General features: G+C 33.3%; 5 protein-coding genes across 11 annotated transcripts; 2 read left to right on the top strand and 3 right to left on the bottom strand.

Annotated features, from left to right (window-relative positions):
• Positions 1–5,412: 5,412 nt before the first annotated feature.
• On the top strand, positions 5,413–16,585 carry PDE312 (Nucleic acid-binding, OB-fold-like protein). The gene is made up of 12 exons (XM_085753895.1): positions 5,413–6,171; positions 6,279–6,338; positions 6,446–6,475; positions 7,108–7,181; positions 7,848–7,929; positions 9,478–9,551; positions 9,674–9,740; positions 9,974–10,066; positions 12,043–12,219; positions 15,301–15,351; positions 15,772–15,923; positions 16,004–16,585. Exons 1-12 carry the CDS (start codon positions 5,446–5,448, stop codon positions 16,422–16,424), a joined length of 2,007 nt encoding a protein of 668 aa, XP_085610021.1. The 5' UTR covers positions 5,413–5,445; the 3' UTR covers positions 16,425–16,585.
• A 324-nt stretch (positions 16,586–16,909) lies between these two features.
• On the bottom strand, positions 16,910–22,567 carry LOC146940223 (transcription factor GTE10-like). Of its 2 annotated transcripts, none has more exons than XM_085753893.1 (10): positions 20,494–22,567; positions 19,894–19,942; positions 19,608–19,772; positions 18,822–18,892; positions 18,650–18,719; positions 18,448–18,528; positions 18,254–18,369; positions 17,889–17,955; positions 17,622–17,752; positions 16,910–17,547 (listed from the first exon to the last, which is right to left on the bottom strand). In XM_085753893.1, the coding sequence occupies exons 1-10, from the start codon at positions 21,817–21,819 to the stop codon at positions 17,278–17,280; spliced, it is 2,346 nt and encodes a 781-aa protein (XP_085610019.1). In that variant the 5' UTR covers positions 21,820–22,567; the 3' UTR covers positions 16,910–17,277. The 2 variants fall into 2 exon arrangements, with proteins under 2 accessions (XP_085610019.1, XP_085610020.1); XM_085753894.1 differs by having other exon boundaries at positions 19,614–19,772.
• Positions 22,568–35,899: 13,332 nt separating this feature from the next.
• LOC146940222 (uncharacterized) lies at positions 35,900–36,995 on the bottom strand. The gene has a single exon (XM_085753891.1). The coding sequence runs from the start codon at positions 36,847–36,849 to the stop codon at positions 36,160–36,162; it is 690 nt and encodes a 229-aa protein (XP_085610017.1). The 5' UTR covers positions 36,850–36,995; the 3' UTR covers positions 35,900–36,159.
• A 9,139-nt stretch (positions 36,996–46,134) lies between these two features.
• Positions 46,135–53,598, top strand: LOC146940221 (protein BCCIP homolog). Of its 6 annotated transcripts, none has more exons than XM_085753887.1 (11): positions 46,167–46,541; positions 46,704–46,817; positions 49,825–49,992; positions 50,099–50,169; positions 50,268–50,492; positions 51,170–51,382; positions 51,496–51,561; positions 51,699–51,791; positions 51,870–51,926; positions 53,154–53,261; positions 53,354–53,598. In XM_085753887.1, the coding sequence occupies exons 3-10, from the start codon at positions 49,836–49,838 to the stop codon at positions 53,250–53,252; spliced, it is 981 nt and encodes a 326-aa protein (XP_085610013.1). In that variant the 5' UTR covers positions 46,167–46,541; positions 46,704–46,817; positions 49,825–49,835; the 3' UTR covers positions 53,253–53,261; positions 53,354–53,598. The 6 variants fall into 6 exon arrangements, with proteins under 6 accessions (XP_085610011.1, XP_085610013.1, XP_085610014.1 ...); XM_085753888.1 differs by having other exon boundaries at positions 46,214–46,541; positions 46,687–46,817; XM_085753885.1 differs by having other exon boundaries at positions 46,135–46,817.
• Positions 53,599–55,294: 1,696 nt separating this feature from the next.
• On the bottom strand, positions 55,295–61,176 carry LOC146940220 (Zn-dependent exopeptidases superfamily protein). The gene is made up of 11 exons (XM_085753883.1): positions 61,029–61,176; positions 60,817–60,952; positions 60,665–60,743; positions 59,888–60,090; positions 59,709–59,778; positions 59,087–59,194; positions 58,743–58,898; positions 57,035–57,208; positions 56,245–56,319; positions 56,016–56,156; positions 55,295–55,786 (listed from the first exon to the last, which is right to left on the bottom strand). The coding sequence occupies exons 1-11, from the start codon at positions 61,111–61,113 to the stop codon at positions 55,565–55,567; spliced, it is 1,449 nt and encodes a 482-aa protein (XP_085610009.1). The 5' UTR covers positions 61,114–61,176; the 3' UTR covers positions 55,295–55,564.
• Between the last annotated feature and the right edge of the window lie 3,156 nt (positions 61,177–64,332).

Below are 64,332 nucleotides of genomic sequence, written 5' to 3'. Positions count from 1 at the left end.
CGAACACAATCTTCAGTTTTGAGTAATCTTGTGATTAGATTCCATGGATTGGTAAATGACTTCCAGGTTTGTTTCCAAGCGTAGAGAGATTGAAAGCCTTGAGGCCTTTGAAACCTGTGTACAAAGAGCCTTTCCCAAGAAATCCAATGCATTCCTCTATCATTACCACCGCTATGACCGCGCCAAAAGAAATTTAGCTTTTTATCAATTGAAAAAATAGAGACCGATTAAAATCGCACAATTGCGATACTTAGGAGTAGAGTGTTCGTAACAAAAACTTCATGATACAAAGATCAAAACAACACACAATTGGTTTTTTTAGAGGGTATTTACCCCCTCTTATTTAGAGGGTATTTACCCCCTCATGATATCAACCAATCAAAATGTAATATACATTGGCAACATTAAATGTCAAATAAATGAGTAAATTTTTTCTATAAAAAAAATAAAATCAATTTTAGGTAACTTTAATACTTTTAATTTTTATTTAATTATAGAAAAGATTACATTATAGGTCCTTTATCTTATTTATTTGTAACACTTTGGTTCTTTATCTTTATTTTTTTCCGTTTAGGTCTTTTATCTCTCATAAAAGCACATATACATCCTTTTTCTCATTTTTTTATTAAAAAAATACATAATTTTATTTTTTAAAATATATTTTTATTAAAAATTAAAAAAAATCCAGAAATATGATGAAGATGTTCATCATCTCCATCTTCTTTCTTTGAATCTTCATCATCTTCATTGAATCAGAAAAAATTCTACACAAATATATCTCCAAATATCATGAATTAATGTTATGTTCACCTCAAATCTTCTTTTAAACACAAAAATCAAAACCCTATAGAAAAGAGATTTAGTTTCATCACAAAAAAAAAAAAAATAGTTATATAAATTATCACATATTATTATTATTTTCTAACTCAATATTCAAACCCGACATAAAAATAACCCCAAAGTTGAGAGCAGCTTTGCACATCAATTTTGTTGTTTCCAGAACAATCTTAACTTTTGTAAAGCATAACCCTTCCGCCAGTGACTAAGCCCCCACCATCCGCCTTGCAACATTTGTGAAATTAAGGTTTTGATTTTTGTGTTTAAAAGAAGATTTGAGGTGAATATAACATTAATTCATGATATTTGGAGATATATTTTAGTAGAATTTTTTTTATTTAAAGAAGATGATGAAGATTCAAAGGAAGAAGATGAAGATGATGAACATCTTCATCATATTTCTGGATTTTTTTTTTCATTTTTAATAAAAAATATATTTTTAGAAATAAAATTATGTATTTTTTAATAAAAATGAGAAAAAAGATGTATATGTGCTTTTAAGAGAGATAAAGGACCTAGACGGGAAAAAATAAAGATAAATGACCAAATTGTTACAAAAAAATAAGATAAAGGACCCCAAATGTAATCTTGCCTTAATTATATTTAGTTGTTCAATCTTAATTAGTTTACACGACAAGACTGGATTAGAACAATTAAAATTTCACATCAAATTTCTTTAATCTGAATGTCCTTAAATTTATCCGTTACATTCATAAAATTTCTTCTTCCCATTTTGATTGTCCAATTTTGTCGTTCTAAACTGCCGCATTTTTCAATTTTCGTGAGAATCGCCGTCGTTCGTTTGATTCCAAATATAGTGAGAATTACCGTTATTTCCAGAAGCACGTTAGATATGGGGAGTTGATTTTTCTTTTTGATTTGATTTTTCTTGGTTGTGAGGTAGTTAATTATAACAATTGAGTAAGTCATCCGTTATACTTTAAGGATTGCTAGCAGGTGTTGCTGCTGTGATGTTTTGGGAGTTTGCTAGCATTTTTTTCGGTTGCTGCTGAAATGGTTATGTCACGAGGCTTTTGTTCTTTTGTTTGGACTTAAAGGCTTTGGCTGATAGTGGGGCAGGTCTATGCGTGTTAGCAGATTTTATTAGGTTGGTTACTTAAATAAAAAAAATCACGATACCTGACGCGGTTCTAGAAACAACAACAATTCTCACTATAATTTGAAACTGCAGCAGTTTGGAACGACAAAATTGAACAATCAAAATGGGAAGAAAACGAAAAAGAAACAAGAATTGATCAATAGGGAAGAATAAAGAAGAAATTTAAATGAAGGAGATGTTTTTGTTCTCACGTTAGGGGTTGTGGAATGGAAGAAATTTTATGAATGTAAGTGATGAATTTAAGGACATCCAGATGAAAAAAATTTGATGTAAAAATTTTATTTGTTATAAGTCTTGCAGTGTAAATTAATTAAGATTGAACACATTAATATAATTAAATAAAAGAGTAAATTACACTCTTCTCCCCTCGAAGATTTTTGAATTACACTCCCCTCCCCTGTTATGTTAAAATATACACTCTCCTCCCCCCTTATTCCAAACATATTAGAAAACATTTCATTCCCCTCCCTTAAGAGAAGCTTGAATTACATTCTTCTCTCTTCTTATGTTAAAATCTACACTTTACTTCCTCAATAATCTAGCAAAAATAAAATAAAATAATCTAACACACTTAAAAAAAAAGTACCGCGGGTCTATTTTAACATAATCAAAATTTGAATACATATTTTTCGCTACTTTTTATTCACAATTACATTAACATATAATTTTAAACCCTATTATAAAATATGAAACAACCAAAAAATAAAATTACAATAATTACCAAATACAATAAAATATGGTTATATAAAAATTAGTTTTATACTATAAATTATAAACTTAATAGCAAAATATTTAAGTTTAATTACCATTGATATTTAAATTATAAAGAAATAAATTTATTTTTCTTAAATGGTGGTTCAAAATTAGTATATATCATAAAAATATTTATTTATGTTAAAATAGATTAAAGTGTATTACATATTTAATTATTAAGGGAGAGGGTTGTAATTCAAGCATCTTAGAGAGGAGTGTAGATTTTATTTTTTAAAGGGAGGGAAGTGTATATTTTAACATAAGAGGGGAGGGGAGTGTAATTTACTCTAAATAAAAATTAAAAGTATTAAAAGTTACCTTATGATTAAGATGAACTTTTTTATTTTTAGAAAAAATTTATTCATTTATTTGACATTTAATGTTGTCTATACATATTACATTTTGATTGGTTGATATCATGAGAGGGTAAATTACCCCCTAAACAAGAGAGGGTAACGTAGTTCTCACCCACACAATTCAGTTTGGATTATTGATTTAAAAATATGTCCTGATTTAATTAAATGTAGTTTAGATTATACTAGTTTTTGGTTGATCCATTTTACAATTGTAAAAGTCATGCCAAAGTAATACGGAGTATGTTTTATGAAAACTATAATACTATTAAAATTTAAACTATGTGGTTCTATTTTGAGCAAGAAATTTGATTTGTTGCAAACAATTTTCACAAAAGACATCCAATAATATTTAGTTTTGTGTCTTTTTAGATTATTTGAATAGATATGCGGATTTGATTTAGATCATTTGGATATAAACATGTGTACTTAGGAGGTCAAAAATGGATTTAAGTCTATTAGAAATTAAAATCTTCTTCTATTTTTTATTTTGTTTTGTTTTGGTAAACAAGGTATCCTTTGGGCGACCTGAAACAAAGTTTTGACCAAATGATTAAGTTGTCCAAATATATTTTTTTTTCGAGGAAAGTTGTCCAAATATATGACACTTAGGAGTCGAACTTTGAACATCAAAATTGTTGTTAGTAGTTACATTTAGATGATAATTATTGAGCTATGGTGCCTTGTATTTTATTGTAAATTTATTTTTCTTTATTTATCGTCAATATATGAAGGAAATGGACACAAGAGATACATTAGTAGGATTGTTGGGATCTCTCTATTTCATAAAATAAATCTTGTCCATTGCTATAGTTTTGAAGCAAATTAAGTAGTGGATCCTACAAAAACCATCACTTGTGTTTATCTCTGTCATATATGAAAAATAGAATGAAGCAAAATCAAACTCATTTAAGTTGTGCTTACCTAATCGGTTAATGAGCTTCTCCTAAGACGAATCATTTGGAAGAAATCGGAGGTTTAACTAAAAAAAAATTGTGCTCGACATTCAAGTTGTTTTTGAGATTTTCAAAATAACACAACCAAAAAAATTAATCATTTTTTGTCTAAATAATAATCCTCGTTTTATCCCGACACATTTATTTATTTTTAGCACATCACATTTTTTATTTTCGTCCCACGAGGAACATATTTGTAAAAAAAAAACTCAAAATAAATGACCTATTTCACAATGTAATACTAATACTTTACAAGAGTACTTAAAACCATTTTTCTCTACTTCAATTATACAGTTTTTTTAACACTCCCTTCGATCTCAATTAAAAGAAAAAGTTAATTTTTTTTGGTTAATTATTCTAGTAGCCGGAACACTCACATTTTAATTTAAATGTGGAGAAGTGTGGAGTAAGGGAACCCCATTCTTGCATAATATTGTCCTTGCAGCTAGCAACCGAGTTGTGCTTACATAACAAAAAAAGAAGCTAATTTTTTAGATTTAGTCAATAACTAATGTATTGATCTCTAATAAAGATAAACTATATAATGAACCTATTTTTTTTTTTTTGTTTTTATAGTCGAGATTGGATACATTATGTGTGAAATGATTAAAATGAAAATTAAATTACACGAGAAATTCTTTAAGTTATATAATTATAACAAGTTGATTCTTTGAGTCTTTTTGTACCACTTACGTCCATGAAGTTATTTAATTATAATAAGTTAGTCTTTACGTTTTTTTTATGCCACTTAGATCTTTAAGCTATTTAATTGTAACTTTTAAACATCAAATAACTTACATTTTTAAGATCTAAAATTTCTCAAATTGTTAAAATTAAATAACTTAAAAGACCTAAGTGGTACAAAAAAACTTAAACTATCAACTTGTTACAATCGAATAACATAAAAGACCTAAGTGGGTCGAATCAATTTGTTAATGTTAAATAATTTAAAGGACCTCTTGTGCCAATGAAAGCTAAATATGTAATTTTGCCCCATGGTAGATGGAGGAGGGAGCATTACTTAGTATATCGATGTAATATAAATTCAAATATTTTTTTTTGTTACAATACAAATTCAATAGCTAAAAACAAAAATTAGCAAATGGAGCGGGTATTTATGTCTTACATATTTATATTAGGCAAGTTTTTTACAGATATTTATAAGAAGAGAAATGATATTTTGACAACCACTTTTTGACAACTTTTGGACAACTTTCTCTCTCATACTCACATGATGTTGTTATTCTCTCTTCCTTTTTCTTTCTCCATTGTTTTTGACCAATAAAAAGTGAGAAAAACAAGGTTGTCAACAAATGGATGTCAAAATATCATTACTCGTTGCCATATTAAATGTTTGAACTTTATCTATCCGCTCAATATCTACATAACAATCAAGTTACATAGTTTTGTGAAGTGAGGTGTAGCAATGCAAGTCTTCCCCAATTCTTATCTCTTCACTTTCCCTAAACCCTTAAACCTTAAACCCTCTCCCTTATTCCACCGTCATCCACCACCTCTACTCCACCGCAAACCACCTCTCACCACCGTCGCTAAATCCTTCACCTCCGATGAATTCCCCGTCGACGAAACCTTCCTCCAAACCTTCGGCCCTAAAACCAAAGAATCTGAAGACGAAGCACGTCGCCGCAACTGGATCGAACGCGGTTGGGCTCCATGGGAAGAGATTCTCACTCCTGAAGCCGAATTCGCGCGGACGAGTCTCAACGAAGGTGAAGAAGTTCCTCTGAGCTCGCCGGAGTCGATTGAAGCTTTTAGAATGTTGAACCCTAGGTATAGGAAGAAGAAGATTGAGGAAATGGGAGTGACGGAAGAGGAGTATTTGGCGAAGCAGTTTGAGATTAAGGAAGATGTTCCGGAGGAGTTGAAGACTAAATGGGCAGGACCGTTGGTGGTGAAGTTGGTTCCGCCGAGGGATTGGCCTCCAAGAGGGTGGGAGGTGGATCGAGAAGAGCTTGCGTTTATTCGTGAAGCGCATAAGATGGAGGCGAAGAGAGTGAGGTTGGAGGATATTGAAAATGGTGTTAGAACTGAAACTGATGATGTGTGTTTGGATAGGTATAAGGTGTTTTTGAAACAGTATAATGAGTGGGTGGAAGCTAATAAGGATTTATTGGAAGAGGAATCTTATAAGGTTTCTTCAATTTCATTTCATACTTGTTTAAATTACAATGTGCATTCATAGTTTTTTGATTTGGTTTATGTGGATTGATAATGCTAATTGTGATGTGAGTGCTACAGTTAGACCAAGATTATCACCCTGGGAGGAGGAAAAGAGGCAAGGATTACAAGGATGGCATGGTAGGATATGATGAATTTACGATTCTTTTTTTACGTTTGTAGGTATTTGGAATGTGAGAGAGTAAAATTGTTCTGGGGCTAACTACTTTTTTGAATGGTTTTTGCAGTACGAGCTACCATTCTATTATCCTGGCCAAGTAAGCTATTTCACAATTCTTAGTTCATACTCATTATGGATTATATTGTATTGCTGTTGTCTATAAAGTCGATGCTTTACTTTTTATCAGTATCGCGCTCTTAAGATTTCCTATGGTATTAGTCTGTTTTCATATTCACCTGGTTGTTTCGAATTACTGCTATTATGGTTTTATGCACACGGGCAAGCATTGCATTCTATCATTTTGTGCTGCTTGGAAGAAACTGATTTCATATGGCGGGACTAGGCTAGTCTTCATTAGGCATGCACAGTGATCTTTTCAGCTTCATTAGGCATGCACAGTGATCTTTTCAGTTATGACAACGTGAATGTTACATTTTTCAATTGCTGACTGGAAATTTTGTTTAAGAAGACTACGAATAACCGAATTTACCCTTTAATGGAAGCATCATGTTGTCACAGTTTTTTCTTCTTTTTGGTTTGATCAGTTATGATGTCCCTAATTGGACAACTGTATTTGTAGTCCATTAGATGATCCTATTTTTGTTTGGCTTCATTTGCATTCGTACAATTAAAATCAGTCTTTTTCTGTATCATAATTTTTAGTAAATAAATATGTAGGATTGAGGTTCGAGTTTTCATAAATGCTTACATGATAATTTTTCATTGCAGATTTGTGTGGGGAAGGTGACAACTTTGCATCTCTATCAAGGGGCATTTGTTGACATTGGTGGAGTATACGATGGGTACATACCAATCCCTCTGTCCATCTTTTAAGTGTTCCCTTAACTTTTTCTGTATTGGGTGTTCATTTCCTCATTGTTTTGGATGCTGGAGTAAGAAATATTGAGTTGCTTCCACAATGATATTCTTGCTAAGTTAATAACTATATCTACAACTTTAGAATGTTTAATCAATATCATGTGGTGCAATAAATTGGGAGAAGCATCTTCACAAGCATTTGTACCAGCACTGAAATGCTTCATTACATCCAAAGCCATGGCAGAAACAAAACAAGTACCTAGAGAAACACACCTGAGACTTGTTAAATCTTTAGACTTTGGATGCATAGTACTGGTTGTTTACAGACTAGAGCTACAGGGAAATCATACTGTCTCTTTTGTATCATGTGGTAGCCCAGTTTACTGAAAACTATTCAACACTGAGATTGTTTTCTCTTTCTTTGATCCTTGACTAGGAGACATTGTTTTCTCTTTATATGCTGCCATGGGTTATTGCATATTTTCTTTTGTTTATTGCTGCTGTGTACCAGCAGCACTTCATACTGTTATCACGAGTAACTTATAGGCTTTACTTCTGTAGCATTGTTATCTTGTTCAGTGTCACTGTTTTAGCTTTTACTTTTATGCAAGTTTTCTTCTGGAATATTCATCTACTGTAACGTGTTCTAGGTGGGTTCCTATAAAGAACAATGATTGGTTTTGGATTCGCCATCACATAAAAGTGGGTATGACCGTCATTGTTGAAATTACGGTGAGTATTTCAGTCACTAGTTGAGAATATTCCACACTTGTCACTTAATACTTACCTTATATACTTGATAATACAGTGATGGTGCCTTTAACCCGTACTGTTACCTGCCAAATTGTAGTTTTTTTTAACTCATCGATAGGAAACTAGTTGGTGCTGCATTTTTCTTCACGTTGTTATGTTCATGTTTTGAAATAGGAACTCTAGCTCAAATTGTATTATACAAGGTGAATTTTCTCTCTCTAGTGTGCAACAACTGGGGCAAGCTCCCACTTACCCATCAGAGGCACTGTCCCTAGTTTCTGTTGGTATCCCCACATCAGGTGTCCATTTTTCCAGTTCATTGCTCACCCCATTCCAAAGGGAAGGGGGTGATATGTTTAACCCAACTGAAGACCCAATCTCAAGCCTTATCCATCAATATGTTGGTCTGAGTGTCAAACCTGGGCACCTCTGGCCTCGGTGGTTGATGCCTCTTTCTTTTATTCGTCCATTTTTGGTACTAAGAAAGGCAGGGGCGGACCCACGTAGGGGTCAGGGTGTTCAAGTGAACCCCCTCACTTCTTAAATTTACGTTCAAAATTTTATGTTTTTTTATAATGAACCCCCTCAAATTTGGACATTGCACCACACTTGCACCTCTCCTTTCACTTTGTAGTTGCTAGTTAGTACGCTGGCTCAGATTAAGCTCACTGACATTGCAGTGTCCAATGACAGACTACAACTAGTTATAATATTAATTATTTCATAAGTTGCAATTTATATAATATTTGGAGTAATTAATTCATAAGTTGCAATTTAAAATCTACTTGTGGGAGTCGAACCAGGTTAGGTTATGTAGGGAAATTAAACAAAACCATTGCCAGTGAGTTGAAGTTACATACTTGACTTGTATTGGTTTTGAGGCATTTCAAAGTATTTATGTATTTGGACCCTCCTTGAAATTTTTCTTTATCCTTTTTTTATAGATCTTCCTCAAATTTGTAACTTTGTTAGTAATAATTCTTTTATCAACATAAAATATGTTACATATTTTTATTGTAATAAATAATAAAAATAAATAAATTCTCTCTCATGAAGTGTAAATTGACAAAGTTTATGATTTTAAAACTTACGACCCTCGCTAATGCATGAAGATTGTGAAGAGTAAATTGCGCAGAGAACAATTGTCAAATACGTATGCAATTTTTTTAGTACATTGTAATATATATTATTATAATTATAATTAATTAAAGTTTGAAAGTTTGAACCCCCTGATTCCAGGTCCTGGCTACGCCACTGAAGAAAGGTCTACCCTTGTTTCAACTTTCCACTATAATTCACCATTTAACCATGTCATTGGTTGCATGTGACTGAAATTGTTTCTTGTGTATCCTTACTTTAAGCTTTTTTGCATTTTTTTTATAGGCAATGTAGGTAGGACACACAAGGCTATATTACTGATTCTATAATATATACATAGTTCAATTATATCCTTGTTTGGCCATAAGTGGTTTTCTTGTAATGAATGTTTACTCTACTTATTAACTCATTCACATTTTTACTTTGTAGGCAAAGCGAGATCCTTATCGCTTCCGGTTCCCGATCGAACTTCGTTTTGTGGATCCAAATATAGATCATCTGATGTACGATTATGTGTTTGTGATGTTCAACCTTCTATAAACAGCGCTTCATAATACATATTTCTAACTTTATTAATTTGATTACAATTGATAATTTTAACATATTTTTCATTTTGATACTTCAGCTTTAATAGATTTGACTTCCCACCAATATTTCACCGTGACGAAGATACTAATCCAGATGAATTGCGGGTTTGCACCTTTCCCTAAACCACCTCAATCTTTTTGCAGATTTTTTTTTTTCTTTTTGCATTGATCAAACTCTGAAGCTCTTTGTACTGTAACTTTGCTGTGATGTAATCCATGCTTTTGTTTTTAACGAGTAAAAGTTCAAATGTATATCCATGCTGTCAGATATGTCTTGATATCAAAGTTATGCATTATTATGATCATATTTTTTCTAATTGATATTTTAAAATTTGCAGCGTGACTGTGGAAGGCCTCCTATTCCTAGAAAAGATCCAGGAGACAAGCCAGAGGAAGAACCTCTATTTTCTAATCACCCATATGTTGAAAAGGTATGTTCTTATGGACTTCCACAAGGAACAATAGACATCAATGCTGGTTCTAGGTTATGGTAACTTTCTCTTATACAAGCAGACAGTGGTTCCAAATCCCTTGTGTGTGTATAGGCTGTTTTGTTTATAACCTGTTTCCACCCTCATCCTTCGTGTGGTTATGGACCCCATTCAAGATCCTATTTACACCTGCATAAATGTGAAGCCAAATAAGAACGAACATTCTAAAGGTTTCCTATGAACCTGTGTCTGTCTGTGTTGATGTTCAGTTGGATCTTGCACAAACAATGGGACTTACGAAATAACTACCATTCTAATAAAGAAGTACAAACATGTGCGTTAGTTACAAAATTAGCATATATGCTATTTTTTGTCACTAGGATCGATTGTTGCATATATTTAAATGCTAAAGCTGATCTCATCAACCTTATTTTGGTACTGATCAACTCAGTGCCATTGTAAAAAATATGAGGCCACAAAACTAATTGAATAGATTGAGGAGCTTGCTTATGATTCAGTCATTATGGTAACAATGTTCCTGGGCAACTCCGGCCATAGAAGATAAAGGGTTGTGTTTATAACCGACTGCCCCACTCTGATAATTCCATTACATGACTAGCTCATATAGCTAAAGCTTCAGATGCTGAATTAGCTTTGTGGTAATGAAGCCGTCCTTTGTTGATTTTGACTCTTAAAGTGCATAATATTGTGTGATAATATGGATCCCAAATAAATTGGCCGCTTTTTACTAGCTTTGTCCATTATTTCCTGACTAAAATTAGTATAACTGCTCTGGTTGTAGTTTAAAATACTTTAATTCTTTTGATTTCGTAGAAAAACTTGTCTGTTTTATAGTTTTTTTATATTTTTATGCATAATTGATCCACCACCTATGTTCAATAGATATTGAGAGCCCTTTGTTCGGTGAATGTTGAAACGCTAATATTTTCAGAGTAATATGCACATAACATACTTACTATAGCATGGCAATGCAATTATAATATGGACTGGTAGGTTGACTTTATAAAATACTAAGTAATCTGTACTGTTAGGTATGATGCAATTGCAGTTTCTCCTCCTTTATTTGATTTTTTGCCTTTGATGTCTAAACAATGAAATAGGGCAATAAGTAACAAAGGTATTGGTTAGGCCACTTTGGCATCCTATAACTACATCACTATGAAAATAGAATGGTTGTCTTTCACAAGTTCTTGGTTAGTCCTATTGGCATCTGTTACAAGCGTATAGTCTTCAGTCACATTTATATTTTATGTCCGAGTATTGTGGTAACATTTTTTTCTCGTAGAACTTTGTCTTGGAGATGCAAGGGTGGGCTAATGTGAAATCAGGGTGGCCCTGTTATGGGATCAAGCAGTCACTTGAGTTGCAACACTTGTTTTGTAACAATAATTTTACACAGTAACCTTTTGCTGTGTTCCAGTTTACTGGTTTCATGACGAATGAAATTTGGTGTGCTGGTAAAATATCACTTGAAACTTAATGATATGCGACGGGAACATGAACCTCTTTCATTGTGTTACTTTCCATACTTTGCGTCACAATTTATAATGATTCTACTGGGCACCCTGTTACTGGGATTATTTAGGGCCCTGTTCAGATGTACCAAAGAAAGTAGAGGGGATTGCACTAAGAAATAGAATTAAGAGGGGTAGTAATGATAAGGGCATGATCACACAATTGAGGTGGGGAGTCTGTTAGAAAGGAACCTAACAGAATGGGGAGGTGGCTGCCAATCAATCATGAAGGGTGCATAGATATGAGGGAGGGAATGGAAGCGAAAGAGACGGAATCTGTTGGAATTCTAGGAAGCTTAGGCCTGACGGAAGTGAAGCATTCTATTTCTTGCATCTGTGATATGTTCTTTCTTTTCTGCATTTTTCTCTTTCCTGAAATCAATGATTGGATAATTTTCACTTGTCCATCACAAGAATACTTTTTTTTTTTTTTTTTTGCAGTTGTGGCAGATTAATGTAGCTGAGCAAATGATTTTGAATGATATGGATATTAATCCTGATAAATATAAAGGCAAAAAGCTATCAGACTTGGTTGACGAAGATGATTTTGATGAAGAAAAATCAGTTCAGCAGACAAAAGTTCCTTATAAGAATGCATTAGTACCAAAAATAACTATGGTGAGTTCTATTCTTATTGTTGTTCTGGATATGAAATAGTTATTGTTCAATTATTCGTGTTAAGTCATAGAAAGTCAGGAAATAGTAACTAATCTTGTACGACTTAGGAACGGAGTTGGAGGTTGTGGGTTCAAACCCAGATGGAGGAGTAAATATTAATCTAACAAACTATTAACATTTGCCATTCAACAAAAAAAGCAATGAACTTTAAACCAGATCTATATTGGATACTTCAAATGTTAATATAGTTCTGGCCAAATACCTTTTTAGTCCTTTAAGTTTGACAAAAGTACCGGGTTAGTCCTTTAAGTTTTTTAAATTTCAAATAGGTCCTTATTACCCTTTTAAGGATCTATTTGAAACTTAAAAACTTAAAAAACTTCAAATAGATGCATTAAATTAACAACTTAAATGACCTATTTGAAACTTAAAAAACTTAAAGGACCTATTTGAAACTTATAAAACTTAAAGCACTAACCTGGTATTTTTGTCAAACTTAAAGGACACAAAAGGTATTTTGCCTGTAGTTTTCAATTCCAAGCATAGCGGGATACCAAATAGCAGATGGCTGCTATATTGAAATTATCTACTCTGGAATGAATTATAAGCAAAAATTATTTTTTGGAGTGAATTATAAGCTAAATTAACTACTTCTCTCATATGTAATGATAATATCTCTAAAATACCCGTCATTTAGTTTAGCATTTTGTATTTAAATGAATTAATTTCTTGGTCATGGAAGGTAACTTGGGCAATTGACTTAATTTTTTTATTGAGATTGCGTAAATTAAATGTGATTAACTGTTTTTCATAATATGCGTATATTGATGAATGTTTGCTTATATTCCTTTGCGGAGAGAGTCTATGTTAAGCAGTTCATGAAAATCCCCTATAATATATGTATTATATGTAGTATAAAAATATCAAAATTAAAGTTGTTTTGAATTAGAAATCAAGGACACATTTGATTTGAGTAAACAACGCTCCTTAAATAAGTTGTTCTAGGGAGTTTAGTTTAACACTTATACATAAGCTTTTCTATTGAGTTTACTAAAATAAGCTGAAATTAGTTTGTGAACTTATCATAAATTATTGATATTATTTTTACAAATGTATCCGATCTATAAGAACAAGGGGGATATACAACAGTGCGCGAATTATAGGAGAATTAAGCTAATGAGTCATACCATGAAGTTATGGGAAAGGGTAATTGAGCGTAGACTAAGAAAAGAGACTCACGTTACGGATAACCAATTTGGTTTTATGCCTGGGAGGTCGACTATGGAAGCGGTCTACTTACTTTGACGCGTGATGGAGCGTTATCGGACGGATAAAAAAGACTTACACTTAGTTTTCATTGATTTGGAGAAGGCGTATGATAGAGTCCCTAGAGAGATTTTGTGGAAAGCCCTAGAGAAGAAAGGGGTGAGGATTGCCTATATTAGAGCTATCCAGGATATGTATGAGGAAGCTTCGACTAGTGTGAAGACGCAGGATGGGGATATTGTAGATTTTCCCATAATAATAGGACTGCACCAAGGGTCAACCCTAAGTCCTTATCTTTTTACTTTAGTTTTGGATGTACTGACGGAACACATCCAAGAGTTAGCACCAAGATGTATGCTTTTTGCAGATGATGTAGTCTTGCTTGGTGAGTCGAGGGAGGAGTTAAATGGGAGGCTAGAGACCTGGAGGCAAGCCTTAGAAGCGTATGGTTTTCGCCTGAGTAGAAGCAAGACGGAGTATATGGAATGTAACTTCAGCAAAAGGAGAAGTGGGTCTACCTTGGAGGTGAAAGTTGGAGATCATATCATACCTCAAGTTACATGGTTTAAATATCTTGGGTCCATAGTACAAAATGACGGAGAAATAGAAGCAGATGTAAATCATCGTATTTAAGCTGGGTGGTTGAAATGGAGAAGAGCCTCAGGTGTTTTGTGCGATAAGAAAGTACCACTTAAGCTGAAAGGAAAGTTCTATCGGACAGCAGTCAGACCGACATGTTGTATGGTACGGAGTGTTGGGCGGTTAAGAGCCAACACGAGAGTAAAGTAAGTGTAGCGGAGATGAGGATGTTGCGCTGGATGAATGGTAAGACTAGACAGTATAGGACTAGGAATGACACCATTAGAGAGAGAGTGGGCGTAGCACCTATAGTAGAAAAGTTGGTAGAAAATAGGCTTAGATGGTTTGGACATGTAGATAGAAGACCCGTAGATGCCGTTGTAAGAAGAGTAGATCAAATGGAGGAGAGTCAGGTTAAAAGAGGTAGAGTAAGACCTAAGAAAACCATTCGATAAACCATTAGAAAAGATTTAGAGGTCAATGAGTTGGATCCAAATATGATTTTTGATAGAACGCTATGGCGTCATTTGACCCATGTAGCCGACCCCACTTAGTGGGATAAGGCTTGGTTGTTGTTGTTGTATTTTTACAAATGTACCTAAACACTAATGTAAGTCCATATATCATGAGATAAACTCAAACAAGTTCTAAATAAGCTCTTCTAAATGCCTTTTTTTGTAATACCTCAAATATATTGATAAACAAAGACCCGAATTGGGCCAAATCAGTTACAAGTATAGGGCCCAAGAAATGGGGAGGATCTTCCATCCACATTGATATACTGATGGCCTTTTTCCCCTTAAGACTGCATGCAGAAACACTGACCAAGAAGTCCTTACTGTGGTAGAGATTGTTGAGGAGTCTTAGTTATTACAGTCTCGTGTATTTTTATCATTGGAGGACAGTCTGTGGATCAGAGACAAAGCTCTGATGGCGTGTAATTTTATTAAGGGATAATCTTTCTCATGTGATTGTGAATTCATACAAGGATTGAGTTCAAAGGCAGAGTAGGTTACGAAATATTAACCTATCTGCCGCTGGTTAGCAAAGAAAAATACACAAATAATAATGCACAGAAAAAATAATAAGAGATAAACAATCAGACGTAAACTGGATTATCAATATCTTAATCCAATTTAAACTGATTTGGTTTTTTCTTCCCAACCAACCTATACACACTGAACTTACATTCACTTGGTCGCTTATTAATTTACATATTGTTTTTAACTTTGGCAGAAAACAAGTGTTAAAGAGCTGGACTTAGAGGCTGCACTTGCTGAGCGTGAGGTCAACTTTCCTTTTATATTTTGATAAAAATATTTTCTTGTTATTGGCAATGCATATTACACCACTGGCTCTAGGGACCGCTTCATGCCTTTTAAAGGAAGCCCTTGAAACCAATTATTCTCTGCATGAGTTTTCACCCTTTTTTCATAAGCTTGATATCAGATTATCCGCTAGTGCTTTTGTCGTTTCTGTTGTCCAAAATCTTACCAACTTTTTAGAAATGTACTTCTCAAAAATAGAGTCCTATGATTGTTTGATAATTTTCTTTTCAACTCAACCTTTTGTCTTGTTATGGATATTTTCTTGAATTGCACAAAAGTTCCTTGACCAGTCAATCTGCTGTTAAGACTTCAGTTTAATATAAGGAAAATAGTTGTGTTGTTCTCTTTCATAAATCTGAGATAACCTTTGGTGATACAGCTCCATAAGAAACTATGGAAGGAAGCAAAGGATAGAGGTGAGGACTACAAAATCACTACATTGAAGCGCAATATTGAGATGGATGAATATGATTTCATGCATTGGCGTAGATCATTTGAAGAAAGAGAAGCATTGATCAGAGACATCAGCTGGTACTGTTATGTTAATGCTTCTCATCCTCATTTCCTGTTATGATGCGTTGATTTTTACTAAATTTTTTCCCTTTTCGCAGTCGTAAAACTCTTGGTCTGCCATTGGAAGAGCCAGGAAGGTATGTTGATGCTAGTTTTTTTGGTAAAGACCAGTATGATCCTGAAAGTCCTCTGTATCGTTATGACTATTGGGGGGAACCCAAGAATTCAGAAAAGAGCAGGAAAGAGAGGATGACAGATACCCATAACAAATCAATTGTGGGCAAGGGTACTGTTTGGTGTGAGATGCCGTACGAAGATAGCGTAAAACATCAGTCAAAAGAAGTTGACGAGTATTCAAAGCAAGGTGAAGCTGCCGAAGAAGAAGAGGACGATGACGATGATGATGATGACTTTGACTTCAGCATTCTGAGCAGTCTTGGTACTAATGCCTCGGATCAAATTCATGTTAATGGGACTGAGACTTCTAGATTGTCAGATGAAGGTGTGTTTGAGGACTGATGCTATTAAGCATTATTGAGTAAAATGTGTACAGTTAGGATGAGAAATGTGCATAAATTTTGCAGTGTAGAAACACTATGGTAATTTAGTTTATTTGTGATGTTTAAAAAATTCATATTATCTGTCTCGGAAAAAAAAACAAATGAAACTGTTTCCTAAAACGATATACATGCCTAGCCTATCGTTGGTGTCAATTTTGATGGGCTGGTTTAATTTCTTCAAAAAATAAAAAACAAATAGCATGTCAAGAAAATCATGACATGTTTGCGTGTCCCAAATCATTAAATCACGGCCATACAATTTTATCTACTCTATATGAGGGGCAAAATTTCACTTTAACTTACTATGCAGTATATCTGTCTTGTTGGACCCATCTGTCTTGTTGGACTGACCCATCTGTCTTGTTGGAATCATTTCTCATCGATTCATTTGGGAAATAATAACCAAGTAAAAGAAATCTTCACACCAGATTCTAAGGCTTTCAATGAAGAAAAAAAAAAAATAGGAAGAATTAATTTCTACTTCAGATCTAAAATATTTTACAATGTGAGTGAAGTTAACTACTCAAGATCAGGCGCAGAACTCGTTGCAAATGAGTTCATTTTTGCAGACAAAATTGGGCAAGTCCGGTTAAAATCAAATTCAATCAGAAAGGAGAAAACCAAATCCAAACTTCATTCCCTTTTTCTATGTTTTTACGACCCCGTCCTCAAACTTCGTAAAGAGTGGAGCCAGTATCCGACCATACAAATATTGATTAAACTCCACGATCCATAGCAGCGTCACTAAATCCAGCAACTACTGCTCAGAACCACTTTTGTTCAAATGATTCAGCAATTAATGGGGGGTAACATCAATCAATTTCTCCTTCTTCTACATCTTTCGATGGCTCTGCAGCACTCTGAGGCAGTTCCTCCTCCTCATCCTCGTCATCAACCTTCATGTACAATCCTAACTGCTCTAAGGGATTTCCCTGCAGCTTGATCCCACCAAATCCATTTTGATGATCATCTGGGCTCGCCTCCTCTTTGAAACTTGGTGTATTTTCATCATGTACAGCACTCAACATTTCTAGATCTTCCAAAAATTGACAGCTCTCGTTGATTTCAACGGTTTTCTCCATCTGCAAACAGAGCTGTTCAGTGAAACATACCAGGAAGCTTAATTTATATATGGATGTATATCTATTCAGCTTACATTTTGCAAAGCCTGCCGGGCTGCTTCTCTCTCCAGCTCCCTCTTTCTTTTGGCTTCAGCTGCAGCTTCTGCTTCAGCTTTCCTCCGGGCCTCTTCTGCAGCTTTTGCCTCTGCTTGCAATCGAGCTTTCTCTGATACACACAAAAACAATCAGCAATCAGACAATTCATTAAAAACAGAAGCAGTATTCTATTAAAGATTGACATCTAACCATTTAGAAAGAAAAAAAAAATACAAGGTAAAAAGAAAAGAAGAAAAAAAACAAACCTTCCTTCTGCCTCCTCTCAAGTTCTTCTCGCTCAATCCTAAGCTTTTCAGGGTCACGTTTTTCATCCTGAGATCAAGTTGGAATTGAAACACAAACTTTCATATAAAACTTGCATAATGGCAGAACTTTCATGAAAGGCAGCAATGATGGTAAATTAGCAATTACCAGATTTACTACTTTAGCAATAATAGAAATTCCCTACTGGTGAGACACAGACAAAAACTGAACACTTAAAATTTTGATGTTTTTCAAAAGTATTGTGTTTCTCAAATTTCTCAAATTTTGATGTTTAAAAAACACAGCCTAGTCTATTACTGCAACAAATTAAAACCTCAACTACCATATTACCCCCCCCTTAACAAACCTTTTCAAGGGTTTTCTCTTGAGCTTTCAGTATGGTGTCAGCAAACCGGCTCCTTAATAAAGCTCGACGGTAGAGAGTTTCAGGAGAGACTTGCCTCTTAGACGCAACACCCTCCCCTAAAATATTACAGCATGAAGTGTGAGATCATGCTCAAAAACTAATAGCAGACATATTTCTGCATTTTTCAAGCTTACCATCTAGGTGGCTCTCTGATTCAATAGTATCTGGCTTAGTCTGCAAACTCTGGTCAGCCTGGATACCCAGGTTAGTTGAATCTATACAAGAAAGAGAGAATGAGCAAGAAAGCAATAAAGGCGGGCAGATCCTCATCAAAAAACATGCCAAGAAACTATAATATGCACATGGTTACAAAAGCCCATAAAGTTTGGGACCCACCATTTCCAGTTTCAGGATTACTAGGATCCCCCCTGTTTTGATCGTAAGTCAAGCCAGGTCCCACATTTTCCTGCAATTCATAGCGGTTTTTTAACAAAGAAAATGGTCAAAGCATATGAAAATTGCATTCTATGAATAACATAATTTTTGATACTGTATGTACCCCAATCACCTTAGAACTAAGAGGTTCTGACGCTTTAGCAGTATCTAACTCGCTACCAGATGAACTACTTGAATCTGAATCTGTGGTGCCACAATTGCAACAGTCAGATAAAATATTCCAGCATACAGAAAAATTCATTAAAATTGACAAGCGTCTGGTTTTTCAATCATCATAAGCCAAGCAAGTAGAAAATCGACAATAGCTACTGAATTTATAAGAGAAATACTGGAGAAAAAAAAAACTACGTTCATCTTTTTTTTACACCATAATGCATTAAAATTAACCAACAAACCAACAACTTATTGAGTATACACTTCTAGCATATTAATTACAATGCTGTCCAGATGTGATGTCTGAAAGAAACACAAATTTAAAACAAAAGACTAAACTAGCTGCAACTGAGGTCAAACACAAACAACAACGAATGAAATATTCAGACATGAAAAATATACAAGTTCCTACTGGCAACCACTTTACACCATACCGCTTTGTTAATGAGATAGTTGAGTGAGAGGAATATCATTAAGGCAAACAAAATTGACACTGAAACATCTGGTTGATGAAGCAGTCCAAAATTATTACATAAATGAATTATACCTAAAATATTGATTAGGAGCCGGGAAAAAAAAAGTAAAATAGTTTAAGGACTTGAAAATTCATAGAGATTTGGTTTGTACGACAGCAAGGGAAACCACATCCAAAAGAAATAAAAATGGAGTTCTGGGTATACACACTGCAATTAGAAGACTATAAGCATATCCTGGAATCGGAAACATATCAAAAGTATGCACTAACACGAACCACTGGATGATGAGCCAGATTCACTACTAGAGCTGCTTGAACTACTGCATTTACTGTTTCTGTTGACTCCATCTTTTTCGATTTCTAGTGGAGGATAATTTGAATTAGGCGGATCGTTTCCACCAACGATGTCCACGTCCTCCTCAACCAGTTCATTGCCTGGCATTTGGAGTGAAAATAAAGGATCGCAGTTAGAGTCAATTAATGTTGACACTTGTACCATAGGGATGCAACATCACTTGCAAAGCGAAAAGAAGAGAAAAGAAAGTACACAATTTACCTTTAGAAGGTTGCATGGATGAATTGCTAAACCCTGATTCATTAAGAAGCTGCACGAAAATCAAGCAAAAATTAAGTCAGATGAGATACAGAAAATAGATGATTTACGCACAGACCTGCATAAAATGATAGTTTACGGCATTTAAACACGCATATACAAGTGAGGATGTGCTTACACGGTAACACATTCCATGCAATAAAATTTTTAAATGTCAAATTTCAACAATTACAACAACAACCAAGCCTTATTCCACTAAGTGGGGTTGGCTACATGAATCAAATTACGCTGTAATGTTTTATCATAAACCATATTTGGATCCAACTCATTAAACTCTAAATTTTTCCTAATAGTTTCTCCTATAGTTCCTAAATGTCAAATTTTAACAATTCAACTGCTAAATTGAAAGTATCATAAGGCAGATTAATATCATGATTTCATACAAATTATTAGATTTATTGATGTATCATATGCTTTAAACAGAAATGTAAACACACACACACACAAACACACACACACACACACACACACACACACACACACTCACTCACACACTCACAGAGAGAGAGAGAGAGAGAGAGAGAGAGAGAGAGAGAGAGAGACCTCTGTTTCACACTGTCCAGCTTTTGGCTGAAATTGTTGCTTCTCCAGCAAATAATCATCAAGAAGCTTACGTAATTTGAACAGGGTATCATCACTAAGAGCATCAATATCAACCTCAATTTCATCATCGTTCGTTTGCCCTCCTGCGATGCGACTTTGCTCTTTCAAGAAATCAAGAATGGAATCAGGCAAGTCTCCAAGCATATCCTCCAACTGTTGACTCAATTTCTGCTTCTCCATGTCAGTCATAATTCTTTCAGCAGGTTCTGGCTTGGTAAAAGTGTCGTTTGGTGTCATTTTCTTCTTTTTTGTGGGGGGAATTGGGTCAGAAATTACACTTTCTACATAAGTAGGTTTTGAAGGCTCAGATGGGACACGATGATCAATGACAGGAATTTTCTTCTCGATGGACTTCCATCCTTTTTCAAAGGCTTTACTAAGTGCCAATGCTATGCTGTGCACATCATTGCCAGGTGGATTATAAGTCATTGCGTTTTTGAAAGTCAGCCTCACATCATCAGCAAAATCCATGGGATTTGAATATTTACCAGATGTTATCCTACTCTTCACAGTACCCAAATCCATTGGTTGTTTGATGACATTGAAATAATCCGGAATGTTCAATTTAACAACATCGACTGGTTCATTAAAAACCCAACCAAATTGATGAGACATCAGACGGTTAAGTAAGTTCTCACACTGTTTCATTAATGTAGCATATGAAGCCATTGGTGCAGCAGTTTTTGGATATTCAAAACGTCCAGACATACTTTTTTTTGTCTTGGGACCACTACGCCCTGGCAGGGGTCTTTTCTTACCATGTGGCACCGATGCTTGCCGTATACTGTGTTGGCTCTCCAGCTGAGGCCTTTTCTGTCCCACACTGCAGCTCCTTATGTCACTCGACGGAGATAATCCAACAATGTTCGAATTCATACTGTCAATTTTCTTCTGAAGTTTTCTCACTTGTTCAAGTTCCCAAATCAACCTCGATTTCAAATTCTTTCTCTCCATAGCCGACATTTTAGACAATGAGTATAGTTGAAACGGAATGTCAAAACTACCATATCCGTCGTTACCTTTCAAACCAAGTTGCTTCCTGTTCGGTGCATAGGAATCAGCCGATGCAGTCGGCTCCATATCAACCCTCCCCGAGCTACCCAACCCATCCGACTCACCCATAGTCTCTACCACATGACGAAACTCAGGAACAAAACCAGTAGCATAACCTTTGGAGTATTTTCTTGATTTCCCCATAACTTGTGATTGAGAATACTTTCTGGATTCCTTTTGTCCAGCAAAATCTATGGGAACAGTTGGTGCCATAAGATGAAATTCCAACAACTGCACATATCAACTACGACACAACAATCTATGCAAAAACCAAAATTCTCAGAAGCAGGAATCAAGTCTTATCCTCCAAATTTTAACGCAAAAAATGATAAAACCCAGTGAAGGGTGCACTTGTCTCATACCCAATTGACCAATTTCAGTTATTTTGATAACAATTTTCTCTCTAAACCAAAAAAATCTAAACTTTATCGAGCAATTAACAACACTCTTCTTCTATCTTCTTCCCAGGTGCAATAACATTCATCACTGAATACCCAATAGCATTTCCTAACACATTTGAGTAAATGAATCGAAACAACAATGAATAATTCTTCAAAATGCGAACACCCAAGTAAGAAATCAATAGGTTCGCAACTTTATTATTATTGCAAATCGAAAATGAAGCAATTAAAAGAGAGGGTAAAGGGTTTCATGAATTAACGAAAATTGGATAAAAATGAGAAGAATGGAAGCATAAACCCTAGATCTCGAAAGAAAATTGAAGATCGAAGGAAAAGAAAAAATGCGCGAAACCCTAAGTAGAAATCCAATTGAAAACCTGGATTGAATTCTAGAAGGAACACGCAAACGCAATGTGAATCATGAAACCCTAAGCATCACCATCGTTCTCTTCTGTGACAGAGATCGCTCGCTCCTTCGCGTGGTTAAATAAATAAAAAATGAATAAATAAATTATAGAGAGAGAAAGAGAAAGAGGAAGAGAGAGAGAGAGTTTTGGTGCATCCTTTTCGATTCATTTCCCTCCTTTTATAATATCAAACGGCTTAAACGACAACGCGTTTTTGTACATCCATCTTAATCGCACGGTCACTATTGCTTTCCTACTTGCTCCATGTGGGAACAAAATCAAAATCTTTTTCCCTGAAAAAAAAAATCAAAATCTTTTTCTTACAGCAAATCATGAAAAATATTAAATAAATTATTTTTTCCTAAAATAAAAAACAGTTAGTATATCACAGAGCACTTATATTATCCTCTAACATTAATTGTAACAACAATTGTTCAATTTCAATCAACTCATCTTGATCACATAAAATCAAAAAACTACTCTTTGTTTACTCCCTTTATTATAAATGTTACAAGAAATATAGAATCAAAAATAAATTCACTTAGGTTGGTCTAGTGGTGTTGTCTTGAGACATTTGAGTATGTTCTTCTCATGGTCTCAAATTCGATTCATCCTGATGTCAATCTCAATGGGCTAGTACATAAAGAGTTTTGTTCAAGCTTTAAATATGATCATCACAAATGAACTGTGGGATTTGACTATTTGAATTAACTGGTCTGAAAAAAAGAAAATTAAGTCATGTAAGTAGAGATAATATTTGTAAACATTAAACGTTTGATATGTTGGGATGTAGGTTTGAACCGTAATTTTCCACTTTTCAGCACTTGTTGGTTTAGTTGATATGGTTTTGAGAGAAGAAAATAAAATTGTAATGGCTAGGAGTCGAAGGAAAAAGGATTTGGACTTCCAATATCACCTGATATGGAAGCCAAATTTGTGCATGCCATGTTTGAAGATAGTGTAGTGGATCTCATACTGTTTGGCATGAACACGATAGTACTTAACTGATTTCTGTCTGCAGGATTCTTTTTCCGTACTAGGAATCTTTAATGCCGATTATGTAAGTACAATTTGCTTCAAAGTAAGCTTTAATTGCTTTAGTTTGTTGAGGACCTCGCAAAGGTGGATTTTTCTTTTAACACGTGTGATAATTGGAGGTTTTAATTCAATAACTTTGAGTTTGGGGTGTGTGGTGGCTTTCATGATTTTTTTCTTTATCTCTTTTTTAATCAATTAGCTTTTCTCATCAATTTTTTTTAGATGAACGAAATGGTAAAGTCATTATAAACTCACACACATAAGTGGAGGTACCGGGGTTCGAACGCCGATCATTGCATCTGGCCTGACAATTTCGGCATTTTTGTCAGTTGAGCTAGGACTTATGGACTTTTTTTTACCATTCATCTATCAATTAAATACACTAAAGTATATTTGTGTCTAAGGTATAATGGTTCAGTTTGGATCGGTTTTCAGCCAAAAAAATGTTTGAATCGATGAAATATCCATCGAATCGGTTTGGTTCGGTTTTCACTTTTTTCAAAAAAGAACAGAACAAAACTAATCAGTTTGGTTTGGTTTGGTTTGGATCGGCTCGGTTGCTCGGTTTATTTGAAAATATAATTAAAAAAAATCCATATTCTTGCAAATTTGTATTTTATGTATAAAGCATATGTCATACTAAAATATTTCATGGAATTTTGTATTTCATATTTTGTTTCTTCATGTTCTCTATTTTTCAAACAACTTTTTATAACTGACCTTAGTCAATATTACAAAGGCATATAAAACGATGTATTTTCAAAAGTTTGAAGGCGTAAACATGATTAAACTAACCAACAGATGGAAGATCTCATCGGCGATGAGGAACGTTGGGTTAGGTCATAGGTGTGATTGACAACTAGGGTTTCTTTTATAATTGTCACATTTGCATTATTTTCTATCTCAAAATAACCAACATTTTAGATGTCAATGCAATATTTAATATTTTTTCACTCATATATTCTTGTTTATTAAATTTAACTCTATTTAATTACTCCACAAACTACAATAAATAAGGTTGTTTTAATAAATAATACTACATATGTCTTTTTCACGTATGTAAACACAAGTTAATTACAACAAGTGAGCTGCTCAGTGAAATATCCTAGGTGGAATTTCAAGAGCACTCTGAATAACACTTAGATGAAAAACACATTGTTCCACTATTTAGAATTTGTCCCTTCAAACCTCTTAAGTATCCCCCTTTTATAACCTCAAGGTGTTGGTTTAATAGGCCTTTCTCTGATCATTCAAAGCACATTAAGTTGTGATCCAGAGCCTCGTATTGGTTGTTTGTTTTGCATACGGTCGCGCGTGGACTAATGTTCAACTCGACTGTATCGGGAGTGTGGAGTTGAGACGCGCTTTCAGACGTGCTGACTTGAACAGTCAAACCAGTGTTGAGTTAGAACGAGCTGAGTTGACCTAACTTGAACACTCAAACCAGTGCTGAATGAGGACAAGCTGAGTTGGCCTGACTTGAACAATCAACCTAGTGCTTAGTGTAGATGAACTGAGCTTGCATGAATTGAATAATCAAACCATTGTTGTGCATGAATTGAATAATCCCCCCATTGCACGACCAAACATACGCTAATACGTGAAAGCTTGAGACACATGTTTGGGCGGGAGACCACCAAACCAAACAGGCACTTATACTTTTTTTAAGGGTTAAATAAGGTTTTGGTCCATAAAAATAAAGCGAAGTTTGATTTTAGTCCTTAAAAAATAAAACATGATGTTTTCACCCTTACAAATTTTTTTGTTGTTTTTAGTCCTTAGTGAATAAATTTTTTGACATTTTTTTAACATATAAACATGTAAAGTTTGAACATAATAGATTAACATAACATAAATATATCTTAAACATAAAAGAGTGAAAATCTTAAGGGTTAAATATGTTTTTGGTCCCTATAAATATACCAACTTTTCGTTTTAATCCCTCTAAAATTTTCCTTCAACTTTTAGTCCCTATAAAATTTTCAATCACTACTTTTGGTCCCTATTTTAAAGTTAATTTTTGTATTTTTTTTTAATAAAATTGTGCAGAAATATGTAGAATATTGTAAAAATCTTTCCCAAAAAAAAATTATAATTTTTTAAGAAAACATAAATTTAATATGAATTTTTAACCATAAAAAATATAAAAATTCATATTAAATTCATGTTTTGTTAAAAAATTCTAAATTTTTTTGGGAGAGATTCTTATAATATTATGAATTTTTCTGCAAAATTCTATTCAAAAATATGAATTCTACATATGAGTTTACTTTAAAATAAGGACCAAAATTAATGATTGAAAATTTTATAGAGACTAAAAGTTGAAGGAAAATTTTAGAGGAACTAAAATGAAAAGTTGGTATATTTATAGGGACCAAAAACATATTTAACCCAAATCTTAACATTAATATGGACATAAAACCATTAAGGGTAAAAAAACAAGACACAAAAAGATTTGTGAGGACGAAAGCGTCCCATTTTATTTTTTAAAAGAGGGAGCATTAGAAATTTACATAATTAACCACCATCGTGTAATCCAAGGAGCCAACATCTTCATCAAGAAAAAAATGAACAGGTGGAGCAACTTTCCCCTTATGGGATTGGGCTTGGATTCACTCACTTTACTAATAGATCAAAGAAAATTGTTCTTCTCCCATCTAATAACACTAACTCCAACTGAAAGGACGAAAATACCCCAGCGTGAGTTAAGGCACGTTGGGTACGCATGTTATAAACCCAACGGGATTTAACTCACGCTGCGTGTTGTTATAACACATCAAGTCAGAAACATAACCATTCACTTTCCAAACTTTCCCAAACCTCCCACAATGCGATTTTTTCACCTTCAAGTGTGATTTTGCTTATTCTTGCGTTATTCAAACTCAATTTCTCCCACAAAATCAAGTAAGTGTTTGCATTGGCTTTTTTGTTTGTTTAAATTTTGGTATTTTTGGAGAAATTTTCAATTTTAGATTTATATAAATTTGGTTTGCATGTTAGTTTTGTCGATGAATTAAGTTACAAATTATTGTTTAGAAGTTGATTATAGTAGGTTTGATTGAAATGTGGTAGGTTAGAGTTGGGTTAGAGTTTAGGAATTGTGATAAATTTTGTTGAACTCTAGGTGTTTGATAAAATGTCTCAATGTAAATTTGTTTGTTTTTTGAATTATTAATGATGAAATAAATTAGAAATTGGATTGTTAATGTTGATTATATTGAGTTTGACTGCGATGTAGTAGGTTAGTGTCATACCTCAGTTTCTGACCCTAAGATCCCATTTTCACACATTCTTTAGCTCAAAAATTCTTTGACTTTTCAAAGAAAATTTCGGCAGAGAGGTATTTTAAAATAGCTCATTTTTGTTCCGATTTCGGGCCCTCTTCTCACTTTATTTTTATTATTAGTCTTTTTAATCTTTTTATTTTATTTTATTAGTTTTTATTTTTTCTTATTTTTTATCTTTTATTCCCATCTTTTATTTTATTTTACTTTATTTATTATTTAGTTTTTTTTTATTATTCAATAAGTCCAAAATATGTCCATGTCCAAAAAAAATTCAGCCACGCCACAATTTCAGGCCAGAGTCACAAAAGTCAGCTTCTCCTTTTCATTTTTGTTCAAAACGCGTTTCCAGCAGTTAAAATTGCTTAATTACCATTCAAATCCTTTAATTCAATTTCCTTCTTGAAAATTTGCTAAGCCTTTCAGAACAGCAAGAAATCATCAGAATCCGGGCCGGTTACGAACCCAAAGAAAACCTGCATCAAGAAATCAAAAAACACACAAAGATCGAAAGAAACAATTTCATCACTTGCAATACACGGAAACAATTACAAAAAAAACATCCAAACCGTCGCAAACCCAACACAAAAAACATTCAAACACGTAATCAACCAGTCACAACAATCTAAACCTTAAAATTGTTACAAACCTAAAACACAATCACAACAGAGCCACAAATTAAACCACCATACCCACGCATTCCAAAAAACTGATCCATACACCAATCACCAAACCCCAAACCAACCAAACCGAATTCAAACCAGTCACCATCCATCCCTACAAACCGAAAAAAACACCACCAGATTTGAATAAACTTTTCCTAAAAGGTAGTCTTTTTAATTTCATATCCAGGGCCGGGTTTTTGTCTTTTAAAGTTTTTTTTAGAGAAGAAAAGGAGTGAGAAGAAGAAGTAGAAAAGAATGAAAAAAAATACAAAAAAGAGCTTTTTCATAGCTCCGACGCGGCGGCGCCGCAGTGGTGGTTCACCAGTGTTTTATCTTGGTTTTTCGGGTGTCAAACATTGATTACGTTTGAACCTTTTTAACCGTTGATATCTCATTTTTTCTTGGGAAGGGAAAAAATAAGCAAAACCCTTGAGAATCGGGGTCCGGGAGTTGTTTTCGCTATGGGAAGGTGTTAGGCACCCATAACGACTATAGTATCCTATAGGAACCGTCTTTTACTTTCTACGCGCGCGCTTTATTTTTAAATGCTATTTGAAAGTGATATTTACACCTAAGAGTTTACTGAGTGAAGAATTTGGAGGGAGAAGAAATCGTTTGAATTTTTATTTTATTTGAATTGAAGGAATATTGGTTCCTTGCCTACGTACCCTTTTTAAGGGATCAAATCCACCGTAGTTCTCTTCCAAAAAATGTTTTTGTTTTTGTTGGTTGATTTTAAGTTTGAAAATTGGAATTTGAAGAATGAGAGAGAGAGGCCTCAAGGGCATAAGACTTTGAAAATGTGAGGTTGAATTAGTCAGTTTGCAAAAGGAGTCCGAGTATGATTAAAATTCATTAAGATTTTGTTTAAGAAAATGAAGGGAAAATTCAATGGGGTTTTGACCCCAAGGTTTATTTGGAAAATTATTTGAGTGATGTTGTTCATATTTTTTTGGAAGAAAGGATTTTTGTCTAAGTTTCGCGATTCCTAAGCATACATCTAAACATACATTCCCTAAGCATACATCTAAAGTAACCATGTGATGTGTGTGCATGTGTCGGTGCTTGTGTCGGTGTACATCATTAGAGTCCATTGTCCTTTACATCATTGGCCTAGATGCATGCTATGGTCTTGCAAGAATTTAAAATTGCATGAAGTAAAATACAAAATTCCTAGGTTTTACATTCTAATCTTTGAATGAATTTAAGTGGCAAGAAATTAAAGTGCAAGAAATAAGAGATGAAAGTATGATGTGAAATGCTATGGGAATGAGACATGAAACAAGAAGGGTTAGTAGCATGAGTGAAATAGAAATTAGCAACAAAATGCATAGTAAAACTACTATTTCTTGCAAGAAAAGTAAACCAACAAGCTTGACAAAAAGTGATAAAAGAACTTGAAATTTAATGCAAAAACTAAAGCTAAATTAAAGCCTAGATTCTCATAATATTGGAGAAGTTTTGAATGACTTGTTTCAAGACAAAAAACATGAGAATCAAAGAATTTAACCATGCCAAAATTTATAAGGTTTTTAAGTTCTTTATGCACTTTTATTTCTCAAGCTTATTTCATATTATTCACAACATAAAGGATCCGCAAAAATCTAATTCAAAACAGCAAGCATACACCACATTAAGAGGCAAATTTATTCCACAAAATTATATGTCTAAGGCCACAATCATGTACCAACACCCAAGCTCAAAATCACACCACAATTTCACAAGAATATTAACAAAAAGTGAGCTACAAGTAAGGAAAGGTCACAAATAATCTTGAGGTGAATTTTGGCATGAAACCACATCACAAATGATAGGTTTCAAGTGCCAAAATTACTACAAGAAAAAGTTCACAAACACTCAAGAGTTTTTAACAAGATTTTAACAAGAATTAAAACATTGAATTAACAAGAGCACAAAATATTTTTCATACAATTTTGATCAAGATTCAACATGCAAACAGCATCAAGATTCAATCAAAATAGCAAGAAAGACATTCACAATTTTTTTGGAATTTTTTAGTAACAAATCACATGTTCAGGGGGTGTAAACAGCAAGAAATTATCACAAACACACAGACAGGGGGGGTGCAGGGAGCAGATCTGTAGAGAAATGAAAACAGAAGTGAATGAGGAGTACTGGGCCTTGTTAGCTACGAAAATGGGCTTATGAAGGAGGCATATAAATTCATTTTGCTGTAGAAAACCTCATTTCTTCTTGTTCTCCCTCTCTCTAAAAATTTTGCTCTCACTTCTCTCTTAAATGTTCATCTTCAACCTCATGAATGTCACCGGAAAATTCAACAAACTCGCCGGAATCTTCAAAGGTTCGCCGGAAAATTCATAACTCCGGCGACACTTCCGGATTCCGGCGAGCTCCGATTCGAATTTTTTTACACTTTTAAAATCGGATCGTTATCCTCTTTTCGAATATGAACTCGGAAACATTCAAAACACAATCAATCCACCTAAATCTAACACATACAGCCGCGCCAATTTGAGAAAAAAAAGTGGAATAAAAAGCTTGGATCAAGAACAATACCGTGATGGTTGACGAAGCTTTGAATGGCTCCGGATTCTTCTTATGTATTCGAATTTGGTGCTGTTTCTCTTCTCCCTTTGCTTCGATTGAATTCCTTTCCTTCGTCCGATTCCGGTTCGTCGTTAATGGAATTGATTGAAGGTTGTTGTTTATGGATGTGATTTTTGTGGAGTTGAAGGTTAATTGTGGTGGTTGAAGTTTGTTAGAGATGAAGATTGTGGTGGTTGAAGTTTGTTAGAGATGAAAATTGTGGTGGTTATGGAGGTTTTGTGGTGGATTTTAATGATGGATGTTGTTGATGATGATGATGGAGGAAGAAGATTGTGGTGGTTAGAGAGAGGTTGAAGATGAAGTTGTGGTGGTAGAAGTTAGTTAGGGTGGTTAGAGGTGGCGGAAAGTGTTTGTTATGGTGGATGTTGTTGATGATGATGGTGGCGGTTTGGAGAAGAAAGAGGGAAAAGAAAATTGATTTGTTGTGATTTTTGTGTATTTGTGAAAAAATGATTAGTGTGTTGACTCTTTGACCATGGGACCCATTATATAGGTAATGTGTGAATTTTTGGACCAATAGGAGTAGGACATGTGGCGTAACTAACTTCTTGGACAAAAAATGAACTAAAATGCAATTTTAACAACTTAAGGACTAAAATGCAAAATTAACTAAAGTTGCATTAAAAAAAGTAATTTGAAAATTAACGTAAAGCGAAACGATTAAAAATAACAAAACGGACTAAAATGAACCAATTACTGAAATGAGGTAACCTTTCTCCGTCAAAATTTCGCGTGAAATGACCAAAATGCCCCTAGGGACTAAAATGACTCAAAATGACTCAAATGCAATTTTTAAAACGGTTTTTTAACAGGGAAATAAAGCAAGAGTTTATACAAGCAAATTAAAAGACTCAGAGACAATTAGGAATTAAAAAGAATTTTAACACAGGAAATGACTAAAATGCCCCTAGGGGCTAAACTGACTCAAAGACTTCAAATGTGATTTTTGAAATAGATTTTAACATGGAATTAAACAAAAATTCATTCAAACCAAATGAAATGACTCAGGGACAATTTTTCAAAGATTGAAAGAAATTTTAACATAGGAAATGACTAAAATGCCCCTAGGGGCTAAATTGACTCAAAATGACTTCAAATGTAATTTTTTGAAATGGACTTTAACATGAGAGTGAAACAAGGACTTATACAAATCAAATGAAAAGATACAAACAATTTTCAAGGACTAAAATGAATTTGAATGCAGGAAATGACTAAAATACCCTTTTTCATGGATTTTGCAAATAACATTGAAATAAGATGCAGAGGAAGTGCGATTGATCAAGGACAAATTCAAATGACTTGAAATGCAAGAAAAGAAGAATTGAGCTAGTATTTTTAGGTCCAAAATTAGGGTATAACAACCGGCCACCGCACCGGAAGACTCAGCTCGCCGGAAACTGCAATCGGTTTCTGACCGGAAATAGAGAGGGAAGAGAAAAAAAGAGTGAAGAGAGAGAAAGGAGTGGGAAAAATGAGAGAAAGGGAGCGGGGAAGGATATTTATACCCCCTGAATCCAGTGCGCGCAACCTCATGTCATTACAGTACACCCTCATCCTCCAAACCATCAGATTTTAATCTGATTGCCCACCATCACGCCCTTTAGATCAGATCAACAACCCAGATCCAACCTCTCAAAGGCCCACGTGCCCCATCCTGCACCCTTGGCCCAACATGTTTCTTTTAATTCTTGCACCACTTTATCACTGATAACAACCCCCCCTGCATTCATATTTTCTTTTATTTTTATCTTGTTTGTTTTTCCATGCATTTTTATTTCAATTGCATTTTATTTTACTTCATCTTACGTTACGTTAATTTACTCATGCATTTCATGTTTTATTGTTAGCATTTTAAATTATTGTCATTCTATTTTCAGCATTTAGAATGTATTCAGGGCCGATGTAAAATATAAATGAGAAGAACCATGCATGTGTCTTTTTTTTATTTTTATTTATTCTGCTCAATAAAAAAATGCAAAAAAAATATTAGGTTTGTTAAGAGATTTTGTAGTGATCCAACGTCACTACGAAATTCTCACACTTTTATTTTTATTGTCGCGTTAGTTTAGATTTTAATCAATATTTAAAAACAACAAAAAGCATGCAATTAACCAAAAATCATCAAAAATCGGTTTTCATAATAAACCTTGATTTTTAATCTAGTGATCCCATTTTTATTTTATTTTCTTAATCAAATTTCTATCAACTTAATTATACTTTGGGTCATTTTCTTTCATTATAAAAAACACAAACAAATTCTTTTTGCCACTTTGGCGTTTATTTCTTAAAACTCTTTTTCAAAACCAATAAAAAATACAAAAACAAATCAAACGGTAATTTTTACCCCGAACTACAAGGTTTTGATCCCTCACGGGTACGTATGCAAATGACTTTGTCCTTCCAAATCATAAAAAATGTAAAAAATAATTTTCCTTTTCTTTTCATCACTTTAATTCCATTTTTTTAAAAAAAAACAAGTAAGTTATAGCACAAAATATGAATAAAATCAAGAGGTTCCCATAGAATACTATGGATATTTAGGGTGCTAATAACACCTTCCCTAAATATATCTAACCCCTGAACCCTAAATCTTTTTAAAATGTGGTAATTTAGAACTTTTTTCTCCGTTCTTTTGAAAATTTAAAAGTTCAGTCGTGAAATAAAATTAGTGAGTCTATGCTAACCTAATAGCTTGACCTCTAAAAAATGACGCGACAGGTAGATTTTGAAATTACACTGCCGAAATTGAATCGTTGTTGTTAATTAGTTAGAAATGACACAATGTCCCTACAAAAAAAAATCACTGATTTTTGCTTTTAAAAATGTTGTGTAGATACGTCTCAAAGGCCTGACAAGTTAAAGGATGGAGGGATCTGCTACCGGTAATGCATGGAGAGAAAAGGTCGCACAACGCCCTCCTAATGCTAAGCCTGGTAGACGGAGTCAAGGGGCACGAGATTTGGTAGGGGTGATGATGCGGAGGGATCATTGTCTCAGGCGGGTGCATCCCAGATAGTGGACCTGACGCAGTATCAACATCAGCATGAGGCTTATCAGCCTCAGTATGAGCAGGCTCACCAGCAGGAGGGTGAGGCTCAGGAGGTGCATAGGATGGAGTTCGAGGCCAGACCACCGGGCTTTCCTAGGGGCCTTATGATTTGTCGCTTCTGCCGAGGTTCGGTAAACACGTGGCATGCAAATTATGGGTCGATCCCGAAGTAAGTATAATTGTTTAATTTTATTTTAATGATATGTTAGTTTTTATGATTTAAAGTTTAATGTTAAAACAATTTAAATTAACTTAAATTACGCGCATTCATTTAAATTGAAGCGTAAGAATTTAAATTACGCACTTTCATTTAAATTTATGTTAGAATATTTAATATTTTTTTATTTTTTTAACAGTTTTTTTTTTGTATTTCAGTTTCAAAAGTCGCATACGGTGACCAGTGTCTCGGACGGGAAGAAGCTTAATCTTAATAACTTGGCAGTGCCAGTGCCGACAGAATTATTTGAATGGTTCTGGACGCCGGTGAATGCATTCGTTCTTTCCCCTCCTTAAGACTGGGTACAACACCATCAGTCACAAACTTGTTTGTGCCATGTTAGAGAGATGGCACGAGGAGACCAACAACTTCCATCTACCGGTTGGGGAGATGACCGTCACACTAAATGATGTGGCGTCTCTTCTAGGCATCCCCATCATTAGGACGCTTATTAAAGAGGAGGATCTATCTTATGAGCGGGACATGCAACTATTGGATGATGAACTGCATTTTACGGCGGAGGACGTGATGCTTGAGGTGACAAAACAATGGGGTGTGTTTATTACTTACGCTCACCTAAAGAGGTGTTATGAAAGACTGTTGGGTAGGTGTAATCAGATGCAAGAGCCTGCTGATGAGGAGGAGGCAAAGGAGCAAAGTACTGTTAGGACCGCCTGCATTAAGGCGTTTTTGTTGCTCTTGCTTGGCTACACCATTTTTGTCAGCAAGAACAGCAAAAGCGTTAATCTGCTATGGTTGCTTGCACTTCAGGATTTGGACAGGTTGGGTGATTGGTCATGGGACGGGATGACACTTGCTTTCCTGTACTCTAAGCTTTCTCTTACCTCCGACTCAACTGTTAAAGTCGTTGGTGGTTACCTGAGCTTGCTTGTGGTAATATATTTTTATTTTTATTTTTTAGTGGATCATAAATGAATAGTTGTTTGTATGATACTTGTGTTGATATAAATTTGTCTCTTTGTTTTTGCAGTGATGGGTTATGGCGCACTTCAAGCAGCTCGTTCCGAGGAAGCTTGAGCCAGAGTACGAGCATGTCGACCTGCTTGCGGGTAGATGGAAACCTTGCAGGGGCTATGCTGATCCTGGACATTTTAGAGGCCTAATTGATTTGATGGAGCATGCTAATGTCATATGGACACCGTGCGAGTTTCGACGAGATGTGACACCTTTTCGGGAGATATGTTGGTACTCCGGATGGATCATGGCCGGCAAAGACAAGATATTTCGTCACTTGCCGGAGCGGGTTCTGAGGCAGTACGACTATGTCCAGACCATTCCCAGACCTCATACGACGATTAGGATCTTGTGCCAACGGATGTGCTTATGACCTTCACGGATTTTGTTGTCAATGTTCTTAGCCAACAGGAAAGGGGTGATCCGGTCCCAGAGGACGAGGTGTGGAAGCATGAAGTGGTGTACATCAAATGGTTCTACCATGTATCCCATCCTATTATGATCGCCCATGCGCCCGTTGCTGACTACACATCTCTTGTCCCTCCTAACAAGGAGGTTACTATTGAGCATCAGTGGGCCAAACAGTCTCCCGACCCATTCCAAATCATCGGCAACATCAGAGCCATAGTGGAGAATGCAATGGGGCATCCTGATGTGTTTTCAAATCCTGTCGTTGCTGACATTATAAAGGGCATCCGATCCAAGTATAGCATTCTGCAGGATGTGTCGGTTTCGCGGAGGAAGAGTAGGAGTCATTAGTTTTTTTTTTGTGTTTTCCTGGCATTTGTATATATTTAGATGTTTTTATGACACTTTGATAGATATGGATGTAATATATTTACATTTGCGCGTTTGTATTATTTTATTACATTTTGATTAATTTTCTGTTTATTTTGCGTATTTAAATATTGAATGAATGAATGTATGTATGATTGAATGATGAAAACATGAATGAATGGAAGTATACATGAATGAATGATTTAAATTAGGTGAAAATGCCAAAACAACTGTTATGGTAGTGGACACAGAACCAACATGAATTCAACTTGACTTAAGACACATTGCGTTTTACAACTGCGTAACTTAAGTCACGTCAGAACTATTTTAAGTATTTTGTATGAGGATGAGCAAATCTTAGATGGAAGAGGAGCAATTTTCCAAATCAGATGATACACACATGCACACTGTGTGCATGATAAAAGAGAAACCCGATACCATATACCGACAAGGAAAAAGAGATTAAAGTATGCATGCTCTGCTAAGATGCAGCGACGTGGTGCAATCAGCAACTTCCAAGGACTTTGGTTAATGCTCAACTAATTAATAAAGCTATACTATTATTAGCCTATAGTATTTTCATTCACTCACACATACCCATTATTATCAACCCACACCAAATTTAATCACTTCCACACGCAAGTGTGTTAAACTACTACTAGCTTATCCTTTCAATCCAATCCTTCTCCCCCACCTGTATTATCCCCACCAATTTCCCTGTTAACTAAACCAAAACATCCCATCACAGATAATTTTACATTTTAATACATTCTATTATTTCCCATTAATCTCTTCTCTATTAATTGTATTGCCGATTACTCTACTTTATGAACCACAGAGAGACATTATATTTAAATTAATTGCGCCACATAATATCAAAAGAAGAAAGGATTTAAAATAAGGATTATCAATTACATTACACCCACGATAATAATATACAAGTTGATGCATCTAAAGTAGCGAGCCTAATTTCCTACTCAAAATCAAACAAAACGAACTGAACATGCAACAATTAATATATAGTTAATGATCAAATTAAGCAAAGTAGTTCTCACTCTCATCTCAGAGATAATATTCACAGTTATCAACAGTAGTAACATGTAGCCTTGTTTTGATTAAGTAGAGATCATAGACATCATTTTTCCATCAATCTAGAAAGGGAAACAACTCAAGGCAAGAGCAGCAGTAACATCTAATCTCCATGCAAAACCACCACAGTCCAATCTCCACGCATCACACGGCACTCTTCTCTCTTTCCCATACGCGTACTGTACTCTCACCCTGCACGTGAATCCTCTTTCACTGTAGGGTACCCTAACCAACCAAACTTGTCCTTCCCCCACCATTTCCCTATATGCACTATTCCTCCACGTCACTCTCCCATAACCGTCCGATATAAATCCCGGACACGTGTCCTTCTCCAGTTTCACTTTCCTCTCCTCGTCGTCTCTACTCTTCATCAACCACTCCCACCCTTCATCTCCATGCTGCCACGTGTCAGTTACGCATTCAACTGTTACGACTGATCCTCCTAACCCTACCGCTGTAAGATCCACCTTCTCCGATGTGGTAGCATGGCCGTGATTCTCGAAGCTCAGACACACCGGTTTGTTTGTGTTTTTGGCTGAGGAAGGAAGTAGAGGATCTGGAGTTTCGGGAAGCAGCGGGAGAGTCACCACCGCCGGTGGAGGGACAGTTTTTCTCCGACGGTTACACCGTTTGTTTTTCGAGTGATTTTTTCTAGATCCGTCGGGTTTTGAAAAAGCGTCGACGTCGGAGGCGGTGCATGGCTTAGGAGCGATAGGACGAAACCTTAACATGATTCTGTCCACTTTGGACATTTCGTAAGCTAGGTAGCTATACAACACAAGAGTCTCAACTAAATTCCATGGTGTTGTGCATGAAGAGATAAAAGGATTTACTTTACTAGAGAAATTATACGATGACAGGTTAGAGAAAAAGAATAACTTAAAAGGAAAGGTGGTGCAAGGGAGAAGAGATAGATGGTTGCTTTATAGAAACAGTGAGATAAACACGTGCGACAGGGCTACGTGGCGCAAAGGGAAGTATGTCAAAAGGAAACACATAAAACCGGAACTGTGAACCCGAGTTTTTGGTCGGACTTTTTTCTTCTTAAATTAATTAACTTCTATTTTTTCTTAGAGATGTTCACATAGGAAAGGGGTTTTGTTGGACCGGATTTCAATATTTTGTTAATATTTGTATACTCATTTTATTCTGATTTTTGTATCAATCTATACTTTTCTCTGTACAAATATTGTTGTCCATTTGATTGTTAAGCAAAAGGAGGTTCAAATAACACTACTCATTTTCTTAACTTTTTTTCTTCTAAGAGCTCAGTCGATTAATCACTTGAGCACAATCATTTAATTGTTTGATATGTCCTTTTTATTATTACAAATTTTGCATTAAAAATTGAGTTGTACTTATATATTTAGTCTTCTATTCTCTAATTATAAAACTTAATGTCTACCAAAAATACAATCTTATCCCTTCTTAATTTTTTGACACGTCATCAAAATTATATCCATTTGTGTCTTTTGCATCAACTTCCCCCTATTTTTTCTCTCCTAAAAACAAATTAAAACAAATTCACTCGATAAAACACACTAACTTTATCTTTTTAATACACATTAAATAAATTAGTCTTACATTAAGTATTTTCTACTAGGTACAGGAGTGAATATTAATTTTTCATTCCCTCAAAACATATATATTTACTAGTATAGTGACCCGTGTCAAGCACGGGGAAATAAAAAACTTTTTTGATCAAATGTATAGATTTTATATTATGTTATCTTAAAGTTATATGTGTGGTTATAATTTAAATTTGATATGGAAAAAATATCATCTTAATTTTGTTAATTTTGTATATATTTTGAAATACCTAAACATTGCACATAACGATTAAAGTATTTGGATTTATACTTATACTAATTATTTGTAGTATAAGATGTACTCATTGTTAAACTTAGCATACGTAATATTTTTGCAAAAATATGCCGACGTACTGTATATTATTATTTGTTGACATAATGTATTTTATTAATCATAAAAACGAAAAAAATTGTATTTATTTATATATAATAGTCAGTGTCAGATGTATACACCTAGTCTATGAATGCAAACGTTAAATTTTTTACAGGTGTGTATAATTATAGTTTGGGCTACAGAAACGCCGATTGTTATTTGTTTTTATTTTTTACAAAACCAATGGTCTAATGTAAATATTGTATTTTAGGGTAACAACGATGTAAAAAAAAAAGTTTCGCGAATTGTTATACTTGAAAAGTGCATCAATTAAAAGTCAATGGTAGGAGGATCTGCTTATATAGAAATTGCATGTCCTGTAATGACCAGTACGCTTACAAAGAAATTAAAAGAAAAACGACTTTCAAACAATACGCAACTTTAGTTTTCTAAATTATAGCAACAACAATTCTAAAACATAACCAATGATAATACTTTTTGAAAAACTTCACGATACACAACATTTTTGTTCTCCCTGCAAACATTATTATCTTCATCTAAGATGAGCAGCTTCAAACCTTTTCTAGAAGTAACTTGAGAGACAGCGACATATAGTTGTCCATGCATGAACACGGACTTATGAAGATAAACTCCCACTTGAGATAAAGATTGACCCTGACTTTTATTTATTGTCATTGCAAAACAAAGCGTCAATGGAAATTACCTGCGCATGAATTTGAAGGGTAGTCCTGGATCACTCGGAATAAGAAGCATCCTGGGAATAAATACCCTGGTACCTTCCTTATTTCCCTGTAATTACGGTAGCAGCTATCGTGCTCTTCCCTAGATGTGTAACTGTCAGCCTCGTACCATTACACAGTCCATTGGCCTGATCGATGTTTCTCATCAGCATAACTGGACATCCCACCCTTAGTTTCAACCGGTGATTTGGAATTCCAGAGCTCCTAATACCATTGAGAAATTCCATTATGAACCACTCGCTTTTGACATCAGAATTTTCACCTGATCGACAAACATAATCAGAGCTTAAATACTTTTTCTCTTCATTCAGATAAATCTCATTGTTGTTGTTCGTTTTTGTGTCGGTGATTCCTTAAGATCTAGTTTTTGTTGCATAGATCGGCGACGACCACCTTGTTGGTCGTCGTCATCGGTTCTATTGTAGAACATGTTCTCGTGTTCTGTGTTGTTTGTTTTGAAACCCAAAAGGATATGTTGTTTGTTACTCATTCCATATCTGATGTGATTGGTTTTCTTTTGCGTAGTTCCAATTTGTTTTGAGCTCTAATCACTTTGTCATTTTAGATTAATCTCACAATTTGGGTTCATCGCCTGTTCTAGAGCTTTTTGGACCATTTGGCTAGAAATTGTTATGAGTTTGCTATTATTTGTATTAGTGATCTATGAGTTCGTGGATTTGTTTTTTTGTTGGCGGCTAGATTCTTTTTTTAATCAAAATATTAGACCGGTGCTAGTGAGCTCACACACCTCTTCTTTTTTGTAATTTTCTTTCTAGCATGTACGCGTGTTTGTTGAATTGTGTGATTGGTGTGTGCTTGATTTTTCTTGTTTAAGATTTTTGTGGCTATTTTACCCATTATAGTTATTATATATTTACTCACTTGAGTTCTTTGCTTAACACTATGTTCCATGCAACATTTTCGGTCTGACAAATGTCCGATAGAAAATTTCCATATACTTTGTCTTTCTTCTACTCACGCGAAAGTCATATGCTTCTAAGACTTCTAATGACACGTACTGACGATATATATTTTTTAAACTAATTACAATTACCATTCACTCAAATATGTAACTTTTGAACATTAATTTAGAGTCATATTAAGATAATCTACGTAATTTTTTTTGTGATAATATTCTAAGCAATTTGATTGTTATGATTCATTGTTATTGTTAATGTATAAAAAAAAATTAAAATGATCATGCAAATAAAATAACCTAAAATTCTATTTATTTTTTGTAAGATGGCAAAAAAAATATATGAACAAATCTCCCTCTGAACCACAAGGTGTACCAAAAAGAGATTAAAAAGTGTTAAAAAAATACAAAATCAAGGGAAACACAAAAGCTGAGAAAAAATACAAAATGAACAATACCAAAATTATTGTTCCGCTTTTCTTAATATCACGTGATTTTTTATTTGATATTACCTTACTAAATTTTGAATTCGAATGAGGAAAGAACTAATACATCAACAAAATAAAATTATTTGAAGGTTCACCAAGTATAATGTATTTATGCTATGATTCTTTGAAGAATTCCAAAATTAGATGGTTGTTTCTGAGAAAGAAAAAAATGTATCTATATTTGGACTTCATAGAAAGTGAAATGGGAAATATTGTAAATAAATCAATGTTAAAATTGTATATAAAAATCACTTAACCATATCAGTGGTGAAGTTGTATTATATCTTGTAAGAGCATCTTCAAAGATACAATAACATGATATTTGCGTGTTCATATTATGACATGGGAAAATAGGTTGGAGTGATTGCTCGACTAAAAATTTACTTTCACCCATGTACTGGAAACAAACTTTATTATCACTAAGTAATTGATAAAAATCTATTAATATAATACTCCAACCATATGTTAGAAGTCATTGATTAAGCTACCAATTAATCTACTAAAACTTCTTATATCTTAGCTCAAACCAATTAAGCTACCCTCCATAGACATATTAAACTTAACACAATGAGTATTTCAATCACGATCTTACCGTTAAATAGGCTTGGATCTCATCCCAAAAGTTAGCTCAAAGGATGAGGGTACTCAAGCATATTTATACACTTAATAGTCCGGGAACATGAGCAACGTGAGACTAATAACAAACTACAAACAACTTCAAAACCAACTTCGACACCCACCCTCACTAAAAATGCAGGCATGGGTTCAATTCCCACCTTACAATCCTTAACCCGGCTCTAATACCATGTTAAATGGGCTTGAATCTCATCCTGATTTGGGATGAGATTCAAGCCCAATTAACATAATATCAGAGCCGGATTAAGGATTGCGATGTGAGAATTGGACCCAGACTCCCGCTAGGCGTGAGGGTGGGTATAAATATGCTTGAGTACCCTCATCCTTTAAGCTAACTTTTGGGATAAGATTCAAACCCATTTAACACTTGCAAGTGTCATTGCTATAGAATCTCGCAAAAAAATTTCATCAATAAACGTAGCGATGTAATTCATAAAAAAGTAAAAATATTCATTATATGAATTTAATGCATTCAAATTGTGATGTGTGCTCATGTTGAAAATAAATAATACATGAAAATAGTTTACAAAAAGAGTAAGCCCTCGTTTTTTAATAAATCTCAAGTTAGAAAGTCTCAAATTTGAAACCCTAGTCATCAACTATGCGTCATTAGAGGTCGACGGTTCGTCATGAGCCTAATCAATTTTTTAGGCGCGCTTGCATTTTCAAGTGTCGACATAAAGCAATTAATCGGCTTGAATTTTTTTTACAACGAAGGGCTTGAATGAATCTATTTCATATGTTAGTGGTCAATTATTGTTGATTGATCTTATTCCCCTCATCAATAAAAATCTCTCCAGTTCATTAAAAACAATGACAGCTCCAACTTTTATTGAGAAAACAGGGTGTTTTTTTTTAAAAAAAAAAAGGAATGATTTGCTTCATATAATACGGGTTAGAGTACTCGTCGTACTCTCTTACTATGTATCATTTTGCTTATTAAAATTCAAATATTCAAATATCCAACTGTCATTACTTTTTTATTTCGATAAAATATCTTTTTTTTAATTTGGATTTAATGCACATGATGATTATAGAAATCAATTAATTTTTTTAATGATTTCCTTAAAAAAAATCTATAATAAAAACACTAAAAATGGAAATTCCTGTAAATAAAAAAAGAATCATTTATATGTATAACTAAAAAATTTACAACTAATTAATTAGCTTATCTTTAACTTCCATTTAAAATTTGAGGTTGAGCATGATTTTTTTTTCGTTGAATTTTAAATACATAATATCATATAAGTTATTTGTCCCAAATTTTTTATTTTGAAGTCCATACTTTGATTGATTCTCTTGATTACCAAGAACTTGTTTTGTTTGATGTTTCTTTTTGAAGGATAGTTTGATGATATATTGTTTACTAAGAATAGTAGAAACGTGAATTAAAGAATGAGATGAACATATGTAGCGAGTCATTGAAGAAACATGAAACAATGCGGCAAATGATGTGACCTAACTAAACACAAATCATTGTTTTTCCTTCAATCATAAACAACAAATAAGAGAAACATAACTATACATTCTTGAGCGATTTAAAATATTCCATAAATTTGATTTTTGTGATTGCCTTGATTGAAGCATTTCAAACCTTATACAATTTATTTACTTTTAATGCAATTAATTCATGGATTTTATTTTTGAAAAATAAAGGATTTTTTTTATGATGGTTTGAAGGGTTATTCAAATATGATTGACTATAGAAATCATAAAACTTGTTATATATTCTTAAATGATTTAAAGCCTACCTTGAGTTTATTTTTTAAGCGGGCCTTGATTAACATATGTGTTTTATTCTTAAATGATTTATACAATTCGTTTACCTTTAAATCAATTAACATATGTGTTTTATTTTTTTAAAAAGAAAATAAGATTTTTTTTATGCCGATTTATGGGTGATTGACTACAGAAAAGAATAAATATTTGAATTAATACACATCCCGTACATTAATACATATACAACTCCGCAAATGTAAACCTTCATTAAAATATACAACTTTGTGTAAAAAAAAAATACAACTTTAATTATTTAATTATTTTTGTAATATATACAATCGTATAATTTTGTTTTTAGAGGAACTCTACAAATCTTTTTTGTATTCAACTTCAATTCTTGTAGTCTCGAGCTTCGATCTTTGAATCAATCTATGTAACTCAAAAAATATAACAAATCAATAAATTTAGTCAAAATCAAAGAATAGTTGGTCGAAGAATAACTCACATGTATCACTTGTTGCCAAAGAAGAAGAAAAAAACGTAATAAAAGAGAGGCAAAGAGAGTCTAAAAATAGAGGGAGATCGATAGAAAGAAAACATACCACCAATAATAAGACTCAAATCAATAAAAATAAGCAATAATTAACAAAATAAGTTGAAATGTATCTCTCACAATAAGGAAGACTGTCTTTGTTTATAACTTTCACAAACCACATGTGAACAATTCGTAATTGGGTGTCATGTGGTTGTAAAGAACTACGAAGAACAAATATTAAAAAAATTAAACAAACTAGAAAGAAGGGTGATTGAAGTTCTGACAGGAAATTATGCTAACCCATATGAATAATTTATAGACATATTTCAAAGGGTAATTTGGTATAAAATCCTAATTACAACCACATTATATTTTGTTTTGAATCACATAAATTATGCTCTATAGTATTGTATACATCTTGTATGCATAATTTTTCAAAATGTCTGACATTAACGTAAACAATCTTTGAAATTAATTTTTTTAATTTTTTAACATTAAAGTTTAAAGTTATTTTTTTAATGCAATAAAGCAACTTTAATGCCAAATGTCGGTTACTATTTTTTTATATCATTTATATTTACCGTTTACATTATTAGTTTGGAAGGAATTTTCTTTAGCCATAAAGTAAGTTCGACACGGCAATAAAAAAAAGTTCAACACAAAATGTCGGTTATAAAAGTAATTTTTGGTACTAACAATTTAATTTTCAATTATCCCTAAAAAAAATTAATTTTCAATTACAAAAGAATTTTTGACAAAAAAAAATAGCTTCTATTTTTTTGATTCGTCGTAATTTATGTTTAAATATTTTTAGAATAGTTATTCTCAATTAAATGATAAAAATGTAAAATGAATAAATGTTTTTATGAGAAATAAATTACGATTATATTTTAGACCAGATCAATCTCATCTTGATAGAATTCACCGAGTCACACTCGCCATATATTGGCAAATAAAATCACTCTAATTTATGTACCTATGAATTATATGTTTAAGAAATCAATTGATTATATATAAAATGACTGTAAAGTACATACACATGAAAATACGAATAAATTAAACAATAGATTATACTTGAGTGACCAACGATCTAAAGGCAGAATTTTAATAGAATATGGAACCGGACATAACATATATTATACATGAAAAAAAAACCCAACAAATGGACATTCTCCATAAAATGAAAAATATTTACATTATCTAATTTTTTTCTTGGCACATAAACATTCCAAAAGCTTCATGGGTAGATCTATGGTATCCATGCCACAAGCCGTTAGAACTTGAAAGTATCATAGAGCGAATCTGTGTATTTGCCCAAAATACATGGATTTATACAACATCTAGTGGATTAATATCATCAACAGAATAAATTTTTGAAATTAGAGTGATGGAAAAAATATGTTAAGAAGAAAAGTACTCCCTCCGGTCCTATTTACAAGAGACAATTTACTTTTTAGATACATTAAATAATTTATGTATTTGGTTTAAGTTATTGACTAGATACATACATTATTCAATGTATCTAAAAAGTCAACTTTCTCTTGTAAATAGGACCGGAGGGAGTATTTCAATAAAATAAAAGAGAGATTTTGAGAAGAATTTCAAAACTGAATTATGATGAAAATGCTGAGACTCAGACAATATTTATAGGAAAAAAGAAGCAAGTAAACTGCATCAATTATCCCCTTAATTTAGTAATGAAATTAGTATGACATTAAATAGCAAAAACAATTTGAATAAAATATTAAATAGCAAAAACAATTTGAATAAAATATTCTGTTTATTCTTTTGTCATTATAAGCCCTTTAGTCAACTTGCATAATCATATTAATTACATAATCATGGTTAATTACATAAGTCCATAAATTAATTTAAAAATTTAATTTTCGAATACTAAAATTTTTCAACAACGAAACAACAATTTTAAAAATACTAAAAATTTTCAATAACAAAAAAATTATTCTAAAAATTGATTCTCGGTTACTAAAATTTTTATTTGCTTAGTAACAATTAGGACACAATATTTTTTGTCAAAAAAATAAGGACACAATATTTATTAAAAAACTTGTAAAAAAAAATATTTATTAAAAAAAATATGACACGGTTCATTACCTTTTGGTTACCAAAATTCTAGTTTCAATCACGTTTACCTTTCTGTTGCCAAAATTTCGGTTACCAAAATTCATTACATTATGTTATGTAATTAAAAAGAACATTAAACACACCTTAAAAATGTTTGTTAAAAAAAATCAATTGAAATAATGGTTTTGATATGTTTATGACCAAAATTCTGTTTTTTTTTCAGTCCAAAAAAAAAGTTTGTTAAATACAAATCAATTGAAATAATGGTTTCGATATGTTTATGATTTTCTTTGACTAATACAATCAGCTTCAATTCCGTTTTTTTTTGTCCTAAAATAAAAATTGAACAACTTAATGATTTTTTTTTGAAGGGTGAACAACTTAATGATATTTCTTAAAAAAAAAAGAACATTTTAATGAAATAATATTTGTTTTATTACTATTAGTTTTTTAGATTTTATACTTTTCGATAAATTATAAATTTGATAATCTTTTTAATAGGTTAAAGAATATATGCAATTTTTTCTGCATATTCAAATACACATGCAATTGAAATATGATATTATATAAAACAATCTCGTTAAAATTTCATTCTTTAATATCAATTATAAAATATATTATAATAAAATTGTCTCACAATATTATTATTATTATTATATTATCATCATGAAAATAAAAATAAAAGTTAGTTCATTTCATTAATTCATAAATTCAAAAAATGTGAATTGGCTAAAAAGAATCATGAATTGGCCAAAAAAATATATAAATGATATATATGTTTTAAAAAAAATGATATATATGGTTACAAATATTAATATGGAAGAGTATTGAAGGCCAAATGCGCATAAGGATGCTTTGTTTGTTCAGAGTGCCACGTGTCATAAGAATAGAATAAGAAAATTTGTTTATTGAGAGTGCCACATGTCATGAGAATATGATGAGAAAAACACTTTCATATATAGACTTGAGGAAGGTCACAAATTTATATAAATATAGATATAGATAGATTTGACCATGCAATGCGAATGTGCGGCTTACCTTCCACTAAAAGAAATGGTACCAATCCGTTCCAAAAATGTCCACCAGTGATCATGTTCCCTCCCATGTGGGGGTCCGAATACTGGCTGGCTGCTACAAAGTTGAAAATGGAAATCAATAAAGCAAAATCTTCTACTCACCTCCAAAATAAGTTAGGGCAGGATTTGCTTGTCGTACGACGCAACGATCCAATAGAAGGTCTCCAACTCATGGATTTTATACATGATCTTTGTATAACTTTTAAAGCAAGTTAGCTTTTCTCTTCTAGAATAACGCCACATACCTACTTTGCCTCCTTTGTCGGCTTTGAAAACAAAGAATAAAGGGAACTGTTACTTAAATTCTCTATGGCAACTTGTTTGTTGGGGTATGGTGTAGTATTATGTTGTCCTCTAAGCTTTGATCTTGGAAGTTTTATTTTGATTTTGTTAAAAAGTGTATATAATTTTTATTGGTTTTAAACAGACTGTTTCCATCTCTTTAATTATTCATAAAAATAGTTATCATGATAGCTGACGTCGATAAATAGACGATGAAGGTCTAAGTGAGGAACCTCGCAGCCGAAAAAAAGTTAGACGAAGGTTAAGGCAACCGAGCGATGAAGATTGAATTCTACCTCAAGACTACTCACTAAGAACTTAAGGTAAATGTTTATTTATTTTTCAAATTAATATTTGCATTCATTTAATATTTATTGACTAATCCGTTAGTAATGTACATTACTAATGGATTTTGTGCATTAATAATGGCGGAATATTAAAAATTCTTGTAGTGTGTAGGCCACATCATTTGGCCAGTAGAGATAGTTTTTGCCTATAAATACTTGTTCTAAACATTGTAGACGACATACCTAATCAACACATACAACCATTTTTGCTATTTTTATCTCTCTCTTCCAATATGTCTTTATCTATCTTTTTATGAATTTTGTAGTCTAGTAGCCAAAAAAGCCTGACATCCGTGCATAACGTCCTGCAAGAGTAATCAATGAACCCATGGCTGAGAGATAGAGTTCATCCCTCAACGTCAATCACTTGAAGAAATAAAAGAAACTACAGTTGAAGGCTTCATCTGATACCTCGACTAAATTCTTTTTTCATCAACATCAACATAAAAAATAATTATCATGTTAGCTAAAATTGGCAGATAGGCGATTTAGGAATACACGATTTTCCCCCGAGGCAATAGAAGATTAGGCGATCATCATTGCAGCCGAACAAGGATCAACTAATTATTTCTTAAGTATATTCGAGAGTATGTGACTCTTGTAGACATCATACTTGGACAAAACTAAATATAATTAGATAATGAGACACTCAACTCATGCTCCATGTTTACAGTGCAACTGATTGAAATAAGTGATGGTCAAAGACACGTGTTTAAAGGAAGGTTGCACACTCCTTCGAAAAAAGGAAGGTTGTGCACGTTGGGCCTTTCTAACAATCATGTCACAACGTCGAAAACACTCAATCGAATGTGGGGCGTCACACATCCTCCTAACGAGGGAAAAGTTGCGCAAATAGCCTACCAAGGCCAAACACTTTAGAATATGTCGTTTAACCAATGTGAAAAGTTTTGTCTATAAATACTCATATTGTCTTATGGAATATAATTCTCCCATCAACGTTCAAAATTGTGTAATTCAAGGAAGAGGGATGCCAAGTCATGCTACGAGGAACTTGAGAGGCGTCAACATGGCCTGAAAAGCAGGTATCAAGATGAAGGAACAAATTTATAATCTTCGAAGTCACAATAAAATCATGCAAAAGCTCTTTTCCAAAACACCAAACATTCATAGCTTTCAAATTTTACCATATACCAGCAAAGAGAATCATAGCTTAGGGCATTCAGCCGAATCTCGATAAAATTCATACTCTATCAACAAACCTTTATAAAATGTTTGAATTTGTAAAATGTTTTGGTTTTTAAGCACTTTTGACCCTCTAACTTTTTCAATATTGCGATTTTGGCCTCTTATCAAAAGTGTTGAAAAACCATTTTTTTTGTCAAGTAGCTTATGTGTTAGAATTCAACTTTTTAAAGTGAATAAGTGGGGTGTCCGGGGTTCGAACCCCAGCCCCTGTATACAACAATCCATTGTCATGTCAATTGAGCTATAAGTAGGCCAGGAGTTATAATTCATTTTTTTAAGGTGAATAAACGGGATGTCCCGGATTCGAACTCTAACCTCTTTATATAACGTGTCAATTGCACTTCACATGGACAACTCGAATTGTTTTTTTGGGAAATGTTAACTAGTGCCCATAGGGCACTAGTTAAGAAAAACTAGTAATATAGAAACTTTGCATTGGAAATTATGAAAAGTAGAATGTTCAACTTTATGAAAGTCAAAATTTTGTTGTTTTTTATGAAAAATTTCTATTTTTACTTCCTTAACTAGTGCCCGGGGGCACTGGTTAACAAGAACTTTATTTTCTTAATGATAAAAAAGACATTTTATCTTTAGCTCAGTTGATTTGGACAATGCATAAAATATGCAAGGTCCGGGTTCAAATCCCGGCCACCACAAAAAAAAGACCTAAGATCGGAGACAAGATATGGAACAAATTTGATGAGGGTGCAGATAGCAGAACGGTTTCCCCGGAAGACTATTCAAAACTTCTTTCACGAAACTCTGATTTTTGCACACTAACGAGAACCCTCACAGTCCGTCCCGCCGTCACGAAACCGCCGTTCGTCCACACCTCACCGCAGGTATTTCCTTTCATCTGTTTTCTCCGTTTATCGTAATTAAACTTTCACGGTGCTCCTGACTGAGTCACTCACCGGTTCTGCAAACTCAGGTAGCATAACTGATTCTACATAATACATACATAGCAGTTTGAAAATGCACTATACCTTAATGTAAATTTATTGGTAAAGTTGGAAATCTGGATGGTTTAAGAGTTGTGAAGTTGTTAGTTATGATCAATTTATCATCAAAGTAAATGGTAAAGTTAGGGAGTAAATAAACATTAGGGATTTCCATCACTTAATATGTTCCCTAACGTTGACAGCCGGTGAAGCATCGACTCCACTGGCACTAACAGTAATTTACGAAAATTACGTAATTGAATGTAACCACAAGTTTCAGTGTCATTTCGATCAGAAGTGTCGGTGCTACAATGGTTGACAATATTTTCACAATTTTTAAACGTGTCTATTGATTATATTTATATTTTCTTATTGATTTTATCTGCTTAGAAGGTACCCTAGCAGCAATGGCACAAAACATTATTTTGCATCTGCAGCTTTTGATTACTTTTGAAGAAGGAAAATTATTCTATTATTATTTAACTTATCCCGTGTTAATCAAAATTTGTAGTGTCGTTTTAAGTCTATTGACCTATGAAATGGTCTCAATGTCCTATTTAAAAGCTTTTGTGTGAAATAGAATAGGTGCAAGTTTAGTGGTAACTTGTTTTAGAGCTCAACCTTACAAAGTTCAAATCCACTCGGGCCGATTGTAAAATAGTCAATAGTGTCACCTTAATAAATATAAATTCCCCCTTCCCCAATTACCTTTTTAAAAAATAGGTCAATCAGTTATGAAAGACACAAAAAGAACCTGCGATATGTATTAGGCCAAAATATTTTCTTAGTGCTTAAGAATGCAGCGTTTACATAACTTGATGTAATTATGGTTTCAGTGTTTTTCGAAATGCCTCGAAAGCCAAGAAGGAAGCAACGACCTAAATCTTGGCCCATTACATTCTCCCCTTTTGCTCGCGCTCTTGCTCGTATGCCCTTTGTTTCTAAGCCAAACCGTCGTTTCAAATCCATTGAATCCTTTGAGAAACCCACACCTTCCTCTACTAGTAAGACACCTTTTTCCCTTTTATAATTTAAATGTTTATGAACTCATGTTTTTAAGTGCCTTTTATGTTTTAAACTTTGCATCCCTATTTCTGACCCACTTCCTAGGTAATGGCTCCAGCAAGCACACTTTGGAAGAGAGACCAGAAGGGTCCGAGTCATCTGATGGGGAGTTTGATGTAAAACCTCTTATGCTATTATTCGATTTCCATAATCGCTTGTGTTATTATAGTTTGAAAAGTTTAAATTGATTGATATAATATCTCTGTTGTTTAAGGGAGTTGTCCAAGCAGATTTTGCCTTTTTTGATCCTAAACCAAATGATTTCCATGGAGTTAAGACCTTGCTGCAAACTTACCTTGATGTCGAAGAATGGGATTTGAGTGGCTTTGCAGACTTGATTTTGGAACAGACAACTGTAGGGACTGTTGTGAAGGTAGAGGATGATGAGGACGAAGGAGTTTTCGCTCTTGCTACCGCTCTTAATTTATGGAGGTATAGGGTAAGTCACATGGTATTACATATGATGTTTTTACCTCTTTTTCCTTTACTTTTTTGGTGCCTTGATTGTAATATATAAACGTTGCATTCACCGTGTGATCACCTTGACATCACACTGACTTACTTTTCTTCTTTTTTGTTATTCCTCTTTATCTTTGGCGGGTATCTCATTTTAAATCTAAAGAAAATTGATTTTTTCTTTCGGAAAAAATTGTTCAGTTTTTATATCCATTTTACCCTTGTGCAATTTTACTAGTTAGCAATTTGTTGCAGAAGGTTTCCTCACCAAAATAGTAATCATATACTACGTATTTTGGTAATCAAGAAAAAAGGAATTTGTATGGAAATTGAATCTTAATCATTTCATTCTTATTTCAATCTTCAACGTTTCTTTAATGTCTTTGGTTCATTGAATGGTGGCTCGCAGCAATTTCAAAATTTTGTTTATGACTGACTGGTTTAACATCTCAACAGTCATAAGAACTTAACTAAGAACTAGTTTCTGCATAAGTTGAAATTAACATCTACCCCTCAACTTTTTTAGAAGCTCCGTCATCTATCTTATCTACTAACACATTTAAATTTATAAAGTTATGTTTTATTTGTAAGTTTGGATCCAAATACATCTTTTATTTGAGAAACTCCGCTTATCTAAATTGAGCCTAATAATTTTTCTAGGAGCAAAGATGTATTATGAAACTCAAGGAATTTCTCCTCCTTAAAGCAAGCCAAGAGAAGGGTGTTGCTGATCAGTTGAGATTACTTTTGGGGGAACAAGCACATAACGTAGGTCTTCTGGTCTCACAACGTGTGGTGAACCTTCCTCCCCAGCTTTTACCACATTTATATGATTCTCTTTTTAATGAAGTGTCATGGGCCACAGAAGATGAGGTGAGACATTGATAGCATGAGATGGGTGAGGGTGTTAAAATGTTTTTCTGTTTGACTGCTGGTGGACTAATTTTCACTTTGAAACTTATGTTGTTATGTTGCACACTCAACAGCCAACGAAGGACCTCCGGAATTCCTTCCAGTTTAAGCATTATATAATACTTAGCAAAATTTACAAGGTATTTTGCTTTTGCAGTATCTCCTTCCTATTTATTGTCCTCTTATTGCTATTTTTAGCTTTTATGGTTAAGATCATTTTCTTCTGCTCCACTTGTTTTTGTAATGTTTTACTTCATTTCTGGTTGTAAAAATATAGCACAAGAATGCAGAGCAACAGAAAAGAAAACGGAGCGATGATAGCGAAGAGGAAATAGTATACGTAAAGCCAGAGGATGAAATTTTTCACGAGGTATTATTAGTATCCTGGTGCCATCATTTTGAATTATTTTGTCTCTGATTACTGATTATTGTCCAAAATAATTTCCAGTTAAGCTCATGGTCCTTCTGTTTTCCTCTGCGCACTCAGCAGCCTGCACCTCATGAGGCAAGTTATATGATTCTTACATCTCAAAAGACCATTATCATGATGTTTCTATTAACCTGCTGAAAGTTACTCTTTTTTAGTTAATTTATGGAAGTAACTTGTTGAAATACATAGATAGACATCTGTTGGTTTGAGAAATAAGTAAGCACTATATTTGTTTACTTCTTTTGAACTTTGCCTTGTGGTCTATTTGTGGGTTGCGGTGTTTATATAAATGGAATTTAGTGTGTAAATTTTTAATGTTTTCTTTTCTACAAATTGACAGCTTTAATAAAATTTTAGTTTCTTCTCTACAAATTTTATTAAATTTGTCTGTTGAATGATTGTCTGTTTTACTTTGGTTGTTATAAGAAAAGTGTTATAGATTAACTATGCAATAGTTATACGTCGGTTAAGTACTAGCTGTTAGTGATAGCTGGAGGTTAGTTAAAACTTAAACTAACCTGTGACATGATTAGAAACCATTACTGATAACCTGCACATGTATGCAGGATTAGCAGCTTTATATAAAAATGTAATCATCTCCATTGAGAATCTGTGAAAACAGAATATTCACAAACCACAAAGTTAGTTATGAATCATTCTTAGAATTTTACATGTTATTAGCCTTTGATCCATGGAGCCTCCTCCGAATCCGCCTCCGATCCAGACTCCGTCACTGAATAGAGTTATATTTTTAGTACCATGGGACATGTTTGATTAGCTCATATCTCTCCACTGCCTTAGAATCACTTCAGGGTTTGTTAATGTTAATTTGCTTGATTTCAGTTTTAATGAATGAATATGAAAGAGTCGGTTCCATTAAAGATTAGATATGAACTCTAGCTCTTGTATTTTCTCTGGTTATTCAATTTGAAGTGCAAGGAGTAGTTACAAAAGATGGATATGCCATATTTTGTTTCAAATCATATTTTGACATACCAATAAATAACCTTGGCGCAACTGGTAAAGTTGTTGTCATGTGACTGGAAGGTCACGGGTTCAAGTCCTGGAAACAGCCTCTTGTGTAAAAACTAAAAACAGGGTAAGGCTGCGTGCAATACACCAAATGGTGGGACCCCTTCCCGGACCCTGCGTATGCGGGAGCTTTAGTGCACCGGGTTAATGGAAGGCAAAGAAATCTATTTCAGCTATAGTATTTATAGTATTTGATTTGTAGAATGTAGAATGGGGTAGTAATCTCTCATCATCAATTATTCTGAACTATGCAGTTTTTTCCTGTTGCAGCTGAAGAATTACAGGTCAATGGGATTAATCATGACTGTCGAAGCAGACAAAATTCCAACATTTCGTCAACAATTAACATCTTTAATAAATGAAGGCTGAAGGCAAAAGGTAATGTTCCTAGGCAATTCATTAACAAAATCTTAAGACTTTACAAACCTGTCTGTATTTTAACTTAGTTTTTTTTCTTTTTCTTCCTGCAGGTGTTTGAGATGCCAAATTTTGGGTTTTTTTATAGTTAAACTTTGTGGTCCTCTTTATTCTACAATGATAACTGGCAAAATATCGAAAATACTTGTTCCTCCGTTGTTAGTTTGTACACTTTTATGGGTTTCTCAAATTTTGGATGCTTGTAGTGATCTAACTATAAAACTAGTAAAATGTTTGATTAAAGAATTGAAAAAAGATAGAGAATATGAATTGCTAATGCTGTTTTTAGTGTTGAAAAGGTTTCCAATGAAATGGATATTGAATGTGTTTGTTCAAAATTGTCAAATTCACAATAAAAGTACTATAACAAAAATTTATATAGATCGGGTAAGAAATCTTTTTGAATTCATTATTTTTTATATATTGTAAATTAAACAGCTGACTCAAATTATTTTTTTGTTGAAAAGAACGGTTGATTAACTTATTTGGCAAGTACAATACAAATGGTAAAAAGATTGCATAAACATCTGATATGTTAGGGTGCGAGTTTGAATATGCAATATCTCTCTTCTCTATATTTAGTGTATGTGAGTTTTGCCACCAGCTATATGAAAATGAAGGAAAAAAAAACAATTAACTCACCTAATAGAGTGAGTAGTGTAACATGAGAATGTTTTTAATTTTTATAATAATAAAAAGTTTAAATCATCATTGTTTAATAATGATTTAAAAAGTCTAAATGTACACCTCTTTAATATCCCCGCCTCTTCAGCTAAAAGCAAAACATCTTTTTCTTATGCTTTCTTACTGGATACAATTCTAGCAACTCTTGCAATGTAATTCCCCATTCCTTTAATAACTGTATCAACTAGTACTATATTTTGAAGATGCCTTTCAAAATACATATATATATATATATATATATATATATATATATATATATATATATATATATATATATATATATATATATATATATATATATATATATGGGTTATGATAGAAGACACCTTTTATGAAGGTGTCTTTTATCAAGTTACTCTATGAACATTTGTTAAAAGACACCAACTACTTTTTATGAAGGTGTCTTTTATCAAAGTTATAACTAAAAAGTGAAAATCACACCTTGAGGTGTGACTTGATAAAAGACACCACCAAAGGGTGGCTTGTAACATAACCATATATATATATATATATATATATTTTGAGGACATTTACAGAAAATAAGCTTCCAGAAACTGGTTCTCTCATTTTCCTTGGTGGAGACTAGTACTTCGATTCTTACAAAACGATGAGAATGGTGTTTGTGTGTGTGTGTGTGGGGTAAGTGGAATTTTGTGTGTTATTACTTAGTAATATTTGGTAGCATTGCTAGATCAAGTTCTAATTTGTTGTGGGTGCATCAGATCTAACTTCTAAGGGCTGTGATATTGGATTAATAGATGTATAGCCACGGGAGTGGGGGGAGAGCTTGGTTGTGACCGGCGGTGTGGGAGGGTGAGGATGTGGTCGCCGGTGGTTTCAATTTGTATCTTGAGAGATAAAAGGACGTGGGGGAAAATGTGGTTGCCTGTTTATTCGTTACCAAAAAGGGTTACGTGGTATAGCTATAGGCATGTGTGTCGCTAGCAGCTCTCAAACATATTTGAACAAATCAAGAAACATTGCTCAATGACAGGAAAGTAAAATATACTTTTCAAATGGATTGAGCCATAAATTTATAATTTATAATCTATCATCCAAACATGATGTTGTGAATGGTAACTCAAGCTATTGCTGAAAGGAAGTTTAAGCATCCCTTTGATTTCACACATCCCTCATTTTTCATCTCTTCTATATTTGCTTTAATCATCGCCAAATCCAATGGCCAGTAAACTGGATGAATACTCCATAGCTGACATATAGATTATATATGTTACAGCTGCAGCATCAAGTAACAGCACTGTCCTGCAATTTAAGGATTACATGCTGCTTGAAAATTCAGTGTAGTAATATTTTATTTGAACCCCTACTCTGAAATATTCATTTCTCATCTGAATAGGTCTACACTGGAAGTATAATTGTGGACTATTCAAGTAAAAAACAGCAAAAGCACAGTCAAAGTAGTTCCAAATATTGTACTCTCAAGTGAAATGTTATTTCAGACTTTTCCATGCTAACATCAACGTTGTAACTTAAAAGAAACATCATTACAAATCCTAACCCCTTCAACAAGGGAATCTAGAGCAGGGGATTGACGAGAACATCTTCAGCGAAGATATAGCCTATATGTCCACGACTATATTAGCATCTAGATGAGAGAATTCCTTAAAAAACGCCTTGAAATGTTCATATGAATACTTCACATCATCAACAGCGCACATTTCTCGGATGCTATGCATTGACAACTGTGGCGCACCTACGTCAACGGTTCGAATTCCAATGCCACTTGCAAGGATAGGACCTATTGTTGAACCACAGGCCATGTCATTGCGCACCACAAAGTCCTACATCAACATAACACATTATTATTCATTATCTCATACTATGCTCACATTATTCCAATCGTTCAGTTTTTTTTTTTTTTGGTAAACAGGAAACAATTTTGCTCCTTGAAATACTACAAAAATTGAAATGAAGACTTTTGTCCATGATTGTATATCTTCCTATGAAGAAAGTCTGTTTCAATCAGAGAGGAAGAAAAGAGACGATGATAAAACTTTTCATTAAACTGACCTGAACAGGAAGGTTATGTTTTGATGCTATCTCTCTGAAAATGAAGGACGTGACAGCATTGGTGGCATAGCGTTGGTTTGCATTTTGCTTGATGACAAGCCCTCCATGTAGTTTAGGCTGATGGTTTTCTTCATGCCTGTCCTGCAAGAAATTATGTCCAAATCTCCATAAGAAAAGCAGCAGTTTGAATTATTGGCAACAGTAAATCAAGGCATGCAAGAATACTTACCATGTAATTCGGGTGTAGTGCATGAGCCATATCAGCAGATACAAGGAAGCTTCTTTGTACTGCTTTCTCGAGAAGCTAAAACAAAATCAACATGAAGAAAACAAATTAGATAACTGAAAGCATAATTAGAATGCAGTCATTCCACTTTCCACCATTTAAATATCTGGAATACTATCTTGTGGAATGGTGCTGTAAATTGAGTGCTAAATATTAAAACCTTAGATATAGCTGCACTAATGTTTCAGAAACGTGCACTTTACCCCATTGAACCCGTTTAAGATTCAGAAACATTCGGACTGTTACTGTGTAGTTCAAAGTCAAACTAACAATGAGAAGACCGATTAAGAAAGTAAATAGCTTTTTCCAACACTTTAGTTTCAACTCGTCACATCAAAATACGTTGTATTTTCCACTTATTATCCTAGTTTATGCACATAGAACTCACAATCTGCTCTACTTATAGGGGTTAAAATACATATATCATTGCATCTTATTAATTTTCTGCAATTCAGACATGAAATTACTGTATACAGTATTTATGATATTTACCAATTTTTAGTGTGTTTTTGGAACACAGGTGTAAATTCTAAGATTTCAGAATGGTTCTTTGGACATAAAAGATGTGAGGTTAATATACCCTAACGTCGTGTGATAAAGGTACTCTACATGTGTAATGCAAGTCCACAGTGGACTGGAAAGTAGACAGCCATTTAGTTTTTTAGCCACACTAAGTCATATATGGAAGTCCATGGGAATTTAAAACAGAAAACAATAAAAAGAAAAATCATACCTTGGAATTTGGGCTGAAGGAATCTGTAATCCTAGAGATAGCATCTAGCACGACAGGAGAGCCAGCTCCTTGAGCAGAGTTAGATCCACATTCTTCATGGTCAAACAAAGCCACCATACTAACACCAGGCTCTTCGTCAAGACTGCTGTCAGAGGATGTAGCATCTATTAATGCCTGAAAGTGAAACCAAGATGTTAGCATATTATGGTAAAAAAAAACTATTAATTTACATGAGAACTTCACACATCGTACACAAGCACATTCTAATTTCCAGACATGGGTATCAAAATCGAAATTCTACCAAGGATCAAGAGGGGGTGAAAAATATACAATCTTTGAATCACAACATGGATCATAAAAATCTACCTAAAATTCAAAATATACTTGCACATAAATATCTGCATAAAAAATAACAAAAAGGAAATCTAAAGCACAATATTGCAGTAAACTGAAAGTCAAAATAGTTATCCTAGTTCCCTCTCATATGAGAAAATATATTTTGTTTTTAAAGAAAAATTAAAAATAGTTAATTTAAATGCACAGTCACATCTTGATCGCAGATTTCTGCCTTGTAAATACTACTTCCTTTTGATTATTTGACTACCCTAGCAAAGAGTGGCGAGAACTTATGAAGAGGCAAAAAGAGATCGAGAGGCTCTGAGATGTAAGGAAAATGGGTGGTATGGGCCGGGAATGAGAGGGAAGTTAATATTTTTTCTATATAACGGGCATACTTAGTGTTACAGGTGGACTCTGCTAATATGGCGTACTACCTAGTCTATTTTTATAAGTAGGACTTAAGCTATACAACCATACTGACACATTCACAAAAAGGTTTCTCACTCAAAAGATCCTTATCTTTATAGTAACAACTGGTTATGAATTCACATAGAAAACATTCATCAGATCAGTAAGCAAAACATATCTAAGCATAATGTTGAGGGGGAGGGGAGAGAGAGTGAGAGAGAGCATGATAAACTCAAATGGACAATTCCCAATATTTCTCCTTGTCACAAAGCTTCAGGCAAAGTACTGTTAGGAAGCCCTCAGCATTTAGGTGTATACAAGGAAGGAATAAAGGGGATTGAGGTCCCTAATGCATAGAGGGGAGGGCATGATTGGTAACGAACTTCCAGGCCAGAGAGGGAATAAAGGAAATAAGGGAGGCAAATCATGTTATGATTTGTAAGAAATAAAAGGGAAGAGGAGAAGAGGAGTTAGAAAGAGTGGACAATGTGTAAAGATTTGTGTTCATTTCATAATTTTCAATTTAAAATTTTCATAGATCATCCCGTAGGCATTGGTATTACACTGAAATCAGTATCTAAATCTAAAAGAATACACGACAAAAACCTCATTTAATTGAGATCTGATCCATATAATATTACCAAAAACATTATTGATCACACCTTGTCCTTACTACATCAATAGATACTGCAATAAAGAGATAGACAAAACCATTTGACCTTGATTAAATGATCCATCATTTTGAAAGTTCGTCGATTGAAAGAAGATGGAATTTGACCCAGAATTCATCAAAGCATACATCATGACGTTTTAAATTTGTTTAGCTCTTATACTGTAAAAGAAGAAGTCCAAAATGCAGCTAGAAGGTACACTTCAAAGTCAAGGTCAAATTTCATAGTTCATATCTACAAACATGGATTTGCATTTCGAATAAAAGAAACAATCTCAATAGAACTCAAACCTTCAATGAGCAAAATGACATGCAGAGGTTATCAAGCCGTCCTGAAAATACGAACTCCTTGGCAGCTCCAGCAACTATGCTTGGTTGTGTATCACATGCTTGCAATTCAAAATCATAAATTTCATCTGGTTCACACTCAAGCTTACTTGCAAGCAACTGGGAAGAATAGGAAAGAGGACAATCAGCAATAATAAATTAGACTGATAATTGTCATGTATACATGCCATGTTAAGTTAAAATCACCTTTGAAAGTGTTTAGTGTTTACAATTCATCCCAGAAAAAATAAAAATTGAAATGCAATAAAAGTATCATGAAGGCATTGCAAGTTTCAGAGTTTGTTAACCTGTAAAAGTATAGGGTGGTGCTTCGCATTGCTAGAACCTGTTTTATCATTTTCTTTCTTCCCACTTTCAACTGAACTGTTTTCAGAGGAAACTTTATTAACCTCTGCCTGTACAACAAAGTTCAATGAATTTATAAAAGCGAAATTCAAGCCATTAAAAAGGAACACTGAATCTGAATAAGCACTGTATCCGTGGGAGCTTTACTATATTTTTTTAATTAACTCCGTAAACAAAGTTGCTATGTATACCCGTCCAAAAGGATTGCATCAATGATTCAATACATAAAAAAGATATTAAGTATTAACTAGGAACGTTGCAAGGTAATAAAAGTACAAACCACATTTGTAATGTAGAGAGATTTTCATCCAATGAAATACATATTTAGCCAATAACTGAGCTGTCTAACCTCGTGCAATCGCAAACATAATAGCTCCTATAACTAAAACTTAACTTTAAGGTAAAAAAATGAAAACATACTAAGCATTTGATACATGACTTGATGTATTAAAACCCAGACATCACTCATCACTGTCACAATAATAATATAATAATAAAAATAATTTCGATTGAATATTCCGTGAACAGCCAAGAAGCTTGAATCAACTGGAAATGCAGGATTACCTTTAGAGATGTTGCCAGAATGGGAAGAAGATGAGTCTGCGTATTTACTTTGAATCCATCATTAACACCTCTGTACAGAATCAACCAAAGGAAAAAACACCACCATAAATTGATAACCATAAATCAATCATTATCAAGCAAAACAAAGAGTCAATGCACATGTGAAAAACAACAAAAACCTGTCTAAGTGGATTGCCAAAGTGGGGACACGCATTATAGGTTCCTCGATTCTAACAAGGCGATGCAAATACGAAACAGAACCTGCATTTTCTTTTTTCAAGATAACCCTCCCAGCCACAGTCAAATCACGATCAAACCACGTGTGCCATAAACCTCCTCCATATGTTTGAACACCAACCTCCAATATTCCACCCTTAACCACCTGATAAACAAAACCAAAGTAAACCTCCCTCACTAATCAAATAACCATTGACTAATTAAACTATTGAGTAAATAGACAAACTAGTCCTAAAAATTGTAGGACTATGGGCCTGTTTGGATTGGCTTATTTGAGCTTATCTACTGGCATAAGTTTTGTGAGACTATTTGGAAGAACTTATGAAAACAGCTTAGGACAGTTTTCACAGGCTTTTTTTTAGCTTATTTTCATAAGTCCTCTAATATAGCTTGTAAAAACAGCTTATAGCATATGTAAGCTAAGCTATAAGCATAATTGCTTATCATGATAAGCGCTTGTGCTATAAGCTGCAAATAAGTTGTTTATCCAAACAGGCACTATGCCAATCTTGCCCCTCACATTGCCAATAATTCTAGAATGATCTTTAAAATTGCAAAATGTTAATCAAATTCATCCCTCCGTTGATATTTGTAACATTTTGCAATTCCAATTTCCAGTAATCATTTAGGAATATCGATAATAAGAAACTAAGTTAATACAACCCTAAAACTAATCAAACATCCATGAATCCAACTTAATCAAACAATGAATTAATCACCTTTGACACTGGCTTCAGTTTCAAGCAAGGACTATCGGTATGAGCACCAACTATGTGAAATCCATTTCCACCAACAAATCTGATAATAAAATTCAATAAAAAAAATGAAAAACATTACATTAACAATTGAAATAAATAGCGAAGGAGTGAACCTTTTGCCGACTGCGAAAGCTACGATGGTGGAATGGTTTCTGGTGAAGAAGTATTTATGGCCAGCTTTGAGTTCCCAAGTTTCCTTCTCCGAGATTTGATGATACCCTGCGGATTGTAACCGCTTCTTGGCATCGTCTGAAAAGGGAAACAGTGAGTGAATGAGAGCTGAGAATTGAGAGATAAGAGAAAGAAGAGAGGAGATGGTTATTACCGACGGCGTGGAAAGCGGTCGGAGATGCGTTGAGGAAGTTGATCAGATCGGAGACGACGGTGTGGGTGCTTTCTTCCTTCGCCATGTTTTTCGGGGATTCACGTTACAGTGTGGTGCTGTTCTAGAAGAACTGTTGCATTAACTCAATGAATTTTGATGCTTTAAAATAACATATATAAATTGTTCTTTTTTAACAAATATTTCTTACAACAAAGTATTTGTATTCTCCTCTCAGGAAAAAAAAAAAAAAAAAAAGCAAAATATTTATAATATTTATATCTTCCTCTCAGGAAAAAAAAAGCAAAATATTTATATTTTGACACAAAATTTCAACACCAATTCAAAAATGTCGAAATTATTAGGTCGGACGTAGTGATTAGGGAATAAGCTTTGTTGCTTCATTTATACGTGTGTTTCTAATAATAATTGTCATTTTATAGCTTTTGGTCCCTGCAAAATAGGTCAGTTTTGGTTTTAGTCCCTGCAAATTTTTTTTATAGCTTTTGGTCCCTGCAAAAATAGGCCAGTTTTGGTTTTAGTCCCTGCAAATTTTTTTTATAGCTTTTGGTCCCTGCAAAAATAGACCAGTTTTGGTTTTAGTCCCTGCAAATTTTTTTTATAGTTTTTGGTCCCTGCAAAACTATGCCAGTTTTGCTTTTAGTCCCTGCAAATCTTTTATAATTTTTTTTATAGTATTAAAAAATTCTGGAAAATTGAAAAATTAATAAAAAAATTCTGGAAAAATTTAAAATTATTAAAAAATTGAAAAAAATATTAAAAAATTCTGGAAAAATTAAAAATTAATAAAAAAATTGAAAAAAATATTAAAAAATTCTGGAAAATTGAAAAATTAATAAAAATGAAAAAATTGAAAAAAAGGAAAAAATTAAAAAAATCTGGAAAAATTAATAAAAATAAAAAATGATTAAAAAAATAAAATAATCTAATAAAATGAAAAATAATGAAAAAATTCTGGAAAATAAAAAATATTCTGATTAGTATATATGTCGAAATTTCGAAATTCTGGAAAAAATGTATTTTTCGAAATTTCGAAATTTTGATTAGTATATATGTCGTGCTTAGGTTTTTTCAGTGTATTTTTTCCCTTATTCTCAGTTTATAAATACACAAAAGTTCCCGCTTTATAAATACACAAAAATTCCCGGAAAAAATACTAATGAAAATTTCGAAATTTCGAAAAATACATAAAAAACCTAAGCTCGGTTTATAAATACACATATTTTTTCCCTTATTCTCGGTTTATAAATACACAAAAATTTCCGGAAATTTTTTGAGAAATACTAATGAAAATTTCAAAAACTTCGAAAATTTTTCATTAAAATTTCATTTTTCCAGAATTTCATTTTTATTTTCGAAAATTTAAAATTTCATTAAAATTTAAAATTTTGAAAATTTCATTTTCCAGAATTTTAATTTTTTTAGAAAATTTTCGAAATTTTATTTTTTTCAGAATTTTTTAATCTTTTTTATTTTTTCCGTTTTTTTCAATTTTTTTCATTTTTCAATTTTCCAGAATTTTTTTAATATTTTTTCCAATTTTTTATTGTTTTTTCAGATTTTTTTATTGATTTTTCATTTTTCCAGAATTTTTAAATATTTTTTTATTAATTTTTATTTTTTCCAGAATTTTTTAATTTATTTTAATAATTTTCCGATTTTCCAGAATTTTTCAATTTTTTATTAATTTTTCAATTTTCCGGAATTTTTTAATTTTTTTATTAATTTTTCGATTTTCCAGAATTTTTTTATATTTTTTCAATTTTTTATTAATTTTTAATTTTTCCAGAAATTTTTTAATTTTTTTATTAATTTTTCAATTTTCCAGAATTTTTTAATTTTTTTAAAAAAAAAACTATAAAAAAAATTATAAAGGATTTGCAGGGACTAAAACCGAAACTAGCATATTTTTGCAGGGACCAAAAGCTATAAAAAAAAATTGCAGGGACTAAAACCAAAACTGACCTATTTTTGCAGGGACCAAAAGCTATAAAAAAAATTTGCAGGGACTAAAACCAAAACTGACCTATTTTGCAGGGACCAAAACCATATTTAAGCCTAATATTTATATCTTCCTCTCAGGAAAAAAAAAGCAAAATATTTATATTTTGACACAAAATTTCAACACCAATTCAAAAATGTCGAAATTATTAGGTCGGACGTAGTGATTAGGGAATAAGCTTTGTTGCTTCATTTATACGTGTGTTTCTAATAATAATTGTCATTTTGGTTATTAAAAAATTAGTTAAATATAGCAAAAATTTGCAACTTATGAATCATCCATAAATGAAACACAAACACATAACAATGTCGGACCTAACAATTTCGACAATTTTATCCGTTGAGCTTTGATTTGTGGACTATATATGTGATACTATTTATTAAGCTAAATTGCACATTCTATCATTTAAATTGTTCTTTGATTTCACTTAAATTTCATAACTATTATTTGTTTTGTTTTGATCCTCTAATCAAACGTTCGTCCAAATCTACCGAAATATGAAGCTGAAAAACCAAGTTTCCACGTTAACGGAATTTCTAGACGCAATTTTGAAAAAGACAACACCACCTCAAACACACATTAACTTTACTTATGTTACTTTAGTTGTGTTGGTTTCATTTTCTTCAAATTTCTTTGTGGGTGATTAGAATTTCTTCAAATTTCAGTTTCACTTTTTTAGCCAAATCTCTAATGTTGATCTTCTTATTGCTCTTGATTTTCCACCTTCTTCCCATTTCTTCTCCAATCCCAAAAACGGGAAGAAGATTAATTTGGTTTAGCTATGTAAAATGTAAACTAAATCATTTTTTTTTTGGGTTAATAGGTCTTTACCCCCTGTAATATAGGTTATTTTCGGTTTTCCCCCCTGTAATTTTTTTTTTGATTTATCCCTTGTAAAAAAATTTGTTTTTATTTACCCCCTAGTAGACCAAACAAAAACCAATTTTATTTTTTTTCAAGAAATTTTCGTTTTTGTTTGGCCTATTAGGGGGGTAAATCAAAACAATTTTTTTTTACAGGGGGTAAATAAAAAAAATTTATAGAGGGAAAATCGGAAATGACCTATATTACGGGGGTAAAGACCTATTAATCCTTTTTTATGATCACAAGTAACAAGTTGAGCTATCTTTGAGAGCGAAAGGATATTAGCAACTTTATTTCTTTGCTTCTCTTCCTCAATAACAATGACATGCCTTCCTTCTAAAAACTTATGCCAACAAAACAGAGATTAATATCATGCGTTGTTCTGAAGCCCCTCGTTTTCTATTGGAAGCTAACATTTGA

Source organism: Medicago sativa, chromosome 3 (genome assembly GCF_051527215.1).
Source record: "Medicago sativa cultivar Bolivia chromosome 3, Bolivia_mono, whole genome shotgun sequence".
NCBI lineage: Eukaryota > Viridiplantae > Streptophyta > Magnoliopsida > Fabales > Fabaceae > Medicago > Medicago sativa.
The sequence above is the reverse complement of the archived record's forward strand: the minus strand, read 5'-3'. Positions and strand labels throughout refer to the sequence as shown.

What these genes read in the sequence shown, in the direction of transcription:
- PDE312 (XM_085753895.1), top strand. Translation starts at nt 5,446, where the DNA reads ATGCAAGTCTTCCCCAATTCTTATCTCTTCACTTTCCCTAAACCCTTA. An exon ending in CATTCTATTATCCTGGCCAA is followed by an intron (nt 6,476 to 7,107) that starts GTAAGCTATTTC and finishes TTTTCATTGCAG; the next exon opens with ATTTGTGTGGGGAAGGTGAC. An exon ending in CTAATCCAGATGAATTGCGG is followed by an intron (nt 9,741 to 9,973) that starts GTTTGCACCTTT and finishes TAAAATTTGCAG; the next exon opens with CGTGACTGTGGAAGGCCTCC.
- LOC146940223 (XM_085753893.1), bottom strand. Translation starts at nt 21,819, where the DNA reads ATGGCACCAACTGTTCCCATAGATTTTGCTGGACAAAAGGAATCCAGA. An exon ending in CTGGACAGTGTGAAACAGAG is followed by an intron (nt 19,943 to 20,493) that starts GTCTCTCTCTCT and finishes ATTTTCGTGCAG; the next exon opens with CTTCTTAATGAATCAGGGTT. An exon ending in CAGAACCTCTTAGTTCTAAG is followed by an intron (nt 18,720 to 18,821) that starts GTGATTGGGGTA and finishes TATGAATTGCAG; the next exon opens with GAAAATGTGGGACCTGGCTT.
- LOC146940222 (XM_085753891.1), bottom strand. Translation starts at nt 36,849, where the DNA reads ATGTCCAAAGTGGACAGAATCATGTTAAGGTTTCGTCCTATCGCTCCT.
- LOC146940221 (XM_085753885.1), top strand. Translation starts at nt 49,836, where the DNA reads ATGCCTCGAAAGCCAAGAAGGAAGCAACGACCTAAATCTTGGCCCATT. An exon ending in CATCTGATGGGGAGTTTGAT is followed by an intron (nt 50,170 to 50,267) that starts GTAAAACCTCTT and finishes CTGTTGTTTAAG; the next exon opens with GGAGTTGTCCAAGCAGATTT. An exon ending in TACTTAGCAAAATTTACAAG is followed by an intron (nt 51,562 to 51,698) that starts GTATTTTGCTTT and finishes GTAAAAATATAG; the next exon opens with CACAAGAATGCAGAGCAACA.
- LOC146940220 (XM_085753883.1), bottom strand. Translation starts at nt 61,113, where the DNA reads ATGGCGAAGGAAGAAAGCACCCACACCGTCGTCTCCGATCTGATCAAC. An exon ending in GACCGCTTTCCACGCCGTCG is followed by an intron (nt 60,953 to 61,028) that starts GTAATAACCATC and finishes TTCCCTTTTCAG; the next exon opens with ACGATGCCAAGAAGCGGTTA. An exon ending in TTGGCAATCCACTTAGACAG is followed by an intron (nt 59,779 to 59,887) that starts GTTTTTGTTGTT and finishes GATTCTGTACAG; the next exon opens with AGGTGTTAATGATGGATTCA.